At 42.1% G+C, this 72089-nt stretch overlaps 2 protein-coding genes across 6 annotated transcripts in view; both read left to right on the top strand.

The window, feature by feature from the left end:
• The window catches only part of mgat4b (alpha-1,3-mannosyl-glycoprotein 4-beta-N-acetylglucosaminyltransferase B), a 216097-nt gene extending 203769 nt beyond the window's left edge, over nucleotides 1-12328 (top strand). For all 3 annotated transcript variants that reach the window (XM_037540557.1, XM_037540558.1, XM_037540559.1), the window contains 3 exons: nucleotides 1036-1123; nucleotides 8451-8563; nucleotides 11742-12328. In XM_037540557.1, the coding sequence (XP_037396454.1) occupies nucleotides 1036-1123; nucleotides 8451-8563; nucleotides 11742-11765 (225 nt within the window). In that variant the 3' untranslated portion in view covers nucleotides 11766-12328. The remainder of the gene's footprint in view (nucleotides 1-1035; nucleotides 1124-8450; nucleotides 8564-11741) is intronic.
• Nucleotides 12329-24472: 12144 nt separating this feature from the next.
• Nucleotides 24473-69946, top strand: canx (calnexin). Of its 3 annotated transcripts, none has more exons than XM_017683391.2 (15): nucleotides 24473-24565; nucleotides 34319-34516; nucleotides 37511-37584; nucleotides 37669-37727; nucleotides 40686-40827; nucleotides 41117-41198; nucleotides 43427-43619; nucleotides 44370-44559; nucleotides 47725-47838; nucleotides 49292-49448; nucleotides 51850-52065; nucleotides 62702-62821; nucleotides 65497-65620; nucleotides 66997-67094; nucleotides 67904-69946. In XM_017683391.2, exons 2-15 carry the CDS (start codon nucleotides 34322-34324, stop codon nucleotides 67964-67966), a joined length of 1827 nt encoding a protein of 608 aa, XP_017538880.1. In that variant the 5' UTR covers nucleotides 24473-24565; nucleotides 34319-34321; the 3' UTR covers nucleotides 67967-69946. The 3 variants fall into 3 exon arrangements, with proteins under 3 accessions (XP_017538880.1, XP_017538882.1, XP_017538881.1); XM_017683393.2 differs by lacking the exon at nucleotides 24473-24565 and adding an exon at nucleotides 25062-25136; XM_017683392.2 differs by lacking the exon at nucleotides 24473-24565 and adding an exon at nucleotides 25143-25280.
• Nucleotides 69947-72089: the final 2143 nt, after the last annotated feature.

Here is a 72089-nt window from a genome sequence, read left to right as displayed (position 1 = left end):
GACAGAATATATAGCGCGGCTGTCAGCTGACAGTTTCTAATGACAGTTTTTTCATTTGCATAACAAGTCTTAACGGGTCGTGTTGGGCCTTACAAATTAATTAATCATATTTGGGTATTTGTGCACTAACATTCGCAAAAAACGTTCATTTTTCCTACAGAGGTTGTTTCCTTTTCATTTCACAAAGTGAACTGAAAACAGCATTAAACCTGAAAATGTGTGTCGTTAAACCTCTAGCATTCGCACTACTCTGTTGTCTTGGTGGTGCACAAAATATCATAAATAATGCCAGGTTCTATATTTAGTCTTCTCCTCTGCCATCAGGTAGGATGTTTTGCAGCGTTGAGTCTAAATCCTGAAGGTGGGTTCAGGGACGGTTTTTCCCTCAGGTTATCAGGCTGCTAAATGCTGAGATGCTGTCATTTTTTATGCTTGTTTCATGCATGAATTGTGGCTTATGTTGGCGCTGAGAGAGAGAGACTTGTGGATAAAGCTTTAGAAATGCTTACTAGTGAGCATGTAATAATAAACTCTTTTGGGGGCAGTCATGGCCTGGAGGGAACCAGCCTTGTGACCAGAAGGTTGCTGGTTCGATCCCCTGAGCCAACAGTACGTGACTGAAGTGCCCTTGAGCAAGACACCTTACCCCCAACCGCTACCCGTGTGCCGTGGATAATGCTGCCCACCTCTCTGGACAAGTGTGCTCACTGCCCCCTAGTGTGTGTGTTCACTAGTGTGTAAGTGGACTAATAAGGGTCACTTAATCTTACTAACTTATTTACTTACTCTCTTCATAGGGACGACTGAAGCATGTCATGAAATTCTCATCAGAAATATATGAATTTATATGAATGTCACATTCACTGCATTTAAGAGTGGATTCTAAACTGTACTGAGTGAATCTGTGACTCTTTGAGCACTAAACCTTTGGACTGATCAAGCACTTACAGTAGATGATCGCTAGATGATGGCTATGGAGGTAAAATTGCAGATGATCGTTTGAATATGTAACCCACTTTTTTTCCTCTTTCTCAGAATATTCAGTCGGAAAAAGAGGCCTTGAAGGAGGAAAGGGAGAGAACGCCAAAGTACCAGCGAACGGAGGACGGCTTCATTAGAATAGGTGAGAAACCGCCACTGTGGAAATAGCTAATGGTATGAATCCAAATGTCAGTGTATTTATACCTCCAGGGTGTTTGTGATCTGTCATTTAAGCCTTCCGCCGTTTGTAACTCCTCAGGTACTGTGATCCCGAGAGGTCTAGAGTCGTTAGTGTTGCTTTGATTTATTTGATAATTGGGTTCAGTTAAAGTAGACACACCCAGACCTGATTGCTGCCAGCTCTGTTGAAATTAGACATCACTTAAATAGAAACTTTCCAGCAATGTGGAACAGGCTAAGGTCTCAACAAGCAACAGTATATCAGTCTGGAAAGGGTTACAAAACCATTTCTAAGCCTCTGGCGCTCCAGCGAACCACAGTGAGAGCCTTTATCTTACTGTCCAATATGACAGTATTTATCATTATGAGGATAAATTACATCAAATTACACAAATTGCTTTTCTGAACATATCGTGAACATCATCAGTACTTAAGAACCACTTGCCAGCTGCATGTTTGATTACAAAAAGAACAGAGAATAATTAGTCCTGTTTATTTGGGTTTAGTGCAGCACAGTGTGTGAAATGTTGAATACAAATAACAGAATTCAAAGTTTTGGTAGTATTTTTCAAATGTGGGCTGACTTTGTCTGATGGAACTTATCAGACGTCAGAAAAAAATGAACATTTTGACACATTGTGTATTGAAAAATTGAAAAAGGCTCGGACAAAATTCAGACACTGGCAGATCACACTTAAGTAAAAAGTGTTTATTAACTAGGCGAGGATCCGAAATCAAAGTCAGCCAGTCCAAAGTCAAAAGCCATGAGGGGTGTCCAAAAAGCAATGTCCAAACACAGAAACAAGATCAAACCTGCAGGTACAACAATACTGAAAGGGCAAGGCAAAAGGCAAGGTCAAAGAACAAGCAAGGCAAGGGCCATTCACGAAATGGCAAACAGACAAATAAAAGGCTCAGTAAGGCTCTGTGAAGGTAATACTTCTCAACATGATTAAGCTTAAGCCTGGGCTTGAATACTAAACTAACTGTCCCATAGAACAAGGAACAGGTGTTTGTAATCAGTAGTCAGGTGAGGCGGCACATTGGAGAGTCACGTCTGTGTGGTAGACTTTACTCCGGCCATGGGCTTACAGCAACCGGCCACAATACAGACCTAAACACACCACCGCAGTCTTCCCCTCAGTTCCGTCAACGAGATTAGGATAAACCTACTGGTTTTGGGGTTTGCTTTGAAATAGCCACTCACCTACAGCATAAAGATAAGATGTCCAATCCGGATAACGGCACCGCTTGAAGAATCCAAACCATAACTGTACCAGGGGAACCAGTCTGATGTCTGGAGAAGTGAAGTTTATTCGTTTGCATGCAGGTACCAGACACCTAACCAGCCCCTAAAACAATGGGCTGATGCAGTTTTACAGCTGGAGTGATGCCAAGATTAGGCTCAGCCTCTATATGATACACTATTTTGCCAAAAGTATTTGGTCGTCTGCATTCACACACATATGAACTTGAGTGAGATCCCATTCTTAATCCATAGGGTTTAATATGATGTCGGCCCACCCATTGCAGCTATAACAGCTACAAGTCTTCTGGGAAGGCTTTCCACAAGGGTTAGGAGTGTTTATGGGAATTCTCACCATTCTTCCAGAAGCACATTTGTGAGGTCAAACACTGATGTTGGATGAGAAGATCTGGCACACAGTCTCCGCTCTAATTCATCCCAAAGATCTATCAGGTTGAAGTCAGGACTCTGTGCAGGCCAGTCAGGTTCTTCCACACCAAACTGGCTCATCCACGTCTTTATGGACCTGCTTTGTGCACTGGTGTGCAGTCATGCTGGAACAGGAAGGGGCCGTCCCCAAACTGTTCCCACAAAGTTGGGAGCATGAAATTGTCCAAAATCTCTTGGCACTGAAGCTTTAAGAGTTCTTTCACTGGAACTAAGGGGCTGAGCCCAACTCCTGAAAGACAACCCCACACCATAATCCCATGGAAATCCATTCCACAAAGCTCTCTACGCTGTTCTTGAGCTGATCTGAAGGCCATATGAAGTTTGGAGGTCTGTAGCGAATGACTCTGCAGAAAGTTGGCGACCTCTGCGCACTATGTGCTTTGGCATCCGCTGACCCCGCTCTGTCATTTTATGTGGCCGACCACTTCAGAGGCAGAGACAATATGTCAATATGACATATACAACATTATCTTCAAATGGAGAAAACTTGGAGCAGTGGTGAATCTCCCTGGAAGTGGCAAGCCTACCAAAGTTCCTCCAAGAGCACAGCTATGATTTAAGTCACAAAAGAACCTAGACAAACATCTAAGGAGCTGCAAGCCTCGGTCACCTTAGATAAGGTCATTGTTGATGATTCTACCGTTTCAGAGTCAGGCCAAATATGGTATCCATGGGAGAGTTGCAAGGTAGAAAAAACTCCTTACCAAGATGAGCGTTAGGCTCATCTCACATTTGCCTTCACCTTGATCACCCCAAAGCCATTCTGTGGACTGATGTGTCAAAAGTGGAACCTTGTAGAAAACAGGGGTCCTGTAACATCATCCCATATGCTGTATCTTATATTACATTTTGTATGAGGATCATGAAGCATTTAGTGTGACAAATATGCAGAAATACAGGAAATCCGGAAGGAGGCAAATACTTTTTTCATAGCACTGCATTACATTTATTACATACTTACATTTATTACATACTTACATTTATTACATATTACATTTATTATTGATTTCCATTCTGTAGTTCAAACCTTTGTGATCCACACTGCTGACATCATTCCTCCACTTAGAAATATATAGCGGGTGATTAAAAAAGGTTAATCAGATTTCAGAATAATTTATTTAACTTGTAAATCGTTACAGATCAATGCAGTGAACTGTAAACGGTTTAAATGAGCATTAAGTTTATTCTGTAACTGTATAAGGTCTCAGTCTGAACCTCCTCCAGCTGTACGGACGACATCAGCGCCACAGTCAAACTCATCCCAGACTGGACTGAGCGTGTCGGGCGTCTCTGCTCTCACGGCTCTTTCAGTGGGATCTCGGAGATCATCCAGTGCTGTGGAACCAGCGCCGAACGCTCTGAGCTGCTGGAGCTTCACTGCTGATGAAAATCAGGCTGCCCAGTTCTGACAGATTCACTCTTATTGACGTGGAGAAGGCAGAACACTTTCTGCTCAGAGGTCTCATCTCCTCTCAGACTGAAGGGAGCCAGTCAGAAACTCTATAACCCCCTCTTACAGTTGGATTGTGACTGGTTCCTAGACGCCTCACGATTGTAAAAATATGGTGCTTTGAAATCAGATCAATCTTTTTGTATCACCCTGTTTGAAGGTGTACAGATAATCATCTGCAGTTAAGCATCTGAAAGACAAGCAAGATCATCAGCTTGCCCAACTCCCACTGCACTCTTTATAGTCCAGTTTACATCAGGGAGGAAGATGTGGAGGTGGCAGACTGTTTTAAGCACCTTGGACTCAGTCTGGACAATAAAATAAGCTTTGACCAGCATGTAATGGACCTTTACAAGAGATGTCAGCAGACTTTGTGTTATTAGAACGTTAAAGGCACTACAAGTAACACCTTTATTACTCTGACTCCTCCATTGCAGCATAATTGGGCCCATCGTGCTGTTTTGTTCAGCTTGATTCTTCACAATGTTAAAAGTGTTAAACATCAACAAACTGTCACAAATCATATATTGCCTCTGAAATCATAGGCCTCCTCGCATACTTGTCAAACCTCAACAATAGGGCTGTTTTAAGAAGTGCTTTTACAGTAGTGCAAGACCCTGACCATCCACTGCACTCTTTCTTCACCTTACTTCCTTCAGGCCGGAGATGCATGTAAAAAGCCTATTTTGAAGTGTTATAGTCGGTCCTTATGAAGTTCCCTGCTTGCTTTTAAAAGAAGTCTTGTTGCATAAACCTCATGTTGGTGCTGTACTTAGGTTTCTTTTGTGTCTGTATGAATTTAAGACCTAATTAGTCCCACAACGGGGAAATTTCACCTCCGCATTTAACCCATCCGTGAAGTGAAACACCACATACACACTAGTGAGCACACTTGCCCAGAGCGGTGAGCAGCCCTACCCGCAGCACCCGGGAAGCAGTTGGGGGTTAGGTGCCAGCTCTGAGGATCCTGAGACTGTCAGCTCTGAGGATCGAACCGGCGACCTTAAGGTCACTGGGCCGGTTCCCTAACCTCCAGCCCACGCCCCGTGTGTAGTTGCTAATGTCTGGTTTCTATATATTGCATCAGAATGTTTGAATGGCGCAGACTGTAAAAACAAATTTCCTCTTTGCAGGACAATAAAGAGTCTAATCCATATTAATACAGAACAATCACTGGAAAATTACAACATGCTTTTATTATCTGCGTTAACATTATGAATTAAGTGTTATGATGCCTTTTGACCAGAAGGTGCTAGAAAACGGTGCAACATGGCAATTCATTTCTCACCAGATATATTTATATACATTTTAATAGCATATAATTAAGGATTAATAATAGCTGCTGTCAAGATGCTGGCCAGGTCAGTAGTTTGGAAAGTTAGCAGGATTCACAGACGCTGGAGGAGCCGTACTGTAGCATTTAGGCCCAAACCCGTTTCTTATTTTTACCCCAGCTCTTGTTTTCAAGTGTCACCTTGCCCCTTAATACTGAGTTATAAAGGGTAGTGTTTGAAATCTTGCTATATGAAATGGGGCCCTCAAATAAAAAGAGCATCACTTTATTAACAGCTACTAGCACCGCTCTGTAGGCGACCCGGCCCGTCAGCAGCGACAGCAGAGCAGGGTAAAGTTCAGGGGAAAGTTTTTTTATTACCCACCCCTATTTTTTCAGTGATATGAAGCTGAAATCAGATATTCACCAGCTTCTCAAATTTTCCCGTTATAGCATGCTATCAGCAGTTTTTTAGCTTGTTGCGAATTAAACGACCATAATACACTGAAACAACATGAAACTTAGATAAAACAATTTTTTAACAGAGAAAATTCTCACTTTAGTGGGTTGGTTTGGTCTCTTGTTCAGCCGTCTTGGCGGTTTTCTGTTCGGAGTGTGTCTCTGAAAAACCTCTGCTTGGAGGGCTATGTAACCCTGATGCTTCACCCTGCCCCTCTATCTCAGTAGAAATCGGGAGGGCTAAGGACTAACGGGGCGAGGGGTGAAATAGGATTGGGCCGTAGACTCCTGATATCATTTTGTGATAGGTGAGTGGCTACACTGGCAAATATACTGGTGTTTAGCCCATTCAGAACTGGCAGGACTACATTGAGAAGTCCAACCACAGTGAATGGCCTGTGGACTGCACTGACGACTGCGTAGGCAGCAGCGTCTTTAGACCATGTAAATAAACGTAATGAAAGTATGACAGAGTGGTTTGAGGTGAGTGCCAAGGCTAGAAGAGCACATACAACAGCGATAAACTCACTCAATTGTCTGTTTCCTTGGCTTCAGTGAACTGTAACATGTTATGTTATATTGTATTAAATCAATACACAGTACACTGTAGACGTAGCTAGGCTTGTTGCATATATTGAAGAATAAGACAATTAAATCATTAATCACATACATTAATATGAAAATATCGTCAGCTAAAATTCCATTATTCTGACAGCCCTAGCGCTCATACCACGTCCAAAGAGTTTCATGCCTGCGAAAGCTATATCACAAAAAGTTATGTGAAAGTGTTGTGTATGTATTATTGTTGTGGTCAGGACCCCCATGGACCCTCACAGAGCAGGTACTGTTTGGGTGGTGGGTCATTCTCAGCACTGCAGTAACACTGACGGGGTGGTGGTGGTGTGTTAGTGTTGTGTGTGTTGCGCTGGTATAAGTGGATCAGATACAGCAGTGCTGCTGGAGTTCTTAACCACTGTGCCCACTCACTGTCCACTCTATTAGACACTCCTACCTTGTCCTCTCAGCGTGTTTCTGCCTAGGCACGTGTTATACTAGTACTAATACTAATAGTTTGAGTGGCGCGTGGCTGGCTTTAGACTCTAAATTAAGAGACTTCTCCTGACATCATAAATTACAATAGGCACTCAATCCCATTCATAAATTTGTCTCCGGGTCAGGATCGATATTACGCTGGCAATGGTTCATTTTTCGACAGAATCAATTAATATGAGGATCTATGGGCCAGCGGTGTCTGGCACGGCCTCCTGTTCGCCCGTCCTCATCAGAAATGCGATCACTTCAGCTCCTGCACAACCGCAAGCCTGGCCGTCCACTCCAAAAACACAGCATTAAACCTCACACTTCATCAACCTCCCGACGTTCGTCACCTTGTACTGTTTACGCAGCACCAGTCAAAAGTTTGGACGCATCAAATTGAATGTCTGTCTTTTATCATCTTAAAGACATTCAGTCTAAAGGCCACCTCAGATAAAAAGCACCTATTTCTGCCTTTAATTCACTCTTCACACTCAGTAATGTGTTTTCTCAATTCTGCAGTCACGTTTACTTTGATGTGTACAGAATATAATCTGTCTGATTATTTCTTTTACCATTTTGAACAAGCATACACTGGAATATGAATACACTTTACGCTTCAGTTGTCTTTTATTGCTTCTCTGGTGAATCAATAATAAGCCCTTAGCGATCTGAATTCCATTCTGAATGTGTAAAGAAACTCACTCAGACCTCAGAAATAACAGCGCGCCCAACAACAAAGGCAGCGCTGTGCTTTTCTGTATAGTGATAACAGAGCACTGTGCACTGATATATTTAACTATATTTAAATGTACATGGCCTGACTAGTCTTGCGACTCATTTTAATGAAAGGGACATCACTGAAGTCTCACAGTGTTTCTGAATGTGTTCACTGTAGTCTGAATGCATAAGAGGGGGTTCATTAAGTAAAACGGGGTCTTAACACGTATTATCCAGTAGCTCCTGTAAAGCTGATGTGCATGTTCTGTGGTCATGAGCGCGAGGAAGTGAAGTGTGGGCTGCGCACGGCCCAAAGATTAAATCCATTTCTAAAGTCTAAACGGTGAAGTGAGTCCTGTTGGAAAGGTGTTTCAGGTGGTTCCTCATGCAGCTGCTTAAGAGATGGTCCAGGCAGAGAGGAGTTAAAATATAAGAGGTTTGATTTTTTTTTTTTTTTTTCTCTCTCAATGTCTTGTTTTATAAAATATGTAAAATTGCAAATTTCAGGAAACCTCTCTTATGAGTGAGTGTGCCTAAACTTTTGACTGGTACCGTGTGGACAAAGGGTCTCGTTCTTGTGATGGGAATTCAATTTGCCCAAATTTTCCACTGAAGTCTAACTAGGCAGCGTTCATGTTTTCTGCTTTTTTCTGTAGGAAAGTTCCAGAACGGGATAGCGGAGGGCGAGGTGGACCCCTCGTTTGGGCCGCTGGAGGCCATGCGGCTCTCGGTAACGACTGACTCTCCTGTGTGGGTCATTCTCAGCGAGGTAAGTGTGACCACCATGCTGCTTATTCTCCGGGTTTTCTCTCACTGTCAGCAAAGCCCTGACCACACCAGGACACACCGCAGAGAGCAAATACAGACTGCAGCTTAAAGGGAATTCCACGGATTCTCCATATTTCATTGTAATTCAGTGGATGAGATGTAAACAGTGGTTTGGAGTGGTGTGATGTGAAATAGCTCAACACAGAGAAACTTACTGGCTATTTTACAGCGGAGGTGATGGGAACCAGGGGTCATGACAGCACAAATATAGCCATTTTATAAACTGTCCAGATTGGATAGTGGAATAGTGGTAAATCTTAAAAAATAATATTAGTAATATTAATATTACTAGCAGTAATATTAGTAGAAAAGTAATGCATTTAAGTGTGCTCCCTGTAGAAGATGCGTTCTTATTTTCACTTAGAAAATCAACAAAACGTCGTTTGTCCATATTCAGAATTTGCATATGATGGCGTGTTTTTCAGATGTCAGCCTCTTCCACCCAGTAACTTCCTGTGAGGGAGCTTTTAGAGACATTCACCTCTTCAGACGTCTGGGTCCTGTCACCGCTCCTCTGGATAATTCATTCTGACTTAGAAGTAGAGATGGACCGATCAGTGTTTTTGGGGCCAATACAGCTCGCCAATCACCTTTCAGTGCCATGGGCCAGTAGCCGATACCGATTGAGGGCGGGGCTGAACTGTTAAGGCCTATTAACACCCAGATGAAAAAACGTGTTTGGTTTTAGTGGGACCTTCACACCACCTCTCACAGAGCAGGTACTGTTTGGGTGGTGGATCATTCTCAGCACTGCAGTAACTGACGTGGTGGTGGTGTGTTAGGGTGTGTTATGCTGGTCCGAGTGGATCAGGCACAGTTTTTAATCACTGTGTCAGTGTTACTGCAGTGCTGAGAATGATCCACCATCCAAATAGTAACTACACTGTGAGGGTCCATGGGGGTCCTGACCACTGAAGGACAGGGTAACAGAGTATCAGAGAAACAGATGGACTACAGTCTGTAACTGTAGAACTACAAAGACCAGCTATACAGTAAGTGGGGCTGATAAAATGGACAGTGAGCGCAGAAACGAGGTCATAATGTTGTGCCTGATCAGTGTGTGTGTGTTTTTTTTTTTCATCTGAAAAGATTGTGTGTAAGTAGGCTTTTAGTCCTGTAGTCAGAGGTCAAAAGGTCTGTATTACCATCTAGCATTTGAACAATGAACTGCAGGGTCCTGTGACCAAGGAGCCTCAAGCAGGGCTGCAGGGATGTTTAACTCAACTGAGTATGGCTCACATGTTTTACGTTCAAGAATTCAAGTTCAAGAGGCTTTATTGTCATTTCAGCTCTATACGAGTACACAGTGAAACAAACAACATTCCTCCAGAATCACGGTGCAACACAGGGGCACAAGCTCAGAACAATACAATAAGCCCAGTGCAGACAATACAGTACAATAAATCCATCCGAAAGACTTACAGTAAATACAAAACAGGACACAGGCAGCACTGAGAATATGTGGAGCTGTGCAAAGCAGGATGAACGTACTATACCATGTTAACAGACAGCGTATATGAGCATAGCAGTCGCTGAGGTAGCAGCCAGAACAGCAATGGAAAACAGTATTTGGTCGACTGTAATTCTAGCAGCCAGTATTGTTATAGACTTAAAATGTGCAAAAAAGCATGAAGGCAGGTATAAAAGTTATATCAAGTGAGGCGTTTCAGTGAAATGCAATAATTATATTTATATTTAAATACTGTGTCACAGACGTAAACCGGATCTACACAAAGCGGAGAGTGAGATGGTCTCATAATTATGTGTAAGTGTGTGTGTGTCTATGTCACTGATCAGCTCTCAGGAAATCCACGATCACATATTCGGGCTGCAAATGATCTGATACCGATACATAATCGATCCGTCCTTCCATCTGTACTCCGAACATTTCTCTCGAACCCCAGATTTCACATCAGTCACTTTACATGGCCTCTTAAATGCTAAGGGTGTACATATAAGCCCATATTTCCTTTCCCCACACTCAGTTCAATAACTGAATAATAAGCTTGTGTTTAAAATTGTCAGTATGTGTGTTAGGGACAAACCATATTTCGTGCATAAAATCTTGTATTTTCAAAACAACAACTTTATGGAAATGATTTTAAAATGATGTTGAAGTAAGAGGATTTCATATTGAGTCATTTTGTACCTGTTTCAGTTGAAATGTTCACAGGGTGTAATGGGTTGCGTGGGTTTATATATAAACCCAATTGTGTGTGTACATAGATATCGCTGCTGTCAGAAGAAAACCTCGTATGTCCAAAATAGTAACTTTACAGCAGAAGGAAAAAACATACTTTACTTTCAATGTAAGTCAATGGAACCAGAATTTTTCGCATGTCATTTTGGTTCATTTCTTTTAGGCCATTCATCATAAAATGTACAAACAATGTAAAGAGTAACAGACACTTTCAAATTATGTAAAAAACTGAAAATGTGTGTATGTGTATATATATATATATATATATATATATATATATATATATATGCATACACATACATACACTATATACTATTATACTATATACATACATATATGTACATTGCTGTCGTCCCGAATAAAACCGTGTATCTCCAAAATGGTTATTTTACAGGAGAAGAAAAAAACCTACTTTACTTTTAATGCAAGACAATGGAACCAGACGCCATTCCAAGTCATTTTGGGCTGTTTCTTTTGGTCCGTTCATCATCAAATTTACACACAATGTAAAGAGCAACCGGCATTTTCAAATTATGTAAAAAAACAACAAAAATGGAGATACAAGGTTTTCTTTTAGGTTTTGTCCACGATAAAACAATGAAAGTTAAACTCTCTTGCACTCTGTCTAAGTGTGACTTTATATCAGGGAAAAAAAACTACAAGTGCTACATTTCCTTCATATTTATCCATATTCTTATTTTAATTAAAGTCCTGGTCCCTGAGTGCCCCTGCAGTATATTATAATGTCTTCTCTGCTCTGACACACCTGGACCAACTAATCAAATCACATCAGCTAATTAAAAAGCCCTTCCTGATTTGTACTGTGTGAGTTATACCAGGAGAACGTTATAATGCAGAGTCTGGGGCTCCACGACTGTTTTATTGCATTAAACCTGCTTTCTCTTTTTTTTCTCCTCAGATTTTCATCAAGAAAGCCGAGTGAAGGGTGCTTTACCGCAATACCTCACCATTTAGTTGGGCCTTCCGATGCAGGACGGTGTCTTTCTAGCGCCTCCACCTGAGCATCGGCTCAGAGTTTCTTTAGCTTGGTCCAAGAGCGTCACCTGCTGGCGCCCCGCTGACATTGCAGGGTAAAAGTAGAGAAGGCCAGCTGTGATCCTGACTAGTCGAGCAGAGGAGGGAGGAAAAGGCGACGGACAGGCTGTGGGGCTGTTTTTTGTAATTTATGTGTAAATACGCTCATGGTTCAGTGACTCTACACTGGTGTATTGTCAGCGGGCTCTCTCTGGATGATCTTGCCCTTTTTGACAATGGCAAATTTTCTGACTTTCGATGATGCTGCTTTTTTTTTTTTTTGGAATGGGGGATCCTTTCATTTTCCTATATGAGACAATGATTTTTGCCAACTTTTTGTTATCATTGAGCGGGACGACTGATTTTCGGTGGAGGGTTTGCTATTCCGAATCAAACGTAGTTGTTATGATGCGTACACATGTTACGAATACACACAGATATAATCGTAATAAATGTGCGTTTGTGTTTGCAGACGTCTAGAGTGAACTCCCTCCCTCCCACCCCCCCAAAAGGTCAATCTGAAGGATTATGAGCTATAAGCAATAAAAGAAAACAATGAAAAAGTATGGAAATTGAGGAAATGTAATCAACCCCCGATCTTCCGGAGCGTTCATGCATTCAGATCAGATTTTGACAGAGGTCGAAAACACAGCTGCTCTTTTTCCCTCCCTCTGCTATCAGTTTGCTTTAAAGTGAAGCAGAACATGGTGAGCTGCCAGTAGATTGGGTTAGAAATGTTAGCGTAAACAGACACTCTGTGATCGAATTAGACGAGGCAAACAGACGTCCCACCAGAAACAGATAATAACGTTACATCTATGCAGTTTGGGCCGAGACTGGACCATCACTGACCACAGCCTACATAGACCTCTTAATGGCTTCTGGGTCTTATCAGCAGAATAGGTTTCACCAGGCCTCGCAGTGAGAATCCCTTTCTTTTCAGTGTGATATTACGTTCCTCATGCCTTAAAGTGACACTTCTTCAGGTTCAGTTCACAGCATGAACTGCAACTATAATCACTGAGAATCGTTTTCCATAATACAAAAGACCGTAAGAAAGAAATGAGACGTATTTGCGAAGCCGAAACCTTTAATTCTGGCTGTTTCAGAGTCAAAGCTTGGAAATCACCACGGAGACGGTACCTTCTTAACCAGCGCTGATCAACAGGCAGGACAGAAATCTAAACTAGGCTGACCAAAACTTCTTTACTGGTATGTTTTCAGAAGATCTACCCCTGGAAGTGCTAAAACAAGGTCTAGATCAGGGATCAAGCCACAAAGGCTACGTTCACATTACAAGCTTCGTTGCTCAAATCCGATTTTTTGCTCAAATCCGATCTCTCTGACACGACGGTTCACACTCGTTTAAGTAAGTCATTCAAATCTGGCATTAATGTGATGAACTGGCATCCTTAAACGATCCTCATGAGCTCCTCCTACTCAGTAACGTCACGTGACTGAATCGCTGCATCATCAGCACCAACTAACGAGCAGAACGAGATCATTAACTCTGATCAGCTCTCAGCTTCATTATTAGAGCCAGACGAAGGAGGAAAAGGTGAGATGAGCTGCTTTTCCACCGTTTACGGTGCTGTTGCCATGGTAACGCTGAATGACGGCGCACACGCAGTGGGGGGAAAAAATCGCATGAATTCCGATCTGAGCGTCTCATTGACGTCACAAGGTCACGATACGTATCCGATCCAGGACCACATATGAAAGTGGCTCAGGTCGGATTTGAAAAGACCAGATTTGTGTCCACACAGCCCTGAAAACATCAGATCTGAGTCACACTGGGGCAAAAAAAATCTGATTTTTGCCACTTCAACCTGGTAATGTGAGCGTAGCCAAAGAAGCTGGAAGATCTCAGGGTCAGAAAAGCTTCTCCTTGTTGAGCGTTCCACACAGCAACAGCAAGATTTCTCACTTGAAGCGTTTTTCAGCCTCATCTTCTGCATCTGTAGCCTGTGGATAATTACCCTGGATAGTCATTCCCCAGAGAAAAGAGCAGAAAAGCCATCAACTCAAAACAAACTCAGCATCTGTCTGTTTAGCTTCTTTTATAAACGTTTCAGTCAATGGCTTTTTTGTTCTTTCACTAAGTGCAGGTAAAACATCAAAATGATTGTCTGTGGTAATTGACCATATGCTGCTGATTTCACACTCAGAAACGAGGGTACCTCTTTACAGTAAGACCCCCCTTTGAAGGTTTATGAGTGGTTTTAAATGAGTTTATTAATCGATATGAATCCATCCAGTGATCCCACAAACCTCAGATCTGTCTGATTACTTCTTACATCTTCTACATAACTCAGATACTCAGATTCATCAGATAAAATAGGCCACCGTCACCCTGTTCATTTGTATGTTATAAGTGCTTATTACTAATTTGGTAACACTTTTATTGTCAGTTACCATTCATAAGGCTACATGACACCTATATAAACTGACATAACTCTACATTAATGCTTTAAAATGCTTATTCCAGTAGGCATCGATCACTGTAAAGGTTATATTTGCCAGTTTTGATCACAGTTAGCTTAAGTAGCCTTTATGACAGATGACACCTGTTGCAATAAGCCTTTACAAACATTTATGTAGGGTTATGTCAGCTGTCATGGCAAGTTTATATAGGTGTCATGTAGCCATATGAACAGTACCCTACAGTTAAGTGTTATAACGATATGACCTAATTAATAATATTTAACTCATTTTAAGCCATTCAGAAACTCTTTATAAAGGTTGTGTTGATGTAAAGTGGTACTTGCATTAGATAGAAGACCGAACGAGTGTTCCTTCAAGCTCAAAGCCTATCCTGAGAAGACATAAGGAACATTCCCATTTGATCTTCTATGGTGGTTTAAATGACCCACATCCTACATTTTTGGTGTTTTTTTTATGTATTTTATTGTTTTTCCTGAGGTCCACTTAGGACATGCGTGTAGATTTATGCATTAAAAACAGTCATAAATTAATTTCAAATCCATTTCCAATTAAACTGCTTTTGTTACTCTGTCTTCAAAGGAAAACTCCACCAAGTTTTTCAATGTTTCTACATAATTAAATGATAAAGACATAAACAGAGTCGTTCCGAGTGGTTTGAGGTGAAATTTTCCATTTTGGAGAAACGTACAGAGAGAACTGTTTACACTGGTAGTGATAGGAACCAGACGTCTGAAGAGTTTAATGCCTTTAAAAACTCCCTCATGACAAATGAATACATAAGCAGTTATGAATGCACTGCCTGATGTCTCACACATCATTTTATAACAGTTTTGTGATTAATGTTTTGGCTTAAAATGCGTTTTTTTTTCCTTTTTCTTTTCAGTTTTGTGACTATTTTACCATCATCACCATTACATATAAAACTCAGAGGACGTGCAGGTTCACTGGTGGCTTTGGAAAGTAAATAAAATGGCCTTATTTGTGTTGTAGACATCACGACCTCTGGTTCCCATCGCTGTACAGAGTCAGCGAGTTTCTCTATACTGAACCATTTCACTTCAAACCACTGCGAATGACTTTGTTTACTCTTGAACCACTAAATTACGGTCGTTGTGAAAAGTCCATGGAATTCCCCTTTAAGACTGATCTATGTGAAGACATCAGAACTGACTTGCTGTCCTGTATGGTGCCTCATTCCAGAAGCGGTCCAGGTTATCACACTTTACATAACTTCAGTGTGAATGGGCGGGGCTTAACTGCTGTCGGCTGAATAGGCGGATATATGACATCATAAAAATTCAAAATGGTCCGTTTATTCAGCCTAGTCTGAATATGTTTAGACTGAGCAGTGAACTGTATGTCTTGAACCTTCAGCAGTGTTTACATACCACAACAGAGCTTTTTTTTCATGTTTTCCATGATGTGGCCCTTTACGCTCTTCAGATTTACTGAGAGATCCTGCTGGAAGCCTCAGCCTTCAAATCGGTCTGAATATACAGTGACGAGGGCGAAAGGTCAAGGATGCCTTTCATTTTCGTGCATCAAATAACAAACCAGTGCTTGGTTTGTAGGACGCAGCAGTGCGTGATCCCGCTTCATTCACTCGGAGTTCAGCCTGTTATTTCATTACAGAAGCCACAGTCTCGCAGTACCAAGACAAAAGGCCTGCGTATTCACTTAATATGCATTTGAAAGTCAATGCAAACATTTACTCACTCTCCACACTCTCAACACTCTCAACGGGGCTCGTGCCAAAAAGAGTTGGTCGTCGCAGCACCACTGTTGCCACAGAGATGGCTGACAGGTGCCCGAGAGCTGGAGAGATCACCACTAGCCAAACATAATATATTAGAGAAAAGCCCCCCACCCACCTCCCCCACCTCCCCCACAAAGCAAACCGACAGGACAAACGTCTTTTTGCCCCCTTGTAAGATTGTAAAATGCACTGGAATGCATTGCTATTGTGTTGTATTTTGTATCATTTAGATAAACTATATTTAATGATGTTCTCTTCTATTCAATCTGTGAATTGTAATAAAGCCAAAATTGAAACAGACTGAGGAAGGTGCCTTTTTTAATGTTATTAAATGTTAGTTATTTAACCCTTGTGTGGTGTCGGGGTTTTTAATGTGAAAATGATGTGATTTATTATCATTTCAGCCTCAGATTCTTGGCCTTTGCTCATTTTCTGTTAAGAACATATAAACTAACCCATTTTCAGGGTCTTCACTCTGTTCACCCCCCACACATTTATATTACACATGTGGTGCTGGGCTGAACCCACGGGGGGTAAAAGTGTGAAGGTGCCGTGTCCTTCATTCTGTTCTCCTCCTACATGGCCTGCTGTTGGTGTGTGTGTCTGTGAGTGTGTGTTTGTATGTGTGTGTGTGTGCACAATATTATATGCAGTCCACATTATCGTTTTTTAAAACAATACAGCCATAACAGTTAATGTAAAAATACCAGATGTTTAAAGTAATACACGCATCCAGCTTAGGGTTCTCCTTTAGCAGCTGTAGCCAGTCAGCAGCCTGTCCATATTGGCCACACACACACACACACACACACATATACATACATACAAACACACTTTTACCCCCCCATGGGTTCAGCCCAACACCATGTGTAATATAAATGTGTGGGGGGTGAACAGAGTGAAGACGCTGACAATGGGTTATTTTATATGTTCAGAATCTGAGGTTGAAATTATAATAAATCACATTTTTTTCTCTTGGTAAACATTAAAAACGGGTCCCACAGACCTGAACAGCACACAAGGGTTAACAGGGTTGTTTTAGAAGTGACTGTAGTCATTTTAGTGATAGTGGTTTTCTATGATAACCCTGAACTGGGGATTGTCTGTGTTATTAATGCCTGCACCTCTTGAGTGGTCTCTTATTCGTTTAGGTCTGTAACACTCACTTCCCGCAACTCACGCTCTTCTCTTGGTTTAAGACACACCCACTTTCGGGTTGTAATATAAGAGAGGGTATCGTTCGGGTGTTGGTGTCCGAGTAAAGGTATCAGTATCAGTATTGGTAACAGCTTAAATGCTACCCAGCCTTCAGATCTCAGTCCTCTGCATGGGCATTTTGGCCTGTTGTACCATAAGTACAGCTGGATCTTTGACCTCCTCTTGTTTGAGGAGTCTCTGCAGTCTGCTGTGTTGACGCCTCCACGGGGAGGGAGTTCTGTTTAGGTTTCGAAGGCTTGGTGATACCCTCCCCCAGGATTCCATGCCTTCTCATGAAAGCTGCTTAAATCTACTTCACTTCCGCAGATGAATGAAGAGTTATAAGGTTAAATGCTGCCTTCAGGTTCTCTTCGGTTCCTTCTTATGACTTCGGAGGTCATAAGTACTTGAATGGGGTGTTCAGGTGGTTTTGATTGGAAATAAGCCAGATACACTGGAAATAATGCTCTTGGTTTACTTTGGTTTTTCTGTCAATTAAAATCATTAAAAGAGATTCTGTGTATTTTGAAAAAGAAGACGAATGATGATGAAATGAATGAGAACGATATTTTTATGCATGTAAGATGCTGAGATTTTCGTTGGGAGTGACAAGGCTGGACAAGATTAGAAATGAGCAGATCAGAGGGACAGTGAAGGTGGAGCCGTTTGGAGATAAAGCCAGAGAGGCCAGGTTGAGATGGTTTGGACATGTGTTGAGGAGGAATAGTGGATATATTGGTCAAAGAATGTTGGAGATGGAGCTGCCGGGTAGAAGGAGAAGAGGTAGACCTCAGAGAAGGTTTATGGATGTAGTGAAGGTGGACATGGAGATGGTTGGTGTGAAAGTAGAGGAGGCAGTGGATAGGGCAAGATGGAGGCAGATGATCCGCTGTGGCGACCCCTAAAGGGAGCAGCCGAAAGAAGAAGAAGAAGAAGAAGAAGACACGTATCACAAATGATGTGCTTCTATCTGTGTTTCCCCGGGTGGATGAAATATTCAGATTCCTTTATTGATCCCGGGGGAAATTGCAGTTGTTACAATTGCAGACATTTATATAAAAGAATAAACACTTTAATAATTTAAAACAATAGAGAGAAATTTCCAGTATGTACATGAGATTTAAGTACTTATGAATACAGTAAAGTGGCGGTGATTGTGATAATAAATATGAAACATCTGGTATAAAGCAGTTCAACTGTTTAAATTATTTAAATTAAGTTAGTGTCCCTCTGAGTCATTGCACAGATGAACAGTTTGGTATTGAGTTTTGTGAATCACACACCGAGGGAGGAGTTATAGAGTTTGATGGCCACAGGTAAGAACGACCTCCTGTGGTGCTCTGTGGTGCATTTCGCTACGATGAGTCTTACCAAATATCTTTTGCTTTTAATGTAATTTACTGTATACAGATTTACAATATATTATAGTTATATCACAGTAATTACCCGTAAAAAAACTGTGAAATTTACGTTTGCCACAAAAGCGTATCGTAATGTTTTATACATTGTCACTTTATTTTTTACGATGAAATTTTGGCAACCACAGCTGAAAAAATCCCAATTTCCCACTAGTAAATATGACATTGTGGTGGCATTCATGTGCGCTCATCTCGTAAATCCCACACTTCCGACAGGACTGGAAGGCAGAAAAGATCCTTTCTGGCTACTTCCTTTCAATCCTTTCTTCCTATTAATTTCTCCAATTCTTGTCCTTCTCCAGCTTTTTTGCATGGACAGGAAAGCTGGGTGTATCCTACGTTGAGGTGCCATGGATTCCTAATGTTTAAAAACCTTAAAAAGTGTAAAGAAAAGAAAAAGCAACCTTTTCACATCCCATACCAGCGCCACCTACAACTCTCTGAAATGGCTTAAGATTCACTCTGAAGACTCCCATTCCCTGTTTTTGGACTATGAAATTACCTTTTTACATCATAATTATTTTTGATTGATATGTTTTTTTTTTGTCATAACAGTATCACCCATGTTGTTTTCCTGAGCCTGTTAGTGCCTGTTAATAGCACTTTTCTTAAAGCTTAAGAGCTAACGCAGCTAAAGTACGACCTCCACTCAATGGGGTCACGTTTACCAGGCTGTTACAACCAAGACCCCGGAAGTGAACGAAGAGAGAACTTTTATTCACGGGTCGTCAAAACTGACTGTGGACAGTGCAAATAAATCACATTTCAGTTTTATTATATCTGATATTTTACCATTTACAGTAAAAAGTAAATTTGCCAGGGTCGGGCCAGCCCCTTTTCACTGCTGTCGGAACAAAACCTTGTATCTCAATTTTTGCCACTTTTCAGTTTTTGAAAGAATTTGAAAATGTCTGTTGTTCTTTACATTGTATCTAAATTTCATAATGAATGGACCAAAATAAACGGCCCAAAATTACTCGGAAAGACGTCTGGTTCCATTGACTTACATTAAAAGTAAAGTAGGTTTTTTCCTTCTCCTGTAAAGTTACTGTTTACTGCTCCCAACAGCAGCGAGATATATATCTATATATATCTATATATACATATATGAGAGAGAGATGCATACATTTCTATGCACTCAGGTTTGGCTAAAGCAACAGGTGATTTGTTGAACTGTTTTCTAGTGACTGGTCCTTTTGTAGCATTTCCTTTGTCCACAAACTGTAGATAATCAAAACAAACAATCTGCTTTGCTCAGAAACTTTCAGCAAAATGCAAAACTAGACTGTGTCCTGCTCTCCCTCACATAACGCTTCACGTTGCGGCTGGTGGATGTAAATAGAAACAGAAAATAAGTTTTGCCTATAGCAGCGCTCCATGGGTGTAAGAGTGGGCAAAACCAACAGGCCTTATCTGCTTCACTGATCTCAGTCTTCCAGCTCACCCAGTGATACCAGCTCTTTCCCACAGGATGGGGGTGGGGGTGGAGATCAGGGCTGGGCTAAGTGTGAAGAATACCGGCATTCAGGAAAGGACAATAAGCAAAGTGTGACCTTAACCGCTAATTAGTCCTGGGTGAATCATGGTGTCTTAGTATTTCTTAGAAACTACAATGCTAATCAGATGTGCACAGGTTTTGTCAGTATGCCAAGTAGCCTTTTGCTAACGCTGACCGCTCCTGTTGGGTAATAATGAGCTTAAAAAATGTTAAACCTCCAGTCAGCGGACACAGTAAGGAGAGTGGGGGTAGGGTGCTGTAGGTGAAACGTGACCCAAGATGACTTCATGACTGAACCACTAAATGTCAGCACAGTTCCCTTGTTTTGGGTGCTACTAGCCTTAGCTGCGAATATAAGCTGGTACAGCTCTTCTGCTGGTGATTCAGAGCTGACAGGCCTGGCTTTAGTTAAGATTAAACTGTCATTAGAAAGAGAGAACTTTTATTCACAGAGTCGTCAAAACTGACTGAGGACGGTGCAAATTTCAGTTTTATCATTCTAATATTCTAATTTACCATTTATAGTAAAAAGTAGATTTGCCAGGGTCGGGCCCAGCCCCTTTTCACTAATCATATCGCTGCTGTCGGAACAAAACCTTGTATCTCAATTTTTGCCACTTTTCAGTTTTTGACAGAATTTGAAAATGTCTGTTGTTCTTTACATTGTGTCTAAATTTCATAATGAATGGACCAAAAGAAACGGCCCAAAATGACTTGGAAAGACGTCTGGTTCCATTGACTTACATTAAAAGTAAAGTAGGTTTTTTCCTTCTCCTGTAAAGTTACCGTTTTGGAGATACAAGATTTTCTCCCAACAGCAGCGAGATATATATCTATATATATCTATATATACATATATTGTTAGATATAGATATAGATAGATAGACAGATGCTTGTATTTCTATGCACTTGAGTGATTAACTTGTCATTAGAAAGGTCTTATGTGAAATAAATGGTACATGCTATTTTTTTTGCCAGAAGAATCATTTTTGAAGTGATTCAGGTCAAAAGTCCCCTCATCCGTTTACAGTTGATCAGTTGATAGTCTTAGTCGTGAAGTAGTGAATTCTGGAGCTAACACATGAAAATGCGAACATGGAAAACTATCAGAACTTGATCCTTTGATACTAGACTTTAAAACTATAATACTTTAATACCCTAAATGGCCAGGGTCCACTGGTAGGCCCAAAGGTTTATTACTGTCTTTTATAACTTTAAGAGTAGCTCAGCCAGTTTGAACTGAACCTCTGGAGTTACTGATTAATAAGCCTTAGTCTGATCTTAAAGGTTTAGGAAACACTCAGACATTGTCCACCTGAACTGGGGACAAAAGCCATTATAGTGGTAAAATGACACTTTCTTTAAACTATATTTTGCTAGTGGACTGAATATTCACACATCTAATACGTTCAAAATGTAGCTGTTTTTTTGCCCCTTGGGAAAGAATTTTGGATCTTAATATCATTAAACAGAACAGCTACAGTGATGACGGGCGGAGGGTGGAACTGGTGTGTTGCTTTGATTCTTCACTAAGAGCCATGAAACGCCAAGCATGAGGAGAAGCGTCGACGACACAGACCCACTCCTTCATACAGCCTTGCAGTACATACTCAAAAAACATGCCTGTTCATGGGTTCTTAGGTAAGGAAAGTGGTTCTATATAGAACTGGGAACACTCTAAGAACCCTTTCCATGATTAAATGGTGAAAGCTGTTCACACTGATCGAAAATGTTAAATAAGGTTCTATATAGAACCTTTTAAAAAAGCTTTTGAAATGACACCAAAAAGGGTTCTTCTATTGTTACAATGTCAAGCTTGTAACAATAGTAGAACCCTTTTTGGTGCTATATAGAACCCTTTTCAAAAAGCTTCTATATAGAACCACCTACAGCACGTTCTCTGTCAGTCTGAAGAAGCATTTCACCGTGTAAAGAAGCCTTTAATCACACATGAGTGTTCTTGGTTCTACATAGAACCACTTTCTTTGCTAAAGAACCCTTGAAGAACCATTTTTGAGTGTAGTTTAAGTTGGCTGCAGTCAAACAACTTAACTACACTCACCTTTATTAGGTAGGTGCTAGTAAAAGGCTGGACCCCCTTTTGCCTTCAGAACTGCTTTAATTCTTCGTGGCACACTTTCAACAAGGTGTTGGAAACGTTCCTCAGAGATTCTGGTTGGTTATTTGAGTTCCTGTTGTCTTTCTATCATCTGGAACCAGTCTGCCCATTGTCCTCTGACCTCTCACATCAACAAGGCATTTTCGTCCACACAACTGACCGCTCACTGGATATTTCCTCTTTTTCTGACCGTTCTCTGTAAACCCTAGAGATGGTTGTGCGTGGAAATCCCAGCAGATCAGCAGTTTCTGAAATACTCAGACCAGCCCGTCTGACACCAACAACCACGCCACGTTCAAAGCCCCTTAAATCCCCTTTCTTCCCCGTTCTGATGCTCGGTCTGCACTTCAGCAAGTTGTCTTGACCACCTCTACATGCCTGAATGCAGTGAGTTGTGGACGTGTGATTGGCTGATTAACTATTTGTGTTAACAAGCAACTGAACCTAATAAAGTGTTTCTGTGTCATCCAAACAGAAAAATAAACCTTTAAGAGGTTTTCTGAGGATATTTTTATGGTCATATTAGCTGGAGATAAAGGCAGTGTGATCGCGGGAAATTAAAGGGGAATTCTAATGATTTTTCAAAGTTTCTGCGTAGTTTAATCGTAGCAAACAAAGCCTTTTGGTCTCATCGGTTTAAAGTGAAATGGTTCACTGTGGAGGAATCTGTCAACTCTGATTTCTTCAATACGTTGGTAATAGGAACCAGGGGTCACAATGTCCACGATTTTATTTGCCGCCCAAAACAAACAGTGAGCCTACACGCGTCTTCTGGGGGGTTTAAATGTAATGTGGATAACAGAACATTAATGGTAAATAGGAAATAAGTTTCATTTGGTAACTATTTTTACCTTCCGGTGCGACAATCTTTCCGCCATAAATACTTTTTCTATAAAAAATGGTTTTAGGATAAAAATCTTCTCCCAAAAATACCATAAAACTGTCCATTTTGAGCAGTGTGGTGAGGGAACTTATACTTTAGATGCTTTAAATGTCTCTTATTTCCAGAAAACCAGAACATTTCGGACTTTGTCCAGAATAGCTTCTCCGCATCAAACCACTCTGAATGACTTGAATGATTTAATTATGTGGACAATGTGAAAAGTCAGTAAATCACCCTCTAAGCTCTGCAGTGAGATTCAAAAAACTGTAACAAAGCCCAATTTGGAGAATCTTCATTTACCTCTTCAACTGGGCGTCGTGTGAGGCTGTAGCTCTTCTCTCCAGTCTAATAGACGGTGATGTCGTTTTAAACCCTTATAATAAAAGAAGCTGAACTCAGTTTGTTTTTCTACTGAAAGTCGATCCGTTTTTCCCCAAATCTGGGCTCTAAACTATAAACAGACGGCGTCTCTTCAGTGATCTGCTCTGGAAACATCACTTTTGGAAAATAACACAAAGAGCGTCGGAGATTTTTGGCTTTCAGCAGTAAATTGTAAACATGTAGTGATATTGATGGCAGTTGTGGGCTGGAGGGTACGGAACCGGCCCTGTGACCGGAAGGTCGCTGGTTTGATCCCCAGAGCCGACAGTACATGACTGAGGTGTCCTTGAGCAAGACACCTCACCCCCCCAACCGCTCCCCGGGTGCTGTGGATTGGGCTGCCCACCACTCCGGGCAAGTGTGCTCACTGCCCCCTAGTGTGTGTGTGTGCTCACTAGAGTGTATGTGGTGTTTCACTGCACGGATGGGTTAAATGCGGAGGTGAAATTTCCCCAATGTTGGACTAATGAGGGTCAAATAATCTTAATGTGTAGATCATAAAACACATGTTCTGTTAATTAGAGGGGCTTTTAAAAAAAATAAAAATAAAATTTACATTTATTTCATGCAGTTACTGAATAATTTTCCTTACAATTTGTTCACGAATATTGAGAGGGAAAAAGCAGAACATACCCCGGAGATTAAGAGGTTAAACTCATTTAATCGCGATTGTTGCTTCTGGAAATGTTTCTCGACCTCGGCCGAACAGGCTTTGATTCAGAGCCATTCGCGTTGCCTCCCGTTTACCAGCCAATAGGAGCGCACTTCCCGGTGCTGGCGAGCCAATCACAGCCGTCCACGAGGTTCAGGTCGGAGGTGGGGACAGCTTTTCTTGACTGACGTACCATCTGGCCAATCAGCATTTGACATTTCTCTGGAGGCGTGCGCAAACTGGCGACGCTAGCCAATCAGAGACGGCGTGAGGGTGGCACTACAATAACGGCCATCGCTCTCCGTAGCCACACGTGATGCGCTGTAGTTGCAGGCGGTGTGCTACATGAGAGAGCAGCGGTGAGTAAAACTCAAGCGGCCCGAATTGCAGCTTTTAACCCTTTCAGCGCGCCGGCGTTATTTTCTGACGTGGAATCAGTTTCACCTGCAGGTTTTGGGTTCTGTACGTGCGTTTGTGTGTTGCCTGAGTGAGTTCAGCGAGTTTGAGGATCCGCGAGGCTCTCGGGCCGGCAGCCTCGCTGCTAAGCGGTGTCGGACTCGGTTCTTTTGAACTGGTTCTTTTCGAGTGACTGCGTGAACCGATTCGAGCAGCTAACGTGTTCCTGTTAACGGGCTCGCAAGTTGTACGTCGTTCTGTTGACTGAAGCGGTTTAACATAACGCCAGAGAATGCTTTAAAACCGATAAAACGTCACGTCATGTCTTACCGAGGAACCGTTTCTTTGAATCGCTTTGCATTCGAGTTATTTCAAAGGAGTCGGTTCGGCGGATTGATTCGGGCTTTCCATCATTTACTGCCTTGCTTGTTAGGTAAGCTAGACAGCTAACCGTGCTAAGCGTGTAGGTGTCAGGAGAGGTCGGGCTCTCTGTCGGAGCCAGCTGTGGCTTTAGTGGGCAGAAGACCGTCGTGTGTAAGTGCTGTAGAGTCGATTTGGCGCACAAAGCCGTTTTTAAACGCGGTGGCTGTAGCCTGTTAACGCTAGAGATGAATGGGAGAGACTGCGTACTGACACGAGCAGGTTAGCTCAGTGCTAATCGCGGTTCACACACGAATTGTAAGTATTTAATTCTGTCTTTCTTCCGCGAATTGCAGGCGAGCAGGTTGTCAAACGTCTTCGCTCCGTTGGTTTTGGGTTCCTGCTCTGCGGCAATGGGGGGTTTAATAAGGGGGCTTAAACCAGCCCGACCGGTGTGGCACAAGCCAGGTTTCAGTTCAGACACGAGAAAAGTCCAGAATGTGGAGGTCATGCAGAATAAATAGCCTCTGCGATTTGAACGGCGTCGTGTTTATGGACTTATTATAATCGGTAATGAATGATTTATAGCCCTGAAGGCTTCTTGTGCCCTCGTGAAGCGCAGTGGGAAAGGACACAGGAAACCAAGACAATGGTGGTCTCTTCCTTCTGCTTGTATGTCGTTAAAGTCCAACGTTGGTAATAATTGTCAGCCTTCTCCACGTGTACCACTCAGTCTGGGCCTGAAAGGGGAATAACACTGACTTTTCTGCATAATTCAGTCTTTAAAATGTAAACACATTCATTTTGATGTGAAATGTAACCTACGGGGCCCCGCTGGTGACATCCTGTAAAGAAATAATAATGTGTGGCCACGACTTAGCAAGGCGTGGGATTGAGATGATTAAGCCATGGCCACGACTTCGTCGTGAGCCAAGTCGTGGCCACGAGCTAATCATCTCATTCCCACGCCTTACTAAGTTGTGGCCACGCATTAGCATCTCGTTCCCATGCTTTAATAAGGCGTGGCCACGCATTATTTTCATTTATACAGGATGTCACCATTCTGGAGAGACTTGCCGCATTGGAATTCTTTACAGTGGTGGTGATAGGAACCAGACGTCCAAAGCCTGCAGCGCTCCTAAGAGCTCCATCACAGAAAGCTGTTGGTTACGAATGTCCTGTCTAATGTTTGAGACATTGTTTTATGAAAGTTTTGAGAGTAATTTGTCTCCAAATGTGTGTTTTTTTGTTTTGTTTTTGTTTTTTTAGATCGATTCAGGGCGGTTAGGTACCTGGAGGGTGTTGTGAGGCAAAATAGTTCTGTTTGCATCATAGACGTTACCGCCCCTGGTTCCTTTCACAACCACTGATAGGAAAACTGAGTTGGTAGGTTTCTCCTCAAATGAACCCCTTCACATCAAAACGCTCTGAATGACTTTGTTTACATCTCAACGACTGAATTATGTAGAAATTTTCAGAAATCGGTGGAATTCCCCTTTCGCGGTGGGCCTGAGACACGAGAGAGCAAAACTAGGGAAAGATATTCTCTTATGAAGACATTTTTAGCTTTCAGTCTCAGATCTTCACAACTGTTGATACCCCAGCAAACTAGGGCAGGTCAGCCCATTAGACATCTTATCGCTTGCTGCTTTATACCTCACACACCTTACCTTACAGCTAAAAGGGGAAGTCCACCCGTCCTGGCTGCGTTAAGATAAAGATGGTCATTCGGAGTGGTTTGAAGTGAAGTGGTCAGACCTTTTCGCATCAGTGGTGATGGGAACCAGACCTCCGATGACGAGGCTGCTTTTAAAAGTGAGGGATGCAGGGAGTTGCTAGGCCAAATAATCCCCAAAGATAATATATTATTATAGATTTGCCACTTTCTTGTCGTCGCTATTGCACGTAAAAGCTCAGACAACATGTGGAGGCTCACTGGTTGGGCAGTAAATAAAAATAGCTGTGCCTGAGGAGCAGACATCGCCATCCCTGCTTTCTGTGCATCTAGGTTGTTTAATTAGGCAGAAATTTTGAAATATCAGTGGACTTCCCCTGTGAGTTGCACTGACAGCTGCTATAGCTTACTTATCGGTGTTAAACTGCCTGGGTTTATGTAAAGACTGTGGCCCACTTACCCTCCCCCTTCCCTAAATCTTAGGCCTGGATGACACCCAATGGGCTGAGACAGCAGCGTGTGAAGGCTTTAACTCGGGGCAGTAGAATTAAGTCAAATTATTAGGGGTTTATGAAGCACGTCTTTTTCTTCTCCTTTAAACGAGACGTGCTGCCACGTGATGGCCCATGAAACTGAAAGTGATCATTAGCGTTCAGGCCTCTCGGCGACGGTTTTGCCAGGTGAGTAATCATAATTGAATGCAATGTTTTCTTAGGCCTCGGATATCCTGTTTAGGTGAGGATGATGCCGTGAGCTGTCGCTTGCTGGGTTCGAGGTGTCAGGCTGTAGTAGATTAGACTCCACTCTGATCGGACTTGTGGAGCTTTTCCCGCTCAAGCGGTAAACTAGATCTGCCCCCTCCTTGCGGGGTCTCTCTGTGGGGTCTTGGAACTTGCTGAATTGGTCAATGTCCCCCACTGTTTCATGTCAAACTGAGGGCTAAAGCAGACCTAGCAGGCCTTTAAGCACGCATATATAAACAAACAGGCAAATTTGTCACTCTTGTGGAACAGCCAGTACGCAGTCTTTAAAGGAACAGTCTACCCAGAAAAATAAAGTTCACACAATTGTTCACCTACCTTAAACATAGTCAGCGAACAAAGACATGTCCGAAGTCTGAAGTCTGCTTTTAGTTTCGCGCCAAAGCGGCTGTGATGTCGTAGCTAAATATTCAAAGTCTGTGTGTTTGAGTTGCATAGATTTCTGTTGAGTCTCGTAAACTGCACTTCACGTTAAAGAAACCTCTAACAGCAGACGTGCCTTTGCTGATTGGCTATGTTTGGTGTGAAAGTGTGCAAATTTTTTTTTTTTTGGTGGACTCTTCCTTTAAAGGGCCAACTGCTAAGATTTGAAATGCGCTGTTCACGCCCTGGCCCACACAGTTTGTATATGAAGTTGCAAAAACGCCCCATTTTGAACTCCTTTAATTGAGTTCCTGTAATGTCGTCAAAAATCTGCACGTTTACATTTAGTCAGGCTGGTTTTGAATAAGACACAATTCGGGGCAATTGGAGCAGAGCTCATTTACCTAGATCAGTCTTAAAGGCACAGTAAAACAAACAACCCGTTTTAATTCTAAGGAAAAAGAGGCTGGAAAATGTGTTTTTGGGGGGGGGACTAAAATAAAAAATGTTGCATATGGGCCCTTTAATTATCCTCTGTTTTGATTTGGTGTATGTGTGTAAATCCTTCTCCACTTAAATATGCCTCAGTATGTCTATACGCATGTTATAAAGGTGCTATAGTGACCCAAAGTTGAACGATTTGGGGGAAATGCATAACTGCGATTTTTCCTACAAGTATTGCATCTACAATTTATTTATTTATTTTTCTTTGTAGTTTTTTTAAAATAATTAAGATTCATGCCTGATTTATTATTTTTTAATTTTATTATTATTTATTATTTTTAAAGAAGACCAGAATATCATATCCACCTTTTTAGCTCGAGGCTTGACCCCTAAAGTAAGTTGTGGTTGTGATGTCACAACGTGTGGACCTCACCTACAGATATTTCACAGACTCTAATTAGGTTCGGTTTCCCCGCTTAAAATCTAAAACGCAACATTTCTGCTGATGTACACGCTTACAAAAGACGGTTCTTCAAGGGTTCTGTGTAGAACCATAAACACTCAGTGACTCACCTGCATGCTTAAAAAGTTCTTTGGGTGATGAAACGGTTCTAAGTGTATGGACGTATGCGGTTCTGTACGGCACAAGCTTGACATTGTAGCAACAGCAGAACCCTTTTGGTGCTGTATAGAACCATGTACAGCACATTTACCTCATGGTTCTGTTTAAAATGATTGTCTTCACTAAAGAACCATCTTTTTAAGAACCTTGCTCTTTTTTGAGAGTGTAGGCTATAATTTTGTGATTTCTGTATAAAAGCGATTTCATCTTTCAGCCCTACTGTCGTTGGAGATCCGCAGACAAATCGGTGTTTACAAACAGCACCGTGTCGATGGGCGCCGGCACCAGCTGCTAGGAAATGCCCACTGGACCTGCGTACGACCGCTCTCGGCTCTGCAGAGCTGCAGAGTGTGTCACGCTTGGCGCCGTGGTTACCAGTCAGAGCCAGCAGTGAATCCTCCAAGAGAAACGACACCGTTTCTGTCGGACTTTAGTGGTGCGTCACGTTTTACCTCCTCGGGTCTTCAGAAAGCTTCAGGCAGACGCTGAAGCTTTGAGCGTGAAAACTCGAGCTGTGGCCTTTTATTGCACTGCGATGCTTTATTTCCATTGATGATTGCAGGTGTGGGCTTGGCTGCCTGGCTGTGAGCTTGGGGTCACTGTTTTCAGTAAAATAAACGCATGGAATGACATGTTGTGATGCTCATAATTACATTTGATAGTTTACCTCTAATAACAAGTATTGAATACAGCAGCATAGGGTGTGGCGTTGTAGTATTACTTGGCTGCAGTGCTATTATATAGCTCATTATGTTTCTGTTTACAGTGAAATAAGTTAAAATTGTGTAGAACATCTTTAGTTATTAATGACGGGTGATGCCAGAACGACTTTACAGGAGAAGGAAAAAACCTACTTGTCTTCTAATGTAAGTCAATGGAACCGGACGTCTTTCCAAGCCTTTGGGCCTTTTCTTTGGGTCTGTTCGTCGTGAAATTTACGCACAATGTAAAGGGCAACAGGTGCTTTTAAATCATGTCAAACTTAAAATTTAAAAAAAAATGGAGATGCAAGGTTTTATTTCGACAGCAGCGATGTGCAAAGGTTTGGGTCCCCCAGTCAAATGAAATGAGTTGACGCATCCTTTACAGAGAACAGACTTCTGCGTGTTTTAATGCATGGTGACCGTTTATTTGCTGAATTGAACATACTGGGAAAATGTGGCACATTTCATATTTTATGTTTTCATTTTTTCCAGGTTTTTAAAACTTGGCAAAAGAACAGAAACTGAACACTAAAATGTCCAGGAAGATGGTATATTTTAGTTCCCCGTAGAATGTGAGCTTATTTCACTTAAAATATCAGCAAAACAAGCAAAGGGGTGTTCAAACGGGTGTATATGACACAATGATTATGATGCTCGTACTTTACAGGAGATGATTTCTTAATTGCCAAAGGATTAAGATTAAGACACCCTTATTAGTCCCACACCGGGGACGTTTCACCTCCGCATTTAACCCATCTGGGCAGTGAAACACCACATACACACTTGCCCAGAGTGGAGGGCAGCCCAATCCACAGCGCCCGGGGAGCAGTTGGGGGACTGCCTCAGTCATGGACTGTCGGCGCTGGGGATTGAAACGGCGACCTTCCGGTCACAGGGCCAGTTCCCTAACCTCCAGCCCACGACTGCCCAGAGCTGACAGAGCTGAACATTGAGAATGTAGTTCTAATAAAACTAACATCAAGAAATTACTATCAATAAATAATTAAAATATAGTTAATCTTCTAATAACTCAAATAACCTGAAGTATTGAATAAAATATTTCTCAAGAATTACATTTTCACAGTTTACATCTTAACCAATTAATTACACAAAATGTGAAAAATAGTATTGTGCGTAGTATTATAGTAACATATATCACAGTATAGTACTTTAGGTACATTGCGATATTATATAGCTCAAGATAATACAGTTTACACTGAAAAATGGTTAAAATTGCATAGAATAACTTTAGTTATTAATGACAGGTGATTCTGAACAGCTGCTGATGGTCATATCGCTGTTATCGGAAGAAAACCTTGTATCGCAAAAAAAAACGAAAGAAGGACAAAACCTACTCTACTTTTAATGCAAGTCAGTGGAACCAGGCATACCAGCGATATGCAAAGGTTCTTAATTTTAATGCACAGTTACCATTTATTTGCTGAATTTAACATATTGGGAAAATGTGAGAAAGTTAAGCCACAGTTGTCACACACCCCTCCCCCCCCTCCCCCACACCCCCACCCCCATCTGTAAAACCCAGCAAATAAAGAGAAATTGTGCACTAAAAATACCCAAAAAAATACCTGTAGCTCCCTGTAGAATGTGTGTTAACTTACATTTGCTTAGAAAATCAGCAAAACAAGTAAGAGGGTGTTCAAAGGTGTGGACACGACTGTATTGACTGTATCTAGTAAGTCAGAGTTTGAACCGTTGATGAGCTTGAATGTGCGTTAAATTGAGCGTTTATTCATCGGGAACGCTCTGCAGCGCAGTTGTGAAGAGGATTCGATGGTTAATTTTGAGGACCCATGGAGGTCCCTTGGGTGGGTGGGGATGTGTGTGTGGGGGGGGTGTATACATCATGCCCCCACCCTCCCTAATAATACTCTTTCTTTTTAACAAGCATGCACACACACACACACACACACACACACACACACACACACACACACAACCAACCCTCTTGCACTGTAGTGCACCCTGCGGAGTTACTAATCCAAGCAGGCAGCTCTTAGAGCTCCGCGTCTCGCTGAGCTGCCTAGCGCCTCTCGGTGGGGCGGTGTTTACTCTGTCTCTTTCCAACACTAAAGTTGGAGTGTGTAATGGAGCTGATGAGCTCCATTAGACTGCGATCTGCAGTTATGCCTGTGTCGGGAATCTTCACCCACTTCAGGATGTAACCGAAAGCTTCTTGACTGACATGAGACGTTTCCCTTTTCTGTCTAGTCTAGGAGCTGGGCTTTGTTTGGGTTGGCTACTATGGCGATCCGTTGCTAGCGTTTACCGTTGGCACCACTGGCTCGACCTGGCTAATCCTGAGCATCTTAAGCTCATTAGAGGAGCGTTCTGTGGGAAGTGCTAGCTCTGTGTGTGTGTTCAAGCATCATCAGGGGAGGTTTGTTGGTGTTGGTGTTTGTGGAGACCCCTAAGGAGAGTTCCTGGGACGCTGAGCGACGGTGGACTTGATGAATTGCGCAGAAACTTTTAAATAAGAATTTTTTTTCTAAGTGGCCTTTTCCTTCCTGCCGCAGATGGAAATGAAATTGAATTTTTTGCCCTCCTTCAGGGCAAAGCACTCGTTTCTCTCTGGTTCCTGTCAGAGCAGTTTACTTGGAAGAGCAGAGGCGGAATGAACTGTGATATTTCTCGTGAGCAGATAGGAAGAGACGTCCAATGTTGCGAGTTTTTCTTGCCACTTCCCCGTTTCGGGAAAGGTCCACAATGTTGGCGCATCTTTTTTTTTTTTTTCCAAATGCTAATGTTAATTCCAGCTGACGGTGTGTAGACACTGTTAACTTGTACATGTACTGCCTTTAGCTGAGCTTACAAGCGGGGTCTGTGCAGCGTTAACCTGTCCATCATGATCATAATTCTATCGTTGGGGTGTCCGTGGAGTCATTCGGAGTGGCTTCGCCTGAAACGATTCATTGGAGAGACACAGATTTCTACGTGGATATTAGTGTACAATCCAAAATCACTGGTGAGCCTACGTGGGTCATTTGTTTGAATATGTATGGTAATAATGGTACGATTACAGCTGAATTCGAAAGATATCAACAGTGTTGTCTTAAGTTTAAAATAGGAAGAATACTAACTAGTAACTCAGAGCTTGTAAGCTGCCTGTACATCAGTTTAGATCAGGGGTATTTAATGAAAAAAAGGGGGTCCGGTTAGAGAATTTCCTCAAGCAAAGATCCAGAAAATCAGCAATGTGTAACTTGCATCATGATTCAGTTCCATATACTGTTTACTGAAGTAGCCAAGTAGGATTATCAGCATCTTATACAGTCGACAACTGAATATCAGATCAAATAAAGTCCAGTTCAGTCAGATTTTAACATTTACTGTCAGTTTCCTCTTCTTAGATCACGTCATGTGGAATAACTTCCCTCTGACTCACTTTCTTCTCTGACTGCTGTTTCTCTCCTTGTCCCTCCCCTGTGTGCCATCACTCACTTGAGTCTCAGAGCTCATTGTAACACTCAGATCTGACTGGCTGAGTGACATCACGTGTGATATTTACAGTGCATTAGAAACAAATTCATAATCATTTTATGTAATAATTTTCTGTGCTGAAGCTTTGAGACATTACACTTTTGAGATGTCTGATCTTTATACCCCCCACAGCCAACAATTCTGACTTGATAAGTTTCTCAAGAATTAACTGTTTTGTTTTGAACCACTCTTAATTGTCACGATTTGCATCTTAAGCAATTAATTATATAGAACATTTGAAAGATTTGTGGAAGTGACCAGGGTGTATTTTGGTTTTTCCATCTGAATCTACATGACCAAATCGTAAGGGAAATTATTCAGTAATTTTTTAAAGTTTATTTTTTGTAAAAGCCCCTCAAATGAACAGAACGTGTGTTTTATGATCTCTGATATCACTATATGCTCACAATTTACTGCTGAAAGCCAAAAATCTCCGCCGCTCTGTGTTATTTTCTAAAAGTGATGTTTCCAGAGCAGATCACTGAAGAGACGCCGTCTGTTTATAGTTTAGAGCCCAGATTTGGGGAAAAACGGGTCGACTTTCAGTAGAAAAACAAAGTTCAGCTTCTTTTATTATAAGGGTTTAAAATGACATCACCGTCTATTAGACTGGAGAGAAGAGCTACAGCCTCACACGACGCCCAGCTTCTGAATGGAGCTTATGGAGTATGAACGTTATGAAGAACGGTGGTCCCGAGGAGTTGAAGAGGTTAAATGCTGCTGTTTCAGTGAATGACGTGGACCCATTACTGTGTTTCCTGGGGGAGAGAAATCTTTATTTTTATAAGTTAGAATTGGACAAGAAAGTGAATCGACAGTCTACTTGGTGTGTGAATAAGTATATGAGCCTGCAGTGGTGGGTCTGTGCATGGAGCTTGTGTATGTGGATGTATTTAAGGAAAATGTACATGCATGTAATTGGTATGTATGCCTTTGTGGCACAATGGTACAGAGATTTAATCTCTTTGGGTTAAATCTCCTTAAGGGAAAAGGGCTGAGGCTGCGAAACTTCTTACCCCGGCTCTCGTCGCTATGGCGATAGGAGTCAAGGCAGCGCCGGGATGGTAATGTCCACTGTGTGCCTGGGAGCCACCCAGCAGTGTTGACATTAGACTAGGGGTCGTTAAACGTTGCCTGTGTGCTTTTGACTGACGCAAGGTCTCCCACCCTTGTGATTGAGTGTGGTTGGCATCTCTCATATGTTGATGTAAAATTATCAAGCTGTAGATGCAGTTCAGCTTCTTAATGGCGACTCTTCTCTTTTCTGTCCTTGCTTCTTTGTCTCTTAGACTATGGACCTGAAGGCGCAGTTGTGTGTGCTCCTGCTGGCGCTGGGCCTGTGTGTGACCCTGCAGGTGAGCGCTCAGGAAGAGGACGTGGATGTGGACGTGGAAGATGACGTAGGTGACCTGGGAGACGATGAGCTGCTGGATGGAGAAGCTGAAGAGGAGGAAAAGCCGGCCCCTGCACCCGCCGCTGCACCTACTGTAAGACCAATAAGGCTTCAGTTACATTGTTAATAGGCATGTGCTCGTACTCTGTCGGCCGTTTGCGGTGCCAATCATAGGATTTCAGTCACGTGATTATGTTGTGGCGTCATATCTGACACAGAATTTCTGGCTTCGCTGTTCTGCACGAGTGTAGATGGAGGTGAAAGATCAGACACAGCAGTGCTGCTGGAGTTTTTAAACACTGCGTCCACTCACTGTCCACTCTATTAGGTGCTCCTACCTTGTCGGTCCACCTTGTAGGTGTAAAGTCAGAGACGACTGCTCATCTGCTGCTGCACAGTTTGTCTTGGTCATCCTCTAGTCCTTCATCAGTGGACACAGGACGCTGCCCACAGGACACTGTTGCCTGGATATTTTTGGTCGGTGGACTATTCTCAGTCCAGCAACTGACATCGAGATGTTTAAAACCTCCAGCAGCACTGCTGTGTCTGATCCACTCAGACCAGCACAACACACACTAACACACCACCACCACATCAGTATTACTGCAGTGCTGAGAATGATCCACCACCCAAATAGTACCTGCTCTGTGAGGGTCCATGGGGGTCCTGACCACTGAAGAACAGGGTAACAGTGTATCAGAGAAACAGATGGACTACAGTCTGTAACTGTAGAACTACAAAGTGCAGCTATACAGTAAGTGGAGCTGATAAAGTGGACAGTGAGTGTAGAAACAAGGAGGTGGTCATAATGTTATGCCTGGTCAGTGTATTTACCATAATATCCATTTTTGGCCATGCTGCCTGCTGCTAGCTCATAGGTACAGCTTGTTAGTTCTGTCGTGACGGTTATACCAGCTGAATAGGAATAGAAGTGTTTTATGTAGCTTTTCATATCTGCCTGATAAAAACTGCACTTATGCAAACAGTTGGAATTTTATTGCTCCAGATTAAGGGAATACAAACAGTCAGTGTCCTTATAGGAAGGCCTGTCTGTGCTGCGGCCTTCTCGATGGCGCCCCGGCCAGTTGATTCCTGTCATACAAGATAATTAACGTTTCACTACTAACATCTGACACAACTCACATTAATATTTTAAACGTATTGTAAATGTTTGGCTCAAATAACAAACAAACACACTGATAATCCCTCCACAACATTACCAGCAAACCAGTTGGCTCTTTTTACAGAAGCATGGGACTTTCCTCATAAACAGATATTTGAGTGTTACAAGCTGCACTATTGGATATGAAGGTTCTGTTCAGGTTCATTTTCTGTTCATCAAGGTACAAACAGTGTAAATGCTCCCTCAAAGGTTCTACAGTGGTTCTAAGGTCTGACTGTGGAGCTTAAATCAGGTTCTCCAGGTGAAAAGTTGGTATTTGTTCCTTTTCATAACCAAATGTTTTAAAACAGAGCAGTAGAGTAAAAGCCTGGAGGCGAGGCGAGGCGGGTGTGTGGAGTCAGTACAGCTTAGAACATCATTTCAGTGGATTATGGTTCAGTTATGTTCCCTGACTAAAGGCACTGAGATGGACCCTTGAGGGTCCCACCCCAGTGACAAGAGGGGAACTGCCCAATAACAGTTTAGTACCTCCTATTTCTAAGAGTGTACCCCATTCAATTTTAACCCAGTGAACTGTCCCTTCCTTCATAATGTCTCTGGCTCAGTCCAGCCTTTCTGTTTTTGGTGCAAGACCAAGCCCTCAGAAATAAAGGTGGTGAACTGTCTCTGGGGCAGTTCCCCTCTTGTTACTGGAGTGGGACCCTCAAGGCTCCATCTCAGTGCCTTTAGTCAGGGAACATAACTGAACCATAATCCACTGAAATGATCTGTTCTAAGCTGGACTGACTCCACACACCCCGCCTCGCCCCGCCTCCAGGCTTTTACTCTACTGCTCTGTTTTAAAACATTCGGTTATGAAAAGGAACAAATACCAACTTTTCACCTGGAGAACCTGATTTAAGCTCCACAATCAGACCTGCTGGAGCTTTGAGGGGACATTTATACTGTTTGTACCTTGATGAACTAAAAATGTACAGAACCTTCATTTCTAACAGTGTACGCTGAACGACACCCTGCTGGTCAGAGCTGAATGACTGTTTCTTGCCATCTAGTGGTAAAGTTTATGTGACCCTGACTTCTAAATTAGCCCACTGACCCAGATACCAACTTAGAACTTGTCTAATCAGCTACCTCAGTATTACAAATCCAGCCATAGCGTCACTTCAGTGACTTGACATTAGTGAGAAATGAGGTTATGATAAGAGACAAAAGTCAAATCCAGTTAAAGCAGTTAAAATTAAAAGTTAAAGCTGAAGTTGGTCAGTGCATTTTAGGAAAGTATTTTATTTACACACATTATTTTTCCTTTGGTGCTGTTAACCTTTTCAACTCCTCGGGACCACCGGTGGCTCCAAAACGCACTTCGTTATATTCATCATTTGCATATTTCATAAGCTCCATTCAGAAGCTGGGCGTCGTGTGAGGCTGCAGCTCTTCTCTCCAGTCTAATAGACGGTGATGTCATTTTAAACCCTTATAATAAAAGAAGCTGAACTCAGTTTGTTTTTCTACTGAAAGTCGAGCCGTTTTTCCCCAAATCTGGGCTCTAAACTATAAACAGACGGCGTCTCTTCAGTGATCTGCTCTGGAAACATCACTTTTAGAAAACAACACAAAGAGCGTCGGAGATTTTTGGCTTTCAGCAGTAAATTGTAAGTATATAGTGATTATGTGGAGATCATAAAACATGTTCTGTTCATTTGAGGGGAGATTTGACCAAAAATAAATAAGTCAATAAAATTTACATTTATTTCACAGTTACTGAATATTTTGCCTTACGATTTGGTCACGAAAATTCAGATGGACAAATCAAAATATACCCTGGTCAGCGTGCTGTAGAACTGCTTATTTACATGCAGTTCAGCTCTAAGGGTTTCGCTGATTTGTGCCTTTAATAGGCCAGATGTACTGTAAGGAAGTATAAAGTCATACTGATGATTTAATCTCGCAACACCTCTGTTCCAGGTGACGTATAAAGCTCCTGAGCCAAGGGGAGAACACTTCTTTGCAGAGTCGTTTGATAAAGGAACACTGGACGGGTACGTTTTTAATCGCCTTGCAGGATAAACATGCAGTCCCTTCAACTATTAGTGGTGTTTTAAAATGTTATTTGTTTTTTCCAGATGGGTTGTTTCCCAGGCAAAGAAGGACGACATTGATGAAGAAATCGCTAAATATGATGGTAAGCATTTACTGGATAGTTAAATAAACCGAGTAGGTTAAGTGATGTCCTATTACTTTTCATTATAGCCACATGATGCAACTGACTTAACAGGAGAAACAGAACCGAACGGTATATATGGGCCATTCTACCAAATAGCTTCTAACTGTGTTCCTGTTCAGTGTTCAGATCATAGATATTTACAAGGATTATGTTATGATCTATTTAAGCCCAAGGTATTAATAGAGATAATAAGAGAGACATGTTGGAAATCATCATTTATAGAGTCCTTTCTGTTGGGAGGTGGCTGGCTCAACTTTTTCAATTTAGTTTTTCATTTTTTTTATATTATTAGTATTATTTAAAGTAAGGTTGGAAGATTGGAAGGTTCATAATGAGTTTAATTTTTAAAATGGAAAAAACTTTTAAGAACTTCAATAAACATAATTCCAAGTTTTACTCCATAGACAGTTTTATTTTAGCCCCACATTTTAGAGCTGGAAGTGCCCCTCATGGTGAGCAGTTAGCCCATTGTTTTAAAGTCTGGAAATTAGTGTATGAATAATTAAGATTTGTCACTAACGAAACTAATTTTTTTCCGCAATTATGTAGACTTCCTTGTAGAGATGGACGATACCACTTTTTCCCCGCTAATACTGATACCTGATCGCTTAGTTTTGACTGATACCGAGTACCGATACCAGCTCTAACTCGCCTGGATGTCCTGATATTTATATCGTCGCTATAGTAAATTTACAGGACAAGGCAAAAACGTTCTTTACTTTCAATGTAAGACAATGGAAAGAGATTTTGTTGCAAGCAATTTTGGAGCATTTCTGTCGTTCCGATCATCGTGGAATCTTCACACACTGTAAAGCACAGCTGCTCGGCTCAAATGATTCAGAATAGTAAAAAGCGCAAAAAATGGAGATGCATGTTTTTCATTGGACAGTGACGATGTCTAATCTCTATATAATTGGGTAAAGTCTGTGTTGTGGGTCACACATGCAACACACTCAGCTTGTCTAGATGGCATTAACTTGTTGGATTATATTTATTAGATGCTTAAGAAAACTTAAGTTTTGTTTTATTACTATATGCATTTACTGTTTACTATTATAATTATTAACAACTTTGAGTATAAAATATATTTATTTACAGTTAAAAACAGCTGAGCAGCGTACAGATAAACCTGTGGTGCTCACACATCAGCACACAGCAGTTTCTCTGGCTCAAAAACGGAGCTGAATGTTGTTTCACATCCAAATTTCTCGAGTCGTTTATCTCATACGTGCATCTTGTTCACTTGCGCTGCATCTCTGAGCGTCAGTCCAGTAAATGGCACTGCCGTTGATGCCGTCAGTGTCTGCGTGTTTTTACTGGCTTGTATGAAGCGATGGGTCATGAGACTCCACTGCTGTGATACAGCTGACCGACGGAGGCACAGTGGACGCACAGGTCCGGCTACCGTGCTGTTATACTGAAAGCTAAACGAAGCTGAAGGAAAGCAGCAGCTCAGCCAGTTAGTTAAGCAGCTCCTTTAATGTGTTCCTAACTCCAGAAACGGATGTTCCAGATTCGTCCATGAGCTTTTTTTTACCTCACCTGTCGTCCCAAACCGCTGATGTGTTGTCAGGTTCTGTTTACTGGTGCACATGGTCTGTTATAGATATCGATGTCCTCATTAGCGATACAGATGCTGCATTTAAGTGCCAGCATCTCCACTGATTCAGTATCAGTGTAAGGCTACTTTTTTGTGTCTTTATTTATAATATAATATTTTAATTAACCTATGACGCGTGCACAGAGGAAATTGAAGCATTACTAGTGCTCTGTTTTCCATGCTGGACTTTCCTTTCATATTAGTCTCATATCTGCTGCCTCTAAGGCCTAATCCCATTTCTTCTTTTTGCCCCTACCCCTTGTTTGAGTGTCAGCCTAACTCCTTGGAACTGAGTCACAGTGTTAGTGGTTGAACTCTGGCCCTACGAAACAGCACATTAACAGACTACTAGCGGTGCTCTGTACCCGGCCCATCTTCATTGATGGGGCAGTCATAGGCTGGAGGTGAGGGAGCCAGCCTCGTGACCGGAAGGTCGCCGGTTCGATCCCCAGAGCCGACAGAACGTGACTGAGGTGTCCTTGAACAAGACACCTAACCCCCAACTGCTCCCCGGGTGCTGCGGATTGGGCTGCCCACCGCTCCGGGCAAGTGTGCTCACTGCCCCCTAGTGTGTGTGTGTGCTCACGAGTGTATGTGGTGTTTCACTGCATGGATGGGTTAAATGCGGAGGTGAAATTTCCCCATTGGGGGACTAATAAGAGTCTCTTAATTAATTAATTAAAAAAAAAACCTTTACAAATTGGTGGCAGTCATGGGCTGGAGGGTAGGGACCAAGCCCTGTGACCGGAAGTTTGCCGGTTCATGACTGAGGTGCCCTTGAGCAAGGCACCTAACCCCCAATTGCCCCCCGGGCACCGTGGATAGGGCTGCCCACTGCTCCGGGCAAGTGTGCTCCCTGCCCCCCTAGTGTGTGTGTTCACTAGTGTGTATGTGGTGTTCCACTGCATGGATGGGTTAAATACAGAGGTCTAATTTCACAGCATGCAAACACAGAGACAAATGGTTGTTAATTCTAATCTTCTAGAGGGGGAAAAAACAAAACAGAGGGCTATGGGCTAAGTGGTAGGGATGAGGGATGAAATGGGTTTAGGCTTAAAACGTACTGGACCATCTCGGCTGCAACTGGCTACACAACAGACGGTGATTGTAGGACTGCTGCGTTTTCATTTTCACTGCAGTCTGAAACGCCACTGACTCAGCCGTTCATATGTGGGAGACGAGCGTAAGGGTTGTGATGAACCTGAGAAACCTGAGAGTTTGAACCAACATCCTGGATACGCTTATAAATGTATTGAACATTCTATATGGACATTTGTAATCACAATGTGTGTGTGTGTGTGTGTGTGTGTGTACAGGAAAGTGGGAGGTTGAAGAGATGAAGGACACAAAGCTTCCTGGTGATAAAGGTCTGGTGCTAAAATCCAGAGCCAAACATCATGCCATCTCTGCTCTGTTGCTGCGACCTTTCACCTTCGACACTAAGCCACTCATTGTCCAGTGAGTATATTCCTTCATATACCATATTTATAGCAATATGTGGCAAAAGCAAACTGGCTTGTGCAAGAAGGGCAGCATCTGCTACATGTCTAGTGCTCACAGTTGTCTTTATGTGGACAGTAAGTGGACACTGTTTAAAAACTCCTGCAGCACTGCTGTGTCTGATCCACTCGTACCGGTGCAACACACTGTGCAAATAACACGCAGTGTGCTAAGAGAAGGTGAAAGAATAAATATAATTTTAAATTGTGCAAAGAATTGCTCATTGCTGTTTTGTGCTGATTTTCAGGTATGAGGTGAACTTCCAGAATGGAATCGACTGTGGTGGTGCCTACGTCAAGCTGCTCTCTCAAAGCCCAGACCTCAGTCTGGTAAGAACCCTTTCTGTGTGTGGAACAGAGAACGTCACCAGTTTGTAGCGCCTGCATGGTCAGACCACTGCAGAGTATCCATTCGTCCGTTCCTTGACGAGCCTAATGTACTGCAACACTCCACCCACCCTCCCACCCCTCAGCTTCCTGGAATATATGCAAACTGTTTCACTCCTAGTCTTTCATGGGATTAAAAAGATCAAGTACTTGGAATAGTTATTCCTCTCCTAGTGCTTACGCCACCAAATATAAAGCATTGTTCGTACAGCATCTCAACACGCTTGAGAATGTTTAATGCTCCACTCTGCTGTCCAGATACTAAATTGGCTGTTCCATTGCATAGCGACGGTGAGGGTACCCTAAAAATAGGTCGTTGGAACAAAACAAATAGTGGCTTCCCAAATGCCTGCGCAGTCCATATTAAAATGCAGCCCTGAGGCCGCTCATTGTGGTTTATTCCCCAGTATTACTGCCACTTTAGGACTATGGAACACAAGTAGGCGGGGAAACGGTGATGGAGGCCTTTCTGCTTAATGAGAATAGGATCACTGGCATAATCTTGAATTCCAAATAGTGGACTGCAGTATTGCTTTAAATAGGTAGTTGAGTCAGAGGGTTGGGCCTTTTTTGTTCACATCACTGTTCCCATTAGACCAGGGGTCGCCAACACATGTCCCCGGAGCCATGGGCGACTCTCTTACTGCCCTGTTGAGGCTCCAAAGCAGAATTAGATTGTAGGTAAACGCAGAATAATCCTCCTTTATATTAAAATAAAGCCAAGCTGATAACCGTTTCGGCAATAAAATGACTTGAACATTGACAGTTAATGTAGAAGTGCTAATTCACCTTTAACGGGTCACCATAGCAACAAAGACAGTTTCGCTTGTCTAGCAGCCAATGAAACGGCAAAGAGAGAGATTTAAGATGAACATTGATAATTTGGAGATGAATGGACTAATTTGTGTCACTGAAGTCGCGAAGCTGAGGTTCCACCTTAAATGATGCAGCAGTTACTGTCTAGCGCCTCAGGCACCATTTACGGTGGAACAGGAAAATTAGGACAAGAAGGTGGCGATTGAGAAGCGACTTCAACCTCGTAAAAAGTCAAATTTTGAGAGACATTTTACTGCCAGAGATGCGAGTAAAGCGGCTATAGCTGAGCTGAAGCTTAAACCAGAGCAAAGTAAGTCTGTGTTTTTGTTTATATTATAGTTTTGGCCTAAACTACAACATTAACACAAACTGAGACTTAAGCTACGTTCACATTACAAGCCTTGTTGCTCAAATCCGATCTCTTTGGCATGACGGTTCACACTCGTTTAGGTCAGTGATTCAAATCTGTCATTAATGTGATGAACCGGCCTGAAACGACCCTCATGAGCTCATCCTACTCAGTGACGTCACGTGACTGAATCACTGCATCATCAGCACAAACTAACGAGCAGAACGAGCTTCGCTGAGAAGATCATTAACTCTGATCAGCTCTCAGCTTCATTATTAGAGCCAGACGAAGGACACAAAGGTGAGATGAGCTGTTTTTCCACCGTTTACAGGCTTTAACGTCTGTTCGGAGCGGTTGCCATGGTAACGCCGAATGATGGTCGCGATTTGGATACGTTTCCGATCTAGGAGCACGTATGAAAGGAGCTCTGGATTTGAACAGATCAGATTTGTGTGTCCATACAGCTCTGAAAGCATCAGATCTGAGTCACATTAGGGCATAAAATCGGATTTGTGCCACTTCGGCCTGGTAATGTGAACAGAGCCATATTCACAGCAAAGACGATAAAATATTGCTTCAATAAATCGACATAAAATATTGTGGCTTTTGTTTGAAGGACGAAATGGGTCTTCTTAACACTTGAGTTGCTAACTTCTGATTTAGAGCAAAAGGAAACGCAGAGTATCGCTTCAACAAATGGGTCTTTTGCTTGTGTACATACCCCGATTATAGAATGTAGGATGCATGGCAGAATGTGGAGTAGGCCAGTAGAGTAGCTCTATTGTAACAATACATCATCGCTTAGTAGGTCATAAGATTCCCCCACATGCGTCATGGGCCACGGAACAGAAAAGCATTACTCAGTATGTGAGGGAAAGGTCCGTGTGAAGAGGGCTTCAGGCGGTGTGTTTACTGGAGTGTGTTTAAAGATGTAAAGCGAAGTGTTACGAACTTGAGCCGCTCCCTCCTCTCAAATCCCGTCTTTTCTCCACTTTCACCCTTTCAGGCGCAGTTTGTGGACAAGACCCCGTACACCATCATGTTTGGACCTGACAAATGTGGTGAGGACTACAAGCTGCACTTCATCTTCCGCCACAAGAATCCCAAAACGGGCGAGTATGAGGAGAAACACGCCAAGAAGCCAGAGTCCGACCTCCGCACGTACTACACTGACAAGAAGACCCACCTTTACACACTTGGTAAGACTAATTGCTTATTTGGTCTCTCTTTCTTTGTCGTGATTCCCTGGTTTTACCTAAAATGCGTTTTTACTCACTAGTTAGAAGTCTGGGCCCGTCACAGATCAAAACACTGTTAGGGTTCAATGTTCAACTTTGTCCTAGCTTGTGACCTGAAAGTTGACTGTCCCGAACCAAACTTCTACTGTCCTGAACAAATCTTTTGTATTTTAAAGTGTTTATTCAAACATAAATAAGCACAAACATGCTAATATATTTAGTAAAGATAATTTTTTCTTAAAATAAGTGCACATTTGTCGCCTACTGAGCAGCGCTCTAGTAGCTGTTAATGGAGCATTTATTCATTCATTCATTCGTTCATTCATTCATTTATTCATTCATTGGCTCCCATTTCTTAGGGCAAGATTTCAACCACTACCCCTTGTAACCCAGTTCCATGGGGTTAGGGTGACACTCGAAAACAAGGGGCAGGGATAAAAGGAAGAAAAGGCATTGGGCCCCAGTTTTCTGAGAGAGATTGAAGCTGCGGACTCGCTTTGCTTTGTATTCGTGCTTCATTTTTCTTCAAGTCTAATTTGTCAACAAATAATACCATTTGGCTTGTTTTGGCTACATATGCCAAAATGGATGAGACCATTTTGGGCATGGCGAGGGGTTATATATTACAGCGAACTGGCTTTGGCCTCAATTACGTTGTTCTGTTAACACATTGGGTACCCCCCATTGATCCTGGTGTGCTGTTCCTTGCAGTGCTGAACCCTGATAACAGCTTTGAGATCCTGGTTGACCAGACCGTGGTGAACAGTGGAAGTCTACTGAGTGATATGACCCCTTCAGTCAACCCCCCTGCAGAGATTGAAGACCCCGATGACCACAAACCCGAGGACTGGGACGAGAGGCCCAAGATCCAGGATCCAGATGCGGTCAAGCCTGATGACTGGTCAGTACATGTGTCTTAACCTAATGACTGTGTCTTAAGCCTTAAAGCGATAGTTAGGCCAAAAATCAATTTACATAATCCACTCCTACCTCATGTGTAGTTGATCAGACATGTTTGGTGTCTGAAGTTGTTTTACACTGGAACTATGAGGCAAAGGCAACTAACAATTAATAGGAGCTTGTACTGTTTCTTTCACTGCATGACAGTGATTCCTGAAGTAAAGGGGCTCGATGTTCTGCACATTTTTGTGTTTATCCCACGGCAGCACAACTGACTCAGCACAAGATCAGCCAGATAATTAATGAGTCGAATGAGATGTGCTAGAGCAGCGTTTCCCCACCTTAGTCCTGGAGGCCCACTGCTCCACACTTGACAGCCAACCTGAAATCAAACTGGACCTTTTTTACTACGTTGCTTCACGTCGTTGGTCACAGTACACAAAGTGTAGTGACTTGTCCGCCTCTAGACGCCTTCTCTCGCTTGGATGCGTCAGCATTCCCGCTGTGTTTTTAGTTTCCCTTTAGTTTCCTTTTAGTTTACTTTCTCCCACCACTCCCATCAAACGAGAACCCCAGTCATCATCTCTGTGCCCAGCTGCACGTACATGTACAGTGATCAGGCATAACATTATGACCACCTCCTTGTTTCTACGCTCATTGTCCATTTTATCAGCTCCACTTACTGTATAGCTGCACTTTGTAGTTCTACAGTTACAGACTGTAGTCCATCTGTTTCCCTGAAGCCGCATCAGCTTTCCCTGCAGGTCTTGAGGTGGGATTGCTCACATTATTATTTAAGAAATTTACTGCATTTTTACTGCATAATACATTTTTCACACAGTATTTCAGATATTCCACTTCCCACTCAGGTTGTATTAGGATAATATAATTTGAAATGAAATTAGAAAATAATGAAAAGGAAGCAGTTTGATTGGTCTGAGACTTTTGGACCCCATTGTGTATCCATAAAAGAGCTGAAAAGTGACTGCGGTTGCTTAGCAGTGGATTGGAGGGCCAAGGAAAATGGGGTGGGGTCTTAAGATGGGTCAGCACCTTATATTGGCAGTCTAGTCGTGGCCCTGCCCTGTAGTGCTGGTGTAGAGTAGCGTGCAGCACACCCTGAATATACCGGTGCAGTATGGTGACGGAGATTTTGAATAAATATTCCCTTAATCAGTAATGAAATAGATTAGATGTTGTAATCAATAACCAATTAGGAAGTATTGCCTAACAGAGAATACTACTTCTCTCACAAAGGGTAGGTCTTAGTCTGTCTGCAGAAACTGGAAGCCGCTGGGTTCACAGTGAGGTCTGTGTGTACCTACTGACCCAGTGAAGAGGGGCAAGTTGACCTTGAAAGGTAGAGCAGACTGGTAAAAAAAACCTGTTGAAACCAGTTTTGAGGACTGAGGTCATCAGGCAGTGGCCAAATTGAAGGACAAAGAGATGCACCTGTTAAAGAATAGGCGGGGGGCTATCAAATTACCCCAGATAAACGGCATATAAACTGCTGTATGGAACACCGTTTGCGCAGTTGGGTCTCGAGACTCTGTGCCACCTGATGCTGAAATACAGAAGCCCCTTTTCCCTCTTCCACAAACTCAGCATCTGAAGACTCTTTTGACTTGAAACAGTTATTAGTGAAATTGTTTAGCTGGTATTAAAATTTTTCTTTATTCATAATATTATGTTGGAGGCCTGGGGTTGAAGGGGAAGGCCTTTGGTCCCAACAATGGAATAATACATATTCCGATTTCAAGCTTGGACACTATTAGATGAAGACAAACGCAGAAATACAGTGTGTGGTCCCCAGAACAAAATACAGACAAAATTCAGTCTTAAAGACGGTTCTTACTACTGAATTTAACTATGCGCCATGCTTTTTGTTCAGTTTTAAGAGATCAGTGGCTTTGCCATGTAAAAAACCTCGTAAACAAGTCTTATTCGAGGTCACTTAACTCACAAATGTGTGACGGCTTAGGCTCGAGTTCGGCATGTTGCTAATTTGCGTGGTATTCTAGCTTTGCGTGGTATTTCTGGCTTTGCTGCTCAGCACAAACGTAACTAGAGGTGAAAGATGACTAAATTTACTCTCCTTACTTTGGAAGAGAAAAATGTTACCTCTACAAAGTCGAGAAAATAGGCTGTGATCCTTATACAGTTTCCCCCTGAACTCCTGGTCCCACTTAAAGTGGTGGAAAGATACCACATCTGTTTTCCTGACACTTTTATATTTATCTCATACACAACCCCTCTCCCTGTTCTGAGAGTCTCTCAAACCATTTAAAAGCACAGAAGCCCACCGGCTCTTCAGGTCAGGGTGGGTAAAGGATCCCATGGTGCTGCATAAAGAGGAGAGAACACTGTCATCATAGGAGGGAAACCACACCAGCTAATTACCACAGATGTGAACAACGCAGGCCATTAGAGAACTTTACTAGTGTTAGCAGCCGAGAGATAAACAGTCGTCCCCCTAACGGAGCTGCGGACCACCGGTATAACTTTACTCTCCGTTTCTGAAGATTTAAATGACGTTTGAATGGAGAAACATAAGCGTTAAATATCAGACTGAATGTCGTGGGTCAGAAAACTACGCCGTGTCTCGACAGACGTGATTCTGTAAGCTCCAGTGCTGCAACCCCTGCCCTGCATCACTGTGGTTTCCTGGTTAAAATACCAGATATTATTAGCTGATTAATGCCTTTAGCTGAACGAGGTGTGAACAGCAGAGAAAAAGACTAAACTGTACAGTGCAGAGACTCCAAGCCTGCAGTGAAAACACTGAATTAAAGGTCTGTGACGCTCGTCATTTTCCACTTCTGTCGCGTTCTGTTCAAGGCAAATCGTTCACAAAGCTCAGCAAATTGAAGTAGTCGCACAGCTCGGTCACTCCCTGATGCCGTGGACATTAGGTTTGTGGCTTTAACGCAAAAATAAAGAAGCAGGTTTTGGGCACTGAACATGTCTGAGCTGACTGACTGCATTTAGGATAAGAGGATGATTGTGCACGTTTGATGCTGGTTGAAAATGACTTTAACTATTTTCCGTCTTTCTTTATCATCGGTGCTCTTAATAGCTCTGAATACCTGAAGGCTGCTGTGTGCTTGTTTACATGTGAGTGTATGTAAGATCTTGCGCTCAATCCTCTCTCCTCTCTTTCTGATAGGGATGAAGATGCTCCTGCTAAGATCCCTGACGAGGATGCAGTGAAGCCTGACGGCTGGCTGGACGATGAGCCAGAGTATATTGCCGACCCAGATGCCATCAAGCCGGAGGACTGGTCAGTCTCTCATACAGTTCCATTTACAGTTTGAAGTGAAATAAATTATAGAGGCTATAAACTCTTGGTCTGCCTGCTGGTGTGTAGCCGTAGGGAGCTGTAACCTGTTAAGAGGCAGAGGCAGGTATGGTGTAATAGTCTGTGTGTGTGTGTGTGTGTCAGGTTTGTCTGTGCTCATGTAGGATCTAATCACTGTTGTCTGTGTAATCCTATTTCTTAGGGCTGCGCAATATCTTTTATTAATCGTTATTGCAGTATTGGCCCTTGCAGTACTGATATAATGTGTTTAATTTTTAATTGTGAAAATATCATCTGATGCATCATGGCGCACTAAAATGAAACTTAATTAAAAAATTAAACGGGTCTTGCTCCCAAAATTGTGGCAGTCAGAAATGATCCATATGAGTTTCTGTGGGTGTTTGGTTGCATTAAGAGATTCACAGAACAAAACAAACATAAATCATTAGTCATAAATACACTTATATTTACATTTACAGCGTTTAGCAGACGCTCTTATCCAGAGCGACTTACAAGAAGTGCTTTGTCTATCTAGAGAAAGTATCTCTGCTAGTTACCAGTAGGTTAGAGAGAAAGACGGTCCTGAGCTCAGATACTGCTAGAAACACAGTCTCTGTAGATACAGAGAGAAAAAGGAGCAGAGCTGAACACAGAACTCTGTGCTGTACAATGCAATACAATACAGCGCAATACAATAAAATATAATATATAAGCACAATATATTGCAAACAATACGTAATAATAAAACAATAAATAATGCCAATTGTGGATCATATCAAGAATTCACTAATAGGGACAAACTGAAACATAATTAAATTTTATAACTGTCGGCTGATTTCATTATGAACAGAATGAAAATGAATGAATTAATTGAATGAATGAACAAAGAACCAGGGAGGGATGTTAGATACAACGTGAAACTAACAATGTTGGTGAGACGAACGCTTCAATTATGTTGAATGTGAATGAAATGGATCTTTAATTCACTATAAAATATGACGCTTCATTTTCAGCTAACATATATGGCTTCATTCTCTGGGTTTTTTTGTAAAGGCTTATCACAACACGAAGCACTGTAACTACGATTTGTACTATTTTGTTCATGTTCTGCAGCCATACTGTTTGTTATGGTGTGGAACAGCAAAGCTGGTCCTGTGTGAGTGCCCTTAATCGAAGAGCTTTTGTGTATGACCTGAGGACTTGAGGGCCGTGTGCCGTTCCAGATTCGTGTCTGAATTCAATTAGAGTCATCTCGCCCGGAGCAGGCTCAAATGAGAGCAGGAATAAGATTTAGGAAGGGTGTGTGCCTGTTTTTAAGGCTTATGCTGCAGGCGTGTGTGGGCGCTCTGCCTCTGCTGTCTTTCTTCCAGCGTCTTGTGTCTTCTGTGAAAGTTTATACTCTCTCTCCCTCTTCCCTCCCTCCCTCTCTCCCTAGGGATGAGGATATGGATGGTGAGTGGGAGGCACCCCAGGTTCCAAACCCTGCCTGTGAGTCCGCCCCTGGATGTGGGAAATGGGAGAGGCCAATGATTGATAACCCCAACTACAAGGGCAAATGGAAGCCACCCATGATCGACAACCCCAACTATCAGGTAACACACTGGAATCTGTTATTCTTATTCTTTTTCACTTAGCACAAAACACTGAAGGTAAACAGTTTCCATCAGGGAGAACCGAGTGGCTCTGAAATCACTTTTTACACACAAGCAAAGTTTCAGATTTATTTACAACTTAGTTCCAAGTTTAAGTTGAATAAAAACTGGCTTTAAACTCAGGATCACAGATGAGCTCCTTTACTATGTTGATCTGTAGGCGTCTGTTCATAAACATAAACCAGCCCAAACTCATTTACTATAAAATGAAATGGTGTTTGTAGAAATTCAGAAAAAAGCCGCGTCAGTCTCGACTGCATATGTGGACATATTTCTATATTGAGCTCTATTTACACAAAGTTAGGTTAGTTCATCATTTATGTTGAACAGACTCTCCCAAAGTTTTACGCTGCTGCGCTGACGTTGAACCGCGTGCTGCACTGGGTCGGTATGACCAACAGGTCAAAACCAGCTCTAAACAAAGTGACCGCTGGGCCCTGATTGGTGCTCTGGCTTTGCGCTTCTTTCGTTTTGACATGTTACGTTTTTATACACACAGAAACCAAAAGGAACGACAGATTTCTCAAAATGTAGGAGGAAAAAGTCGGATATTAGACTGTGAAATGTAGTGGAGTGAAAGGAAAAAGTCGCCCAGAACGGAGAAACTTCAGTACAGATACACTGAAAATACTAAAGTACAGAAACTAATTACATTTACTCAGTAAAGTTACTTTAGTTACTGTCCACCACTGTGAGCAGGAAAAGAGTCACAGCGTCGCTGTGAGTAGCTTTACTGGAAGGTACAAAATACCTGCTCTCACTTACTCAGCCACGTTTGTATCATGAATTGTGGAAGTGAAAGCATGTGAAACAGACCGTGCTGGCTACCCACAGGTTTACAGGGAGGATATGAAGAAAACATGACATCCGTGTCACGGTTCTGCAAAGCTCACTTTTGCTTCGCTTTCTGCTGGTGTCTGTCTGCCTGCATGGTGTCGTGTGCTTGAACTGCTTTCTTGCGGTTGAGTGGGTGGAAGCAAGTAGTCAGTTCCATGACGGAAGTTTTGGGGTGTCAAACCAGATTCCAGTGCTACCCTGCCACCCTTCTGGCTATGCCTCTGTACAGTCCTACAAAGCAAAAGTTAAAATCCATGTTTCTGGTCAGTTCTCTCATCTGTTCTTGTGTTAAAGCAAATTATGCGCTGAATTATGATGCCTGAATTCTGTGCTACTGCACATTTTCTTTAAGAAACAGCACGTAGTTAAAGAGGGCTTGAGTTTGCTTAACAAACTAATGTGGCACAAGCTTCCATTGCTTGTTAGCTGCATCAGTGGTTTAACACCCATTGTACTGTTTCAGGTATTCTCTCCCTTCAAATCACCTAATTCAGCTTATGAAGGGTTTGATAATTACATGATGAGCTGGATCAAAGTGGATGTGTTGGGGTAGGGTAGGGGTCAGCCACATGCTCTGAGATTTGTAGGAAAAAATAAAGTAATCCTTTAAAATAAAATAGTAAAATAAAGCTCTGTTGATCATTCAAAACCATTTTGTAACTGATAATTCATCCTTTAACCCTGAAGGTTGGCATGCAGACCGTTGATCATCGTAGCAACGCAGACAACAGTCTTGCCTAGCTCGGAGCTAAAGAAAAGGCAAAGGGAGAGATTTAAGACAAACATCGGTAATTTGGGGCCAGATGGACTTATTTGCATTTATAATCATGCAAATCCAGCTGGTTTCCTGATACGCTTAATCTGCAGGGAGAAACTGTCGAGCACTCAAGTCATAAAGCTGAAGTCAGATTCTTGTTCAAATTTTCCCGTTCCACCTTAAACGGTACAGTGGTTACAATCTGGCACCGTTTAAAATTTGAACAAGAAGCTGAACGAGAAGACGACTTTAGCCTTGTAAAAAGTCGAATGTTAGACATTTTACAAGAAACTGTTCTACATTTGAGTAAAAGTTTCCTGCTGGAGATGCGAGAAAAGCAGCTGTAGCTGAGCTAAAGCTTAAAGCAGAGCAGAGTGAGTCTGCGTTTTCATTTGTTTTTAGCCTCAACCATCACATCAGGACCTACTGAGACATATTTACAGCCAAGATGGTCAAATAGATATAAAATTTTGTGGCTTCCAAGGTGTTTAGATTTTTTTAATGAAAGGCCAAATGGCTCTTCTGAACATTTGGGTTGCTGACCTCTGGGGTACGGCCTACTCCCCACAACTGAACTGTGAAACCTGTGTTGTACATCGTCCTCATGGCTCCAGTGCAAATCAAAGTCGCATGAACATATCTTTGTGGGTAACATTTTAGGGTGAAGGGAAAGTTGATTTACTGTGCTTAAACATCTTGAATGCATGTAAAGAGTTTTGCCCTTGTTTTTATTATTGTTGTCTGTAGGGAGTGTGGAAGCCCAGAAAGATCCCCAACCCTGACTTCTTTGAGGACCTGCATCCCTTCCGTATGACACCCGTCAGTGCTGTGGGCCTGGAGCTGTGGTCAATGTCATCGGACATCTTCTTCGACAATTTCTTCATCACGTATGACCGCAACACAGCTGAACTTTGGGCCGATGAAGGCTGGGGCCTGAAGAAAGCTGCTGAGGGAGCTGCTGAGGTACTGAGCTCATTTATAGCCTCTTTTATTTATATATATATGCTTGCTTGCATTAAGTGCTGCCAATGCACAGACCACAGTGAATGGTGACCACAGCAATACGCACGTGTGTTAAGTATTAATATATTCTGATCTGACCGTTCTCATCTTGCTTTCAACATTAGGGCTGGGTGGTGTAGCAATAACAAGGTTGAAGGCCGTATTTAATAATATTGCTGGTATTTAAAGATTATGAGAGAGCAGAGTTTCTCTACCTCATTCAGAAGCTAAAACTTTGACTCAACTAAGTTTGAGCTGCTTTTGGAGATTCAGATCCACGCAAGACAAAACACGAAACAGACAGGCTAAATATCCTCGAATAAGATATCTTTCGCTTCTCACAGAACTAGCAAGCTGTGACGGTGGGCTACTTTCCATTTTGGAAAAGTGAAAGGAGCACGAGAGCTTTGTGTTGTTCAGCAGCTGAAATGTTCAGTTCTTCCCCATTTGACTCATGTTTGTAGCCCTGTTTGGAGATCCTGATCCTTCTGGCATTTGAGAAGACGGTCCAGCTGTTGGGACACAGCGGTCACTTTGTCACTCCAACGCTGGTCCCCTGACTTTTGCTTTCTCACATATTAGATGTTATTATTTACACTTGGGTCAGCAGAGCACCATTTAAGCCCGAAACATAGTTCAAGCAAGGAACGCCAACGCAGATGCTTCGAGCTACCCAGACGAGGTTTCGCATGCAGTTGCACTGAAAAATGATTCACACCTCATTTCATTATGCAAATGTGAACTGCAGTCTAACCGCAAAGGGGGCGCTATACCAGCCGATTTCTCCACTGCTGTAGAGTCTCACACAAAGATGATGGCTCACATAATCATAAATATCATACATTATTGCAATTCCATTTCAAGAGAAGAAGTAAAGCAGCTCTCTCTCCTCCACTGCCCACGTTTAGCTGTTGAGACTCTGTAATTTGCCCTCTATCGCCCCCTTCAGTACTCGGTGTTTTAGCTGCCACATCACGTGCAGTGAGTTTGTATAGGACTGAGCGTTTGCAGTGTGTTAACCGAGTGCAGTCATTTGGGTTCGTGTCCTTGCGTGAAGTCAGAATCCAGCCTGTACTGTGGTGTTTGGACATTGTGGGTCATTGTGGCTCACTATGCTAAATAAAGTTAGCCGATCAGGCTGCAAATCCAAACAGCACAGAACCGGTTTGATATCGCCTTTCTGACCTTTCACCACCCGTTTCTCTTCACTCCCCCAGACTATTATAATCTAAAGCTTGTGTTTGTGGTTTAGCCTGAGCTGAATGTTCTGTGGTGAGCAGAGCGGTTATAACCAGCTCCTCTCTCCTGGTTAGCAGCACTGTTTAATGTTTAACTATTGTCTGATTAGATAACCATCTCGAGATAACAAGATAAATAACTTATTTCAAGATAACAACTTTGTTGTTTTGACATAACAAGGTAGATAACTTATCTCAAGATAACTATCTTGACAGAAGAAAATTTTGTTATATTGAGAACAAGATAACGAGTTACAAGCTTATCTTGAGATTACCAGGTAATTAATTTGTTGCCTAAAGATGATGACTTATTTCAAGATAAAATTTTATCATCTTGAGATAACAAGATAATTAACTCAAATTATCTTGATTATCTCAAAATAACAATGGGGGGAAAAATCATAACTACCTCTCTGGACTTCCATAATCATGTAAGCAAACTTTGTATTTTATTTATTTATTTAATTTTAAATAATGGACATGGACTGTGTGTGTGTGTGTGTGTGTGTGTACACATGTAGATGAGAGCGTGTGTGACCCAGCTTGGTGACACTGTGATGAGTCTGTTTCCATTTAGCCCTGAGGCTTTCCCCACACGCGACACGGCACCGCCAGCCCAGAACACCACGTTCCTCTGCTGGGCGTGGGGCTCCTGTCCCCCTGCGCGCATGTGCACACACACATACGCACACACACACATACACACACACACGCGTGTAGCACTTGGACTCTGCACTCCCATACTCGAATGCCCTTTGACATCAGAGTCAGTGGTAATATTATTATTAGTTATTGATGTCATCTTACCATCCCATAACACCCCCTGTCCCGCCTTGATGGCACAGAGCTATAGAAGTCACGATGCCCCCCCCCCCCCCCTTCATTTTTGAAACCATGGCAAATAATTCTAGGATGTTTTGGGATGTTTGTCAAAACAAGCACTTAGCTCAGATTATTGATAACACGTTTTTCAGAATAAACTTTACAGAAAAGTCTTCTACGCCAGTCGCCCCATCATCTCGAGCATAAATCCTTGCTGCAGACCATACAGCATGTTTATGCCCGTTAGCCTCATTTATTTTTTAAGACCTGTTCAACTAGATTTGTGACGGAGCTGGCAGATATTTACGTTTTCCAAAGGTCTTTAAATTAGTTATAATTAAAATAGATTGATTTCTTTCGTTATAAGTCAAAACTGAAAACGCTTCGATTCAGAAAGATTCACTGATCTGCCCTTTCTGATGATTTATACCTTAACAATAAAGTCCTTCGTTTTCCTGCTTATTATCGCATTCAGCAAGTCTTAAAGGCGTTTCACCAGTTTGACACTGTCTGCGTACATCAGTTATTAAGATGTGAACAAAGTCATTCAGAGTGGTTTGGTGTGACGTTCCAGAGAAACCTTGCAAGTCAACATTTTTCATAGTGGTGGTGATGGGAACCAGATGTCTGGGGTGTTTAATGCCTTTAAAAACTGCCTCACATAGTTATTATTAAAATAACGGTGATAGTTATTATTAAAGTAACGGTGAATGTTACCTGATGCGCGAGACGTGGTTTTACAGTATTTTTGAAGTTTAAGATTTAGTTTTAAAGGTTTTAGCAAAATGTAAATTGGTGGTGGTTGTTTCTTTTGTAATACAGGCTTGAAAAGCTGTTTGAAATCAGAGACATAGCCAAGGGGCTGTCCTTTGGCCACCACAGTCATGGAAAGTGAGACAGTCGGCCGTTACCGGTCAGCCGTCATTAATAAAGCATCAGTTATGCTTTATGGTGAAAATCTGCCGTCAGGATAGTTATCAGTTATGAGAGTCTGAGGCTGCTGCCTAGGCTAGAAGTGGGCCAGAGGTTCCCAGCCTTTTCTAACTCGCATCCCATGCAACTGACCACAGAAGCTTCCGTGGCCCACGAGATTTCTCCAACCACATCACTGAAAGTGCAATCAAATAAGAGACAGTAATCAGCGTAGCCTCTCAGTTTTACTTGTTTTTATAATGAAACTTAACACATCAAACACTAAAAAAACATCCAGACCTTTTTTTAGCTCTCCTAATGAGAAAGCTGATGTTTGGAAGCTACCCAGTGCTGGATGACATGCTGAAGATGTGTAAGGTGCTAAAGGAGGTCTGTCTGAGTCCAGTAGGTTTAGACGCGTATTTGTTTAGACGATGACGACCAACAGATGGATTAATTAAAAAAAAACAGACTTCTGAGTCGGCACAGAGCAGCTGTTACATGTTCTCTGTTCTTTCCACACAGAACGCAATTGATTCCTGCAGTATTTTTGAATGACAGGAAGTTCATTTTATCGTGTGATTATCTTGCTCAACAAACGTTTTTTTTTTTTTTTTTGAATGGCAGAAATGCAGCATTTATTCCCGTCTGTTTATTTGTTTGAATGTTTGCCAACAAGAGGATTCATTTGTCTGTTGCTTCCTCACGGTTGGCGTTAGCATCTCCAAAATCGGCTCGAACGGAGCTGTCTGTCAAAGTTCTCAAAGATCCGGCTCCGTAATAAGGTGGTGAATTTCTTACTTTCCCAGAATGAAAAGTCGTCCACTCCTGGGCATCATTTGCCTGTTTTTCTTGAGAAAGATGTTATCCGGAGACGTACTTCGTTATTCACCTTTAACGAGCTGGTTCAGACCCATCAGGTCGGCGAGTCATGGCTTCTGTTGCATATGTGAACACACCAAACAAACTCAGACCCTCTAAACGGCCCCAAAAACGAGGTTCGGTTGGACATTTATAAGGTTCTACTCAGGGCAAAGCCAATCCATGATCTATGAAAAGCGGCAGCCCTGACATGGGTGGACACCGGGTGGAGCCCATTGATGAGCACAGCCAAAAGCAGAACCCACCGTGGCAGACGTGCAGGGTCATTTTTCCTATTTTATGCGATGCACTTGGGCCAGTCGTTTCACCGTGGATAATAGGAGAGCAGCAGGCGTGTCTGGTGGTTCCTCTCGACACCTGAAAGGTTAGATTTATCAGAGAACGCCGCCCACTTTGCGAGCGCCGTACACACGGAGAGTGCTGTGATAGGGGTTCGGACTTCTAATGGGGAGTAATGGTCTGATCAAGAACTGGTCTGACGGTGTTTTCGCATGTAGTTAGTTTTAATAGAACCGAAATGAATTCTGTTAAAGTGAACCTGGAAGGGAACGAACTGCAGATGGCCTCAGTTCATTTTGTATTCACAATGTAAGTGAACTTTAAAGAGGACTCTTTAAAGAGGACTCCGTTTTTTTTCTGGTCCTTTGAGATCTCAGAGCTCAAAACTCCTTTCACACCCCTCACAGTGTGCGCAGCGCTCGCCAAGTGGGCGGTGTGTTCTGATAAATCTAACCTTTCAGGTGGTGAGAGGAACCACCAGACACTCCTGATGCTCTTTGACCAGAGGAGGATGGGTCCGCCCTTGTGAGCCTTGGTTCCTCCAAGGTTCTCCTTGCCACTGGCGCCCTTGGCTTGCTCACCTGGGAGGGTTTTTGAGAGGAACCACCAGACACTCCTGATGCTCTTTGACCAGAGGAGGATGGGTCCGCCCTTGTGAGCCTTGGTTCCTCCAAGGTTCTCCTTGTCACTGGCGCCCTTGGCTTGCTCACCTGGGGGGTTTTTACATTCTTGTTAAAACTTTCTTTTCTGGATTTCTGTGAAGCTTTTTTGTGACATCAGTTGTAAAAAGTGCTACAAATAAATTTGATTCTCTTGGGTGTGCTGAAACCAAGAAGTGCTTCACGCAAAATTGGGAAAATGACCCTGCATGTTCTCCGCGATGGGTTCCGTTTTCAGCTGTTTTCACTGAGCTCCGTCCGGCGAAACTCCGTCAGTGTGGAAGCAGCTGAAAATGGTGTTGCGTGCCCAGTCTGAGCCTTTAACACGGTAAAATCACACAGGCTCTCGCTTCTTATCACTTGAATATATCAGCGCTGCTGTCTTGTTGCAGATCACAGACAGACTTTATCCGAGGTAGAACCTTATAAATGATCCTTGGTCTGTTTTGCCTGCTGACTGTGGCTGTGGTGAAGCCTCAAGGTCTTCACCATAAAGCAAGGCTAAAGTGGGCTGGGGACTGGGACTGGGTACAAATCAGTAGAACCACAAAACAAACTACAAAAGAACCTAAGACCACCTTAGTTTTTGGGGCCGTTTAGAGGGGGTCTGAGTTAATTTGGCGTGTTCACAAATTGCAAAAGAAACCATGGTTCAGCGTGGACGTTAAAGAGCGGGTCATTTGCAGTTGGTTCCCTTTCAGGTTCACGTTAACAGAACTCAGTTTGGTTCTTTTAAAAAGAACTATGTGAAAACGTGTAGTTGTTTGCTCCCTGTGTCTGATCGTCACATCTGATTTGAATTACTGTGAACTCTTTCAGAAACACGTTGAAGATGACTGAAATCTAGACACACACACGGACAGTTGCAGTACCCCGTAATATTACTCTCCTACACACCCTCACTTACACAGACCACAGCACCACTTCTCACCACACTACAGCCCATTCTCTTTGCCAGAGGAAGCTGCACCATGGGAAAGACAGTAAATAGCTTAATATAGCTTTCCTTAATCTGCTGATGGAACAAGTGACAAGTGCTTTGCTCCAGATGTTCTGGGAGCATTTCTGAATGATTTTTCCTGATTGTAGCAGGTCATAAAGAGCTAGACTGTGGTTGTAGATGACCATAGTGACCTGTATGCTGTAAGTTTTGTTGTTTTTTTTTTTTTTATTTTAATTTTATTTTTGTATTCTGCAGACATTCGTAATGGCAGCATGATGCAGTAGCTATGTTTATCAGAAATTATGCTCAGATTAGTGTTGGTTCCTTTGACATTCTCTAGTGCTGTGCAACAGTTTAGGGGAGCAATTGGGGGTTAGGTGTTGCTCAAGGACACCTCAGTCATGGACTGTCGGCACTGGGGATCGAACCGGCAAACTTCCGGTTAAAGGGCCAGTTCCCTAACCTCCAGCCAATGACTGGCCCATGGTAACTTTATAGAAGGCATACTTTCTTAACAATCAAATGTTCAAATAATTTTTGTCCAACAAAATGTTCTATTATTATTTGCTTAATTATGCCAGTTGCCCTTAATTATTAGTATTAATGGCAGCTGGTATAATTAAGCAAAACATCTAATTTAAAAGATTTTACACTCACCCCAAATGCAGATGTTCAGCCTTAAAACGTTTGATGTCCGATTTTTGCTTCTATATTTCAGAACTTGAGCTACACTGAGTTAATAGTCACCCAAACTGTTTCTCTCAATACATGCCCAAAACTTCTATCAACCAGTTTAATCGTTCAAGTATTAGTTTACACTGTGCAGGCAAGCCAGTGTGGTTTAGAACCAGGGCTGAAAGATTAATCGTTTTGAAATCGCAATCGCAATTCAAGAGTGCAAGTTTCAAATCGCAAGAGCTTTTTATTAACCTGTTTTATAGCCTCGAGGTTCTTTAAAGGTTACTTCTTTGGTAAAGACAGTCATTCTGTATCAAACCATGAACTGTCTAAGATCCATTTGCACGCGTAAAGTGTTCTTTGTTGGAAAATTTGTTGTTGTATATGGTTCTATATAGCACCAAAATGGGTTCTGCTATTGTTATGGAACCTTTTTGGTGCTATATAGAACCCTATACAAACATCTCCATCAATCTGAATACTGACTTCACCATGCATAGACCCCTCTAACCATGTAAATGGATCTGAGTGTTCATGGTTCTATATAGAACCACTGTCTTTACTAAAGAACCCTTGATGAACCATCTTTTTACGTGTGTACATGGTCAAAAATGTTGTCTCAGGTTTTCAGAGTTGGAATTGAACCTAATAATACAGTGATTGTGAAATGCCAGAAGATGGACCAATCAGAAGCAACCAAACCTCCATGTGTTGACATCTCAACCACGACTTGGCCATTCAGGGGTCAAGCCAAAAACGGTCAATATTCTGGTCTTCTTAGCCACAGAAATCAGGCCTGAATCTCAATTTATAAAGAATAATCGCAGTATAAATTGATATTTTCCCCAAATCGTTCAGCCCTATTTAGATGTATAATGATTTAAACTATGAACAGACACACAACTTTTTCATGTGGCTAAAATAAGGGGCAGCCATGTGGGCCAACCAGAATCACTTCTTCGTGAACACGGTTTGGTATTATTCCACACGAGATGAACCCGAACCCTAACCACACCACTATGTGGCGCTGTAAGGTAATGTACGTAGAGAAGCTAATTGAGTGTGATCAGTAAATCAATAATGTGCCTTATTTCTAATTTATGTACCGCATTTTCGGTTGGATACTGGACCCACCAGTGACCCACTTCTTAGCATGACACTGAAGATAATGTCTTGTCTACTAGCTTCTTTTTAGATTTTTCCATTCCACCTTAAGTAGTGCAAGAGGCACCACAGTGTGACTACTGTACCATTTAAGGTGGAATGCAAAAAAAATTCATTATATAATTTAGTTTTTTTGGCCAAGTGAGTTTACTTCGCTTAACTGATATCATTTGAAGCAAATAGATGAATCTTTGGGCACATTGGAGGCAGATGATCTGCTGTGGCGACCCCTAAAGGGTGCAGCCAGAAGAAGAAGAAGAAGAATCTTTGGGCACGCACTTATGGAAACAATTACTAGTGACTGTTTACTTATAGTGTTTGTTAGCATCTTTAGCAGGGCAGCTCCAGTTCTAGAGTAAACAAGCAAAGCTTGGACACCAAACAACATGTTTTGACCGATCCACTACATTTGGGGGAAATGTAACATGGTGTAAACTTGATTTTTTGCCAGCATGGCTGTGTTTACCTGCAAAGGCTTTTGCCAATCTGATTGAATACATTCTGGCTACTGATTCTGATTAAGACTGAGGTGTTTATTCTCACTCTATTCAACAATCTGATAAATCTTCGTACGCTTCAAGTAATCGGAACAAAGTGACGCACATGCGTAAAGAGAACCACTTGGAGTAAACGATTCCATGACGACAAACATCACGAGGTCCAGTCAGAGTGAGATGAGCAGTGTTTGTGTTTTTAACTGCTTTAAAATGACGTCAGACTCAGGAAAACGTCCTTCACATGTCCTTATTAAAGAAGGCCGAGAGGAAGACGTCGTGTTCTGAGACACAAGCTGGACGTCCGTCCTGCCGCCGTCTTTTAAAGATCAGAGCATGAACTTCGTCTCCTCTGCGGACCAGTTTCTGCTCCGCCGTGTCGAACGATATAAACTCACTATGACGTGACGCACATGCAGAACGGACTTAAACTTTCCGATAGGGAATGTAATCGGATACAGGCGTTTACATGGATATTCCTCTTCTATGTAATGGATTTTTTTTTTCACGGGATTACCCACCTCGTTGAATCTGATAGAAATTGTATTCCGAATGGCCTCAATCGGACTGTTCTGACCGAAGTGAATTCATGGACGTGTTCTATTCCAGTTGAGCTTTTACTGATTAGTAGGCTGCATGTAAACCTGCCTACTATTCCTTTAAATAGAGTAGCGATAACTTGGTTGCATGACCTTCTATTCTGGCTGGTCTACTTCTGTTTTATTGACTTAATCAAAGTTTTATTTAAAAAAAAAAAAAAAAACAACTAATTAGGAGTGAACACGTTTGTTTCATTCTTTTGACGTGTGGAATTAACAGGGGGTTTGCTGGGGGGGGGTTTGTATGAGAGAGATCAACAGAAGCCTGCCACAACTTGGTTTATAACAGGAAGCGCTCAGGGAAAGTCGTGCCTTCTCACAATGCCTCCTTTGTGTTGCATTGTGTAAATGGTGGCTGTGGAGAGGTGGGAGACGAGTACAGGGTGGGTGCGGTGGATATGGGAGGTAGTGTGGGTTATAAGAGTTAGAGGTGTGCTCATTCATTGGTTGTGTGTGTTGATTGGGGGGGCGGGGGGGGCAGACTGGGATTAGCAGAGTTTTGGGCAGCTTTCACGAGAATTCCTGCTGCACAGACGTTTTTTTTCCCCCTAAGGTGAATTCCGAACGTGCCAGACGTGATGAGCTAGAAGTCCAACTCTGTACTGAGAGAGCCGAGTTGTGTGTTGGGCTCGTGCGAGTTGGGAGGAAAGCTTTGTCAGATGTGTGTCTGTGAATACGCACAAACCACCTGCTGGTTAGGCTAAGAATAACTTCCATTTTCCTTTCCTGGTGATATTGTGCTGGGTTTAATCAGCCATGATGACCTTGTTCTCTCTATTTTGGCTCTGTTGTTATAATACAGACACAGTGATTAGCAGGCAGTGTTTACATCAGTGCACTGACCCTCTTAACCCTCAGTCTGTAGTGAATGTTTCGTTGTGCTGAGCCTTGCCCTGCTCTACCGAGCTTGTGCCTTGTGCTCTTGGTAGGTTTTCTGGAGACCTCAAGTCAAGAAATGGGGTAAAATGACCACAGCCCCAGCACATTTAGGGATTAGTAACTAATTGGTTTTGTTATATGCTATTTGTAGGGCTGGTATTTCAGAACAGCATTTTATAGGCTTTGAATCTGGTTCATTAACAGCTGAAATGCACTGCTCTGTAATGCAATAAACCCGCCTTGCATGAAATGTGATCACATCTTTCCCAACTGTAAAAATATCGTTTTTATCGTGGTCAGTCATCGTGTTTAGTTTTATCATGCTCTGCAGCGCGCCTCTGGTTCAACTCTCCGAAGTATGAAGACACGTCACAGGATGCAAATCAGTCAAACAACGTTACCGCCCCCTGATTACGCCCTACTCGTGCCGTACTCATAAATATGAACGCATAGGAGTGGAGAGTGAGGAGATAACCGCACTCACACGCGGACACCAAAGGTGTAACAAATTACTTATTTTATCCCCATTAGTTGTTTTTATTCATTTCATTGAGTTGTGGCTTTGGCTAGTTTGCTGACTTCAGTTCAGTCATAGTGGAAACTGATCACTTTCACTTTTCCCTGCTTTTATTTATTTATTTTTTGCTGTACTTATGTTTAGTGATTCATTGAACTTGTCGTGTCTCCATGATTTACCAAGTGAGCATTTTTCTTAATTTAACTTGCTGCTGCACACATGAATTCTTAGGATCTTTTAGCGTCAGTAAGCTTAACTTGGAAAGCGGTGCAGTTATTTACGAGGAGAAGTGATGTGGATGCTTGGATCCATTAAACTAAACCAGCTATAATGTATTTTTACCTGTTCCATATAATATCAGTAACTGTGGTATTAAAAGGCACTGTTGATGAAGTTTGTTGTGGTTTAGGCTACTAGTTTTGTGACTTGACGACATGTTTTTTTCAAAGGCTCAGATTTAGAGTTTGCAAAGATGTTTGTGTGCGTGATTTGGTTATTGTGCTAATGGATAATCTTCTTCTTTCTGTACAGCCTGGTCTGATGAATCAGATGATTTCTGCAGCAGAGGAGAAGCCCTGGCTCTGGGTGGTTTACGTCTTGACTGTGGCTCTTCCTCTGGTCCTCATCATTGTCTTCTGCTGCACTGGAAAGGTATGTGTGTATGTGTGCAGTAGAGCTGACACTATTGTTTAATAATTGATTAACCTATAAATCATTTTGGTGAGTTAAACAGCAGAAATAAATAACTATTCATAGCCTTTAAAAGATTTAAAAGTACTAAATAAAAAACTAAGAAGCCTTTAAATAGACTTTAGTAAAGCAAATTATGAAAGTACAGTGTGGCAAAAGTGTATATAAAGGAATCTACCCATCAGTCTCTGCTTCTTACTGTAGTAGATGCTAGTAGCAGAATATAAAACGTGTATTTTATGTAGGGCTGCAACAACTATTTGCTAATATTTGATAAATTTCATAAAATATTTGAACATGAAAAAAAACATTTAAAAAACCAGGTTACCACTTTTATGCATCCACACTTCCAGCTTAGGAAACTCAATTCATAACTACACTATATTTCCAAAAGTATTCGCTCACAGGCAAATGAATTTGACATCCCATTCTTAATCCATAGAGCTTAATATGATGTCGCCCACCCTTTGCAGCTATAACAGCTTCAGCTCTTCTGGGAAGGCTTTCAGTAAGGGTTAGGAGTGGGTTTATGGGGATTTTTGGCCTTTCTTTCAGAAGTGCATTTGTGAGGTCAGATACTGATGTTGGACGAGAAGGCCTGGCTCACAGTCTCCGCTCTAATTCATCCCAAAGGTGTTCTATGGGCTTGAGGTCAGGACTCTGTGCAGGCCAGTCAAGTTCTTCCTCACCAAACTGGCTCATCCACATCTTTATGGACCTGCTTTGTGCACTGGTGTGCAGTCATGTTGGAACAGGAAGGGGCCGTCCCCAAACTGTTCCCACAAAGTGGGGGCATGAAATTGTCTAAAATCTCTTGGTGCTGAAGCTTTAAGAGTTCCTTTCGCTGGAACTAAGGGGCCGAGCCCAACTCCTGAAAAACACCCCCACACCATGATCCCCCTCCACCAAACTTTACACTTGGCTCAATGCAGTCAGACAAGTACCGTCTCCTGGCAACCGCCAAACCCAGACTCGTCCATCAGATTTCCAGACGGAGAAGCGTGATTCATCACTCCTCACTGTTCTTGAACTAATCTGAAGGCCAACCACTTCGTGGCTGAGTTGCTGTCGTTCCCAATCGCTTCCACTTTGTTATAATCCCACTGACAGTTGATTGTGGAATATTTAGTAGTGAGGAAATTTCACGATTGGACTTCCGATCACGGTACCACGCTGGAATTCACTGAGCTCCTGAGAGCGACCCATTCTTTCACTAATGTCTGTAGAAGCAGTCTGCAGGCCTAGGGGCTCGGCTTTATACACCTGTGGACATGGAAGTGATTGGAACACCTGAATTCAGTGATTTGGATGGGAGAGTGAATACTTTTGGAAATATATGTGTAATATAAATGTATGTGCTTAAAGGCAACGATATCAGTCTTAACTCTTGGTGCTGCCCACATGTGTCCTACTGCTCTGGGTCACTAGCTAGCATGCTCAGTTATGTTTATTACAAAGAATTAATAAGAGATTAATAAGAGGTGGACAAGCCAACATTGTGTTTACATGCAAAGCTTTTTCCAATGTGATTGACTACATTATAGATTAATACTGAGGTGTTTATGCTCACTTTACCCAACAATCTAACAGAAAATCTCTGCGTACATTCACTCTACAAGTAATCAGATCCAAAATAACATGCATGCGTAGAGTATCAATTAGTGTAGACGTTACCATGGCAACGAGCATCACATGAGGTCCAGTCAGTGAGACAAGTTTTCAGCTGCTGCGCTTTTGTTTTTACTTACTTTAAAATGACGTCAGACTCAGGAAAACGTCCTTCACATATCCTTATTAAAGAAGGGGGCGGTCGTGGGCTGGAGGTTAGGGAACCGGCCTTGTGACTGGAAGGTCACCGGTTCGATCCCGAGAGCTGACAGTACATGACTGAGGTGTCCTTGAGCAAGACACCTAACCCCCAACTGCTCCCCGGACGCTGCGGATAGGGCTGCCCACCGCTCCAGGCAACTGTGCTCACTGTGCCCTAGTGTGTGTGCTCACTAGTGTGTATGTGGTGTTTCACTTCACGGATGGGTTAAATGTGGAGGTGAAATTTCCCCATTGTGGGACTAATAAGGGTGAATTTATCTTAATAAGCTGGACGTCCGTCTCACCGCCGTCTTTTAAAGTTTCTGCTCCACCGTGTTGAACATTATAAATTTCCACTATGATGCGACTTACATGCAGAACGGATTTACACTTTCCGATAGGGAATGTAATCGTCCTATAAATAATCTGATAAATAGATCAATAATACCTGTGTAAACGCCCCACCTCGATCAATCGGATAGAAATTGTATTCCGAATGGCCTCGATCGGACTAGACTATTCCGATTGAGGTGTTTATGTGGACGCATTCTATTCCGATTGAGCTATTAGTTAATTTGATCACTCCCTTGTTCGCTGACAAGTTGATTTAAAAGTCATTTTAATTTTTAAGATGATGCTTAAATTCCTGCCCTTGCTGCTCCGCTGACTGTTGTTCAACAGTCAGCATCCTGTTCAGGGTTGCCAGATTGGGTAGGATCCCCTGTTTAGCAACTCATCCCTAATTTGATGTGTTGTGCATATAGTTTAATTGCATCAAATGACTTTTTCATCATTAGCTGAACAGAACTCTGTGCTGTAATTTGCAGAAGAAGCCTGCCCAGTCTGCTGCAGAATACAAGAAGACAGACGAGCCACAGCCTGATGTGAAGGATGATGCGGAGGAGGAAGAGGAGAAGGATGAGCAAGAGGAGGCTAAAGCTGAAGAGCCAGGTATGTGTGATTGTAGTGCATCTTTATAGCACGTTGCACTTACCAATGCAAACAGAAGGGAAATGCTCTTGCAGTACAGGAGAGCGTTTTTATTTTAGCTCTTTTGTCGCAGGTGTGTTTTTGAGATGGGGATTTGTCTGCTTATTCCCTTAGTTTTTTTTTTCTGATCCTTGTTAAATGTCAGTCTTTTTGACAGTCTAATCTAAAAGCAGCTGTTCAGTACAAAGATACAACCTGTGCATTTTGACTGCAGTTCTGAAAGCAGGTGTAGCTGGTTTTCTCTGTGTCCTCAGTGTCTTCCCTCCACTGCAATGAACCCGAGCTAGAAGTTATATAGTTATAGGTAATATTCTCTGCCTTGTTAATTCTCAGCTTTGACTAGGACTGAAAAATTCATTGTTTCCGTACTGAAATCAGTTTGAGTGCAATTTTAAAACCATAAGAGCTGCAGTCTACAGTCTGTAGCCTACATTCTCAACAATGTTGTCTAATCAATTAATCAACCTTTATTTAATCTCAGAGAACAAGGGTGACCCTCATTTACAAAGTTGATACAGGAAAAAGGGATTGATGCGTAAGAACATATCAAATAATACAAATAAATGTAATAATAAATATGGCTTGAATCAGGTAAGTATAAAAAAAAAACATTGCTATTAAAGAATACATAAAAAATTAATCTAAAACAATAAATAAAGTGTAACTAATGTAAAATTGTGAAATTGAGTCAAAAGAATATAAATCAAACAAGCATAAGAGCAAAGAAAGGAAACTAAAATTTATTGAAATGACTGAAATAATAATGTAATCGTATTGAAACAAGAATATGAATAAGAATAGACACAGAGACCGACACAGAGACCGACACAGAGACCGACACAGAGACCGACACAGAGACCGACACAGAGACCGACACAGAGACCCGCTCGATCCAACCACTGGAGCAAGTCTGATTATTTCAGTATTTATAGATATCGTTGAAGTCAAATGTGTCCGAGGTTTGAACTGGAGAAATTTAACCCAATAACACGCAGCTTGTGACGTGCCTGTAGATGAGTGAGAGCAATCAGATCCTGCCAAACCTGAATGTGCTGTGACATCACAACCACAGCTTGCTGGCAGTCTGGCTCACTACTTTCAGGGGTCAAGCCTTAAGGCAGAGAAAGTGGATATTCTGGTCTTGCTGGCCCAGAAAAACAGGCTTGAATTTTAATTTATTGAAAATATGCGCAAAATCGCACCATGTTGGTCAGAAAAATCGCAATTAGATGTTTTTCCCAAATTGGTCAGCTCTGGCTTTGACGGTGAAAACATGTCCAGGAGCAGTTGATTTTGAAGAGCTACTAAATGAACGGATTTTGTCTGTTCATTCTCAGAGGAGAACAGGGATGATGCAGAGGACAGTCCTGCAGAAGCAGCTGAAGAAGACGAAGAAGCCGAGAAACAGGAAGAAGCAGAAGATCAGTCGGATGAGGTAGGAGGGGGATTTCGCCAATTCTAAAACTTTTTTTTTTTTAACTTTTGTTTATGCTGAGTTGAAACATCTCAGGCAACACACAAGCACAAAAAAAACAAAAAAGGTAAATGCATAAAACCACAAATAAATAGTAAAATTTATAAAAATGTTTATTCATAATGGCAAACAATAAATAACACACTGCAATATATCATAACTGCACACTTTACACTGTAATATTGATGCAGCTTCTAGTTATGTCTGCACTCATTGTGCTTTTAGACCTCATGTAAATACAGATATACTTTTATTTTATTTCTCTTATACTTTAATTTATGTCTAGTTTTATTTCCATTTTTGTTTTCTGCGTAGTTTATGTAAGTTTACGTGCGATTATTTGTGTTGCTACTGAAACGCTGCAATTTCCCTTTGGGAAATAAAGGTCTGTCTGTCTGTCTGTCTATCTATATCTGTCTGTCTATCCATCAACAGCTGTATCTGTCCTTGACTGTATCAACAGCTGTATCTGTCTGTCCCTCTGTCTCTGTCCATACGTCTATTCCGATTCAACCTTTCTACAACTTATCTACCTGTCTGTCGGTCTGTCCGTTCATCCATTCTACAGTGAATATAGTTCTGTCTGTCTGTCTGTCTGTCTGTCTGTCTACAAGTCTTTGATGTTAAGACTGAGGGTTTCTTAATGGAAATATGCTGTGCTAGTTTTCTTTTGTTATTCACCCAAGAACTCGTTTCATGGTCATTATAAACACGGCTGTTGTGTCACTGTGGAAGAAGATATTCAGTATTCTTTCTCTTCCCTCCCTCAGAAACAAGAAGAAGAAGTTCTGAGAAGGTCCCCTAGAAGCAAAGGGAGAGCCAGAAAGGAGTGATGGACCTTTTGTTTTTTGCTTCCTGGATCTGTTCCAACTGCAGCTCCTCTCCTCTGTGTCCTGTATCCCTCCCTGCCCCCTTCCTCAACAGGGCTCCCTCCCTTATTCTCTTCTCCTTTCCCTCATTCCCTCCTTCCCTGGTCTTCTGCTCCATCCTCGCAAAAAAGCGAAGACAGACAGAGAGAAAACCGCAACTGTCTGTGGCACGATTGGGAAAAAAAAAATCCATAAAAGCAAAACACAATTCACCTTCGCCTCAGACCGGGCTGAGGGAGTTGGCGCTGAAGACAACGATCATGATGATGATGATGATGATGATGATGATAGTGTAGAAACACTTTTTTTTTTCGTTTTCTTTTTTTTGCTCTACTAAAAAGGAAAGAAATAAACTTTTACCATTCCTTAACTGTGCCGAAGCTAATGTAAACACCCCTCTCTCCTTTTTCCCCAACCCAAACAAAACACACCTTGCCAGCCTCCAGCCGGCACCTCGCTACTCCAGACAGTATTCGTAAAACCATCAAAAGTGGCAACACTACGGTTTTCTGCTTCATGGTAGGAGTCAAAGCAGACATCTATGTATCCATATACGAGAGTGGAGAGTGGGGAGATGCTGACTCCCCACTTTAGAAGATTAGAATACTGATTATGAATAGAAATAAGGTCAGTTCAGTAGTCTTGAACGGTCTGCTCGATGCTTTACATACAGCTAGGTTTTTAAGAAATAAATGCGTTGAAGAGATCATGCTACCTTTGCATCCATTCCACAAGGGTCTTTTGTTTTTATCTTCTTTTGCCATGACCTAGTCGTCTAGAGGACCCCCATGACACCCTGGTTGCACCCACAAGCCTGTGCATTTCATTTTGGGATGTCTAGTGCACAAGCTCGGTTTGGTCCAAGGAGAACGCCAGTTAGGCTTTAGGTTCTAGCACGCTGCCTTATTTCATAGGATGTGGACAAAGTTTGGCTGATTTTTATTTTTGTGAATGTACTGTGACTTTTTCTTGTTGTTGTTATTGTAACTAATATATGGTTTAGATTTTTTTTTTTTTTTCTTCACCAGAATTTTCTTTTTACTAAATCCTGGATTTTCATACAAGTTTTGTTTTTGTTTGCTTTTCCGGTCTTGAACTCGTGTAGCAGTAAAAGTAAATTATTCCTAGAGGGGGCACAAACAAATCTGACCATCCACATTGGGATAGCTTGAGATGTTTAGTTAGCGAATGAAAGAATGACCACAAGGAGAGTAATTTCCACGCTGCTCACCAAGGATGGACCGGCCAGGCGGCAGGGCTCGCATCCTTGCCTGGGGATGACTCACGAGTGTATTTCTGCTCAGCATCTGCCGTCTTTCCATTGGTTCCTTGAGTCAGTCGTCTGACGCTTCATTGGCCGGTGACTCAGCTCCTCTCTGTAATATCCTGTCGCAGCAGCTGCAGCAGCAATTACAGCGGTTTTAGGGGTCCAAGCACTGCTGGAACCGTATTGGAATAGATTTATTTTGTTTTATAACATTTCCATGCAAACTACTTTTGATGACTTTGGGAAGATTTTTGTAATTGTTTACTTTTTAATGTTTTCTTTTTTTTTTTATTGCCGTCAGTCATTTCCTTAACCATTTCATGCAAACTCCTCTCCTTAAATTTTTACCCCGAAGACATGGAGAAAGGCACTAATGAGGGGGACACCCCATTCTGGAGTGAACTAATGCAGTACACACTGTCCGTTCACTCCAGCTATCCTTGGTTACTAGTTTTTTTAGTACGGCTAACTTGCCTCCGCTGCTCAGGCACCGTCCAAAACGGCGGGGGGAAGATGCTGCGACTTGAGTTCTGCCCCGAGTTTGAAAAGAGTTGGCACTTTTTAATGTAACCGAGTCTGACAACCTACAAATTCAAGCTTACATGCTGCACTGCTGCTTGGCTAACAGCGCACTAACTAGCATCGTCTCTGTCCTTTAACAAGCTCCCTGTTGCATCTGAGATTTTTCATTAGTGTTTTTTTTTTTTTTTTTTTTTTTTCCTTTGTCCTTTAAAGTTTCGCATCTGTCGTTTTGGCAATGGGTGGCTTGGATTGATGCCTATGTGAAGAAAGATGATTATCCTTGGTAGAGTAGCGAGACAGAATATCGATGTGATCAATGACTCTGAGTCTGTATATTTAAGGGAAGGGTGTGGGTTAGGGCTGGGGGGAGGGGGAAGAAACCCATCATGTTACTCACAAAACTAAAATAAACAGATTTGATGAAAGGCGAATGTCTTTTTTTTTTTTTTTTTTTTATCTGGGTGTTGTGCCGTTTTGTTGGGATTTCTTGAATACGGTGTTGAAAGACTTGATAAGCAACTCACTGCTGTCGGCAGAAAACCTCGTATCTCCACTTTTTTCTCGTTTTCCGTTTTTTGAGATAATCTGAAAATGCCTGTTGTTCTTTACACTGTGTGTAAATTTCATGAAGAATGGACTAAAAGAAACGGCCCAAAATGACTTGGAAAGACGTCTGGTTCCATTGACTTGCATTAAGAGTAAAGTCGGTGTTTTCCTTCTTGTGTAAAGTTACTATTTTGGGGATACGAGGTTTTCTTCCAACAACAGCGAATTGCTAAGGATCCCTGAAATAAGGAGAATCTCTCAAAACATACTTCTTTGTTAAATATAACCATTTTTAAAATTCTTTCCAGTATGTGTGAGAGACACGATATGGCCTTATATCTTCAAGTTAGCATTTGTTGTTGGGTTTAAACTGTTGACCTTAAATTCAGAGTAATGAGTCAAATCGGTCCTTAAGGTTGCAGGTTTGAGTAAAGCAACTTCTAAGAGTTTTGACCGTTTTGCTCCTTCGCATTTTCAAATAAGTGCATTTCAATTCCTGCAAACCAACATTTTTCACATTAATAGTGCATCGTACCGCCTACAGCTTCACTGTGAGTGACCTTTTCAACATCAACTGTAATTTTTATCAGAAGAGCTATTTGAATAAATATTTTATTCTGCCTGACCTACTGGGTCCCTCGGCTGTTCTGTCTGAAAAAGATGTAATTAAAGGGAAATTCCATTCATTTGTAAAACATTAGTTACTGGGATGTAAACAAAATCATTGAGTGGTTTGATATAAAATAGTACCTTGCTGGCTAATTTCTTTACAGTGGTGGTGATGGGAACCAGGGATTGTGATGTCTACAATGCAAAGGGGGGCAGTCGTGGGCTGGAGGTAAAGGAACCAGCCTTGTGCCTGGAAGGTCAACGGTTCGATCCGCTGAGACGACAGCAAGTGGCTGATGTGCCCTTGAGCAAAGCACCTACCGCCCAACTGCTCCCTGGGTGCTGCAGCTGACCACTGCTCCAGGGAAGTGTGCTCACTGTCTGCTATTGTGTGTTCACTTGTGCGTATGTGGTGATTCACAGCGGTGGTGAACTTTCCCCATTGTGGGACTAATTAGGGTCACTCAAAACATAAATGTAACCATTTTATTCTCTATCCAAAGCGACTAGTAACCCTACATGTCTGAGTTTTCAAGTGTAATGTTCTCAGAACAATCATGAAACACAGTCTCGGTCATCAGGCAGTGAATTCATAACCATGTAATGTAAATGTGAGGGAGCTTTTAGAGGTGGATGTCTGGTTCCCATCACCACCACTGTGAACAGTTCTGACTCTTGATTTTCTCCAGAACAGAGCGTGTTGCACCAAACCACTCTGACTTTGTTTACATCATAATTATTCGATTGTGTAGAGGTTTTGAAAAATCTGTGGAATTGGCCTTTAAATACTTGAAGTGCTGAAGGTTTTGTAGAAAAAGAAATGAAGACAAACAGCAATGAGAGGTAGTGGCTGTTAAAATATTCCTTTATCCCTATAGCTTTTCATTCACAGTCATGCTGAGTGATGTCCAGACTTTCTTCATGTGAAGCTCTGTTTTGCACACAGAGGATCCGGCAATCGCATGACAAGTGAACTTGGCTGGCTCTGATTTACTCAATGATTTAAAAATAGACCCAAGCGTAGCAAATATTCCACTTCAGATGTCTATTTTTGGGAACTGCACGAAACTAGCATTTTTGAGTTGCGTAATTCAATTTTACATAATCTGGGTCAGGCAGGGCCTTGGCCAGGGACTTGTGGAG

The sequence above is a fragment of the Pygocentrus nattereri genome, chromosome 8 (genome assembly GCF_015220715.1).
Source record: "Pygocentrus nattereri isolate fPygNat1 chromosome 8, fPygNat1.pri, whole genome shotgun sequence".
In the NCBI taxonomy this organism is placed as follows: domain Eukaryota; kingdom Metazoa; phylum Chordata; class Actinopteri; order Characiformes; family Serrasalmidae; genus Pygocentrus; species Pygocentrus nattereri.
Note: the sequence above shows the minus strand (reverse complement) of the source record. Positions and strands in the feature narration are given on the sequence as shown.

Excerpts from the sequence above, each read along its gene's own strand:
- canx (XM_017683391.2), top strand. The coding sequence starts at position 34,322 with ATGGACCTGAAGGCGCAGTTGTGTGTGCTCCTGCTGGCGCTGGGCCTG. Across the intron at positions 43,620-44,369 it reads GACCCACCTTTACACACTTG|TGCTGAACCCTGATAACAGC; the intron begins GTAAGACTAATT and ends TGTTCCTTGCAG. Across the intron at positions 52,066-62,701 it reads CTGCTGAGGGAGCTGCTGAG|CCTGGTCTGATGAATCAGAT; the intron begins GTACTGAGCTCA and ends CTTTCTGTACAG.